This window comes from Copadichromis virginalis, linkage group LG19 (assembly GCF_057382275.1).
Source record: "Copadichromis virginalis isolate Kocher_CV1m ecotype Utaka linkage group LG19, C_Virginalis_male_GT1.1, whole genome shotgun sequence".
In the NCBI taxonomy this organism is placed as follows: Eukaryota; Metazoa; Chordata; class Actinopteri; order Cichliformes; family Cichlidae; genus Copadichromis; species Copadichromis virginalis.
In genome coordinates, this window is record NC_140636.1 from 26,061,749 (window position 1) to 26,133,363 (window position 71,615).

Genomic DNA, 71,615 nt, shown 5'->3' on the forward strand with positions numbered 1-71,615 from the left:
ACTGAACGGTTACCCTGAGGTACCCCTGAGCAAGGTACCGTCCCTGCACACTGCTCCCCGGGCGCTGCACTGGTGGCTGCCCACTGCTTCACTGGGTGCATGGGTTAAATGCAGAGGAACTATTTCCCTATGGGGACTAACACACACACTTTACAGAGAAACATTTTATTTCCTCTTTCTACAGAGTATTTGGATTCTACAAGGGAATCCTACCTCCTATTCTGGCAGAGACACCAAAGAGAGCAGTCAAGGTGAGACAAAGGACATGGCCGTTTGTTCACTGATGGCCGCAGAGCTTCTCGGCATATGATGCAACGCTCAGGATCTGGTTTCTTGGCAAACTGCTTCACTCCCATATGAAAACACTCAAACCACAATCGTTCTAACATGGTACACACGTGTTGATTAAACACATGACGCCCTCTGCCATGTCTGCCTCCTCAGCCACTCCTGTTCATTCTGTTGGTCTTCCAAATATTGACTTACAAGCATTTGAAAGAAAGCCATCTCTTGAGAGCCATCTTTGGATATTTGTAATGAGGTTTAGCATTTGGAGCTAACGTGTAATGGGGTGACAGGGATTGGGGTGAGCGGGGGGTTGGGTGGCGCAGAGGGCCCTGATGCTTGGCATAGAACACCTCTGTAATGAGATGCTGGAAACAAGGATGTGTGAACTTTAAAAGTAAGCACTCACACTGAGAAGATGGGGTAATCACTCACATTGAGAACAAAGCTAGGTGGTGAGAAATGTCTGGAGCCAGAAAACAAATTAAAGCTCCGATTAAAACAGTCTTGCTGGCATTTTGCCCTTGGTCAAATAAACAGATCCGTGGATCTGTCTGCTTTTGAGACTTTTGTCTTTCCACAAAGATCAAGGTCTGAAATTCAAAGCGTACCGTCATTTCATGTTCGTTTACTAAATACATGCAATCTTCATGTAGTTCCCCCTTTCCTTTTGTGTGTTTTTAAGGTAGCTTTCTTTATGTACACCATATGTGGGTGTGTATGTGTGCACAGATGTCACTTTCTGACAGCGCTTTTATCCTGATCTTTCCCACTGCAGTTTTTCACCTTTGAGCAGTACAAGAAGTTGCTGAATTTGACCCCTTTGTCTCCCGGTGTGGTGAGTCTTCCATCCAGGGACACCTGAATACACGCTCACTTGAAAAAAGAAATACGCACGCACACTGGATTTGGAATAATGTTTTAGAGTATAAAAACAGCTCACCTGCCAAAGGCTTTTAAAACAAAGACAAATGCCAAGAATAATTTTGCCAGGCAAATGAATTAATAAAAATGTAAATGTCCTTGTTAACATTTCATTTTCAGTGCTGTTTCATGTAAAACTTTTAGTAATGAAGGAATAGGTTTAGAAGGGAAATTCTTACTCATTTTGTGTTTTTTATCTTGGTCACACATTGGACAAGATAAACATGAAATGATTTCCAGAGCTTAAATTAATACTGTTGGCATAGTGCGAGCAATTCAGCACACATTTAGTCATTTATGTAGCTGTCAATGTCATTTTTAGAACTTCTGAAACAAACCCTGAATGTTCCACTTTCACCTCAGTTTAGCATTTAAATGTATGAAGCAACATTTATATGTAGTTGGCACTCAGTTTGGGACATCAGCTGTGATCAGTGTGGCACTAATGACTCCATGTCTCTGGCTGAACCTTTGCTTTTATGAGCTTCATTCCCAGCAACAGAGCAGCCACAAAAACTACAAGCGTTTGTTCAGTGCTGCTACGTATGTGTTAATCCAGTATAACTGGCAGCTTATTAGAAGGCTTTTTTAAAATTACACAAGTAATAATTACTTTGTTTTCATTTCATTGACTCACACTGTGTGAGAATCTATTCAGATTTTTTTTTAAATTGAAGATAGGAAGGAGCTAAGATAAGATAAGATAAGATAGAACTTTATTAATCCCTCGGGTGGGTTCCTCTGGGAAATTCGACTTCCAAAAAAAGCACAGCAACGACCAAAGTTACAGTTACAGAACTGTTATATATATATATATATACACACACACACACACATATATAAATACAGAGACAAATATAAATAAAATATACAAAGGGGATAAATAGAATAAATAGGAATAAAAAATAAAAATACAAGTGAATTGCACATTTCAAGTATTGAGTCTATTGCACTGTTGACTATTTACAAAAAGTATTGCACAAGGTATTGTACAGTGAGGTGCAGAGGCACTACAGCTTAGTTGTTCCCCCCTCCTTTGTCCTCCTGTTTCCCCTCCCTCTCCCCTCCAGAGAGGAGTTAAACAGTCTGATGGCGTGTGGGACAAAGGAGTTTTTAAGTCTGTTAGTTCTTGTCTTGGGGAGAAGCAACCTGTCACTGAACAGACTCTTCTGGTTGTTTATGGCCGTGTGCAGAGGATGCCCAGCATTGTCCATAATGTCCATCAGTTTCTAAATGTTGCATAACAGCAACAGTTACCATAAGACTACGGTGCAGACTTAACATTGGGCAGGTGCTGCGTTTTGCCCATGCTGTATGTTGTGTTAATATAAAAGACAACCCAAATCTGTAACCTGGAGTCACAACAGCAATCATAGTGCTTGCACTCGGTATAATCCTGGAATCTGCAGTCTGGTTTGTCCATTGACAATTTGATTAATGCTTATTCAAACAAAATGAGTGTGCCCCTTCACTGCTGACACAGACGAAAAATCACTTTGCAATTCTACAATGAATGTAAAGCAAGTAGAAAAGCTATGGCGGTAACAATACTGCCTGTCTGCTGTGACATTCAGTCATTTTTAAATAAGCTCAGCCATATGGGAAGTCAGACCTTACAATTTAAAACAGCAAAAGGAGTCCAGCAAAGTTTGTGACATGCTAGTGATCTAAAGGTTGAATTCATAACAACTGAGACAGCTGATCAGATAATATCGTTTACCCAACCTCAACTGCACGTCCAACAGCAACTAATCCCAATTCGAGAAAAAAGGCAGTTAAAAATCAGTGTATTAAAATTTCAAGTTCCCATTTAGTTAACTTTAATCACGTTATTTTATCGCAGCGTGGCTACACTGGGACAACCCACTGGGATTATATCGTTTATATAGTAGCACCTTTTTCTCTTCATCCCCAAGTTAAGCAGGTGGGATTCTTTATAGCCTGGACATAAACACAGATTGCCTCTTAAATTAAGATGAACCCACAAAACTTCATAGTCACCACTCCTTTCAAACCCCGATGTTTGGAAGTAGAGCCAAAATAGTCTAATATTTAACACAGTACTTTAAAACCAACTTGACCAACTTGCTTGGCGGTTGTTAATTCTGGAGACTGGCTACACCACAGGCCATGAGGTAAGAAGAGGTTTCATCCTTCTTGAGTAATTGATTTTCTGTTATATTGAGTCAGAGTTTTAAGCTAGAAAGATTTGTATTGGTGGGGTGTGGTCACCGCACACCACCTATTCAGGTGGCAGCCAAGTGTCAGCCATGATGGATGGCTTACCTGTAGCTCAGTGTCAAAGCCGCCCCAGCGTGGAGAATATCCTCATCTTGTTTTTACAGCCATTTCTGGAGTAATGTTTACCTGTCCCATTCATCATGCCCTCTTCCCACTCTTCTTATGCCTCCTTCTGACTATCTTCTTTCCACCCCTTCCTCTTCCTCAAGTACCTCTAACCCCATTCCCCCCAGAGGCCCTCGCATATCAAGTACTGTAATCACATCAGATCATTAATGCAAGTGAATTACAGATTGGTTGTGAATGGTGCTCTCTCTTCCCCCCTATTCAGCATGGCACAGCTGAATGCCTTCACTCTGATTAATGAGGACACACACAGTAATAATACAAATAAGGAATTAAAACGTGGCTCGCTGGCTGTGTAAACATCGCGAGGCATGTCTGAGAGGATGGGTCCCGGGGCTCTGACAGCAGGATAAAGAGGCAGGAAGAGTAATGAGCTATAGACACGTTCTTGACATGTTCCCATTACGCCTCGCTCTGAGCACGCATGCACGCATGCACGCACACATGTACACACACACACATGTACACACACACTTAGATGCAGAAATAGACAGACCAATGTAAGTACATGCAGTGTTGCAACAGCCAGTTGTATAAAATCGGTGCTACATTAGTGCATGTTGATTGTGATGAGATGAATGAAAGCAGAAAATAATTTTTTGGCTTCTTCAGTGCAAGTTTGTTACCTTGCTCACATTCCTACTTTCTACTCACCTTCCTCTCATTCCCATCTGTCATCTGGCATTCTGTCTGATGATAAACACAGGCGTCTTAAAGCATTTGTCAAGAAGTAACAATGATGGCTGTGACGAATACATATTTTAGACAAGACAAAAAGACTCAGGTTTCTGGAAATGAAATAACAACGGCAGCTCTTGTAACCCGGACACGTTGTCACTCTTCATTGTCTTCATCAGTTTATCTAGTTTGCTCTGTCTCTACCCAAATATTATCTCCACATTCTGAGTCCTAAATCACGTCCAACTCCCCTTTAGGCGCTGTCTGCAGCAGGGCTTGGTTCTGGCTTGACTGAGGCTTTAGTGATCAATCCATTCGAGGTGGTGAAAGTCAGTCTCCAGGCCAACAGGGATTCCTTCAAAGAGGTTGACTGAAATCAAATATTGTCATAATGTGTAAAATATTGGTAATCTACACATCTTTCCATAGAAATCTGCTCACATGTGTTTCTTTCGAATTCAATCTTTCCAATACAGCAACCCTCCTCCTTTGCCCAAGCAAGACGGATAATTAAGTCAGACGGCTTTGGACTGAGGGGCCTTAATAAAGGATTAACATCAACACTGGGGCGCCATGGAGTTTTTAACATGATCTACTTTGGCTTCTACTTCAATGTCAAGGACGCTATTCCTACCAACCCGGTAATATGCCAATCATAATCTATGATCACACACTTACTTGTTTTGGGGTTTTTTTCCAAACCACTTTAACCTTGCTTTGACATTGGTAACCTTGACTACACCTAGTTTTTTTGCTATCCATAGGCTATGTGATATGCATGTGTGCCAACAACCTTGCCACAGGGAAATACCAAATGTATTTAACAGTATTATTAGTTAGCCTGACTGGCATGGAGGGAAGGAAGCAAAAATCAGAGAGGACTTGTAAGATCAGCCCCACTAATACCTCTTCTGTTTGCTCTTCATAACATCCTCAAAGTTTCAGATTACACATCCGGCAGTTCCTGATGGCCCAAACAAAAGTTAATTTTGTTTAATGGAAACGTTACCATACGCCAGTTCCACATGTGCAAACTGGAGCATTAGATTAACTCCAATGAACTAATTGGAAGCAGACAACTGTACTATTTTCAAGAGGAGGGTTACAGTGGGAGGCCAGGCTCTGCTAAATTTTCAACATTTTTCCAATGACGCATGATGTACAGAAAACCAAGTGGTCATCTTCTGTGAATGATAATTATGTGGCTGGATGACTCAAATAGCTCCCTTCTTAGATTGTGGCAGTTGCTTTTTGGGAATTATCCGTCTCGATGCACATTGATGGAGCGATCCTGTTTGTTAGATGCTAACAGTGGCCATTGTCGAGACAGCAAAAGCAGAAATATTGCGGACGTTGTGCAATTCACAGGCTGAGCTGATAGTGGTGTTTCTTCAAAGGCCTTGTGTCAGCAACATGAGCAATGAGCTTGCAACTCAAACTTGTCTGCAGTCGAATTCAGACTGTCGAGTCCAGGTTTCTCTCATGTGGCCTTTTGACTAACAGAGGAGGCAGATAGCACACTGCCATCATTCACAAGTGAATGTGTGAGGAGATGTTTGCTTAAGGCTGTTAGGAAGTGGGTTGATGGGTGTACTTAGGCCACAGTTACGTTGCCCCCTTCTCCACATCCCACTTGAAAAAAAATAGAAAAAGTGGGATTAGCTGTTGATTTACCACGGCTCTCAGGGTGTCCAGCCGCTTGAGAAAGGCCTGGACCAGAGAGGCTGCTGTCATTTGTAAAAATATCCTGGCCAATTAGCTGTCAGAGCTCTCTGAGTCTGGGCTTCTTTGGTACAGTAATACCCCTGTGCCGAGTCACAGCCCAATTACCCAAATTGTCCCCATATGCCTCCCCAGTCTGCCTGCATGAACCCTGTTTATAAATCCTCTGTCTTGGCTCCCCGGTGAACATGTGCTTCTGCTCAGCCAATCAGAATGCTGCACTGCAGTCAGGAAGCACTAATCTGCCCCCCGCTACCATAAAATGATCAGGGCTTTCATGCAAGCTTTGCAATCATATGCACAAGTCCCCTCATGCTCTCCCCCACATTCGCTCATAGACGTAGACACGTAATGTCTCAGCGCTGACTTTGTCAACTCCCTGTCACTACTTTCCTTTTTATTTCCAAAAGCTCTATTTGCTGTTTATGTTTTATGGGACCAAATTTAACCCTGTGGTTCACACTTTAAAAATATAAGTGTCACCCTTAAAAAGGCATACCTAATTTTATCTCCTCCTTTTTCAGGACCCTACCCTAGAGTTCCTGCGCAAGTTTACCATCGGCCTGTTGTCTGGGACCATCTCCTCCTGTGTGAATATTCCCTTCGATGTAGCCAAGAGCCGGATCCAGGGCCCCCAGCCAGTGCCAGGAGAGATCAAGTACCGCACCTGCTTCCAGACCATGGCACTAGTGTACCGCGAAGAGGGGTATGGACAAATGTGGGAGGAGAAAAACAGGGGATGTTCGGGACAAAAGCTGGAATGCTGATTCATTCAAGAATTAATGAGCCACTTTGTCTGTTTTGTTAGCAGTCGATAGTTGGTTATCTGCCAAACTGGCTGTCAGAGAAGACAAATGTACCAGCTGGAGCTACAAGTTAGCAGGGTTTGATTGTGTGGAGTGACTTTCCTACACTAAATACAGCAAAAAAGCACGAATAGCTTCATGCAAAACTGTGATCCAATGAATGGAAACTAAATAATGATGTTAGATTCTGGGCTGTATTCCCCATGAGTACGATCATACATTTCTGCAGCCTGTCAGTTGTTTAGTAAATGTTAACATATTTTCATGCCTCAAAGAATGACAGCTCTAAATGGAAGCTTCAAGGAAAGATGTATGTTATGCTAGCAATTGCCTCAGGCTTTCCACTTTCCCCCATGCTGCTCCGCTAGACAAGGGCCAGCGATATGTTTGTAGTTAGTGGATGTTGTTAGTATAGAGGTTGTTGCAAGAATGGCACTGAAATGTTGTCGTTGCAGGGGTGCATGGATGGTGCCCCATCCGCCACATCCAGTCCCCTTCTCTAACACAACACAGTCCCAGCTAATTAGTGGTCCCTATGGGAGACGTCGTTAAGCAGACCCTAACGAGCCGCACGGCGCTCCACGGGTCAGTCTAATCAGACAGAGGGCCAGGGAGGAAGTGGGTCGAGCCTTATTAACGCCATCAGTGGCGGGGGCAGGGAGCGGGACAGGGAGCACGAGGCGGAGGCGGACAGCCACTGATCACCTTGAATGCATTAAGGAGCAGGTACTCGGTAGCGCTGGCCGCTGGACCCTATATACCTGATGGAGTGACAGACAGGCAGCGCAGCAGACAGACAGACTGACAGACAGGCTCTCACATGTATACTCATTCATGCATTCACAAGCAAGAGCACAGGCGCATGTATACAACCAGCATATGGAAGGACTCAGATCAGTCAAACACTTCCAAAAACAAATAGATTTATCATGTAAAAATGACTCTATTCAGAACTTGCTTATTATAATAGCGAACTGTAAGTATTGATGCATTGCATACATTACATCTAATAAAGCTGGGGCTTGATTCATGAATTGCTAGGCAGCTTCTGAATTTCTTTTTTAGATCAAATGATAATAGATTATCATACACAAGAGTTCACTTACATTGGTTTTCTTTGAGATCTGCAAAGCATCTAAAATGATATTTAATAAATGAAGTGATGTCAGAGGTTTAAAATTTGCCTCTGAGTTGTGCTGGATTTGACATATGAAGTAGGACACATGAGAAGTACTTATGTGCAGTCTAAAATTTACACACCACCACTCCATTTGCACTAATTTACATTTCAACTCCATCGCAGCACAGCCATTACGCAAACTGAAACGATTTACATATACTGGATTCTAGCTAAAATCTTTGCACATTAACACCTTACAGCTTTTCTTTCCTTTCTTTGCAGGTATTTGGCACTATACAAGGGATTGGTTCCCAAGATAATGAGGCTTGGACCAGGTAAGAAAAAAAAATTCCTCGTGTTAATATTGAAATCATTGTCATCCTCACATCTGTCACACCTGTTGCAGCAGATAAGGCTGGTGAAGAGAGCGATTAAGCAAGAAAAAGCCTTCCCTTAAGCATATTAGCATTTCAACTTTGCATGCAGTGCTTCCAGTGAAATAAGGCTGTAGCAAACACATTTACATAATATTCCACAATAATAAGCTTTAAATGGAAATACAGTGAGCTAGAGATACCGTCCACCTCCTTTGTAAACAAGTGCTACAAGCTTTTCACATGTTCCTGCTCTCAGAAACTCACTGGGGAAGTAAAGCCTCTGAAAATCAAATTCACAACGGGTACTTCTCTTATATTCTCTCACAGGTGGAGCAGTAATGCTGTTGGTCTATGAATATGTGTCTGAGTGGCTGCAGAGAAACTGGTAACAAAACAGGGAACCCCACAATGGTGCCTTATGAACTGTGCCTTATTGCAAGTATCGTTACCTGATCAGAGTCATATCGGAATAAATTCGATATTTTTTTTATCTTGAATACAAAAAACTCAAATTACCAAATCAGCATTATATTATGTTTTAAAATGCAGCTTTCATTTCCCACATTCAAAATGCTACAACACATTTTGAGTCTGAAGGAACTGTTCTAATACCTGAAAATAGTCTTCATTGAGTTTAAAATCATTGACAAATCAGTGTTCCTAATGAAGTCATGCATTAACATAGTGTTTTCACATTTCATTGGTTGTAGTTCTCATGTTTTTCTTCTTTTTTGGGCTCATCTCACTGGTTTGGTGCAACAATCACAGATTAAATAGACAAAGACAAAGTAGACTGAGCTGAACGCTTCAGAATATGAACTCTATTTATATAGAAATACTTGAAATGTGTTCAAATGACATAAAACACCAAAAATAGAGTGAAGGCATTTTTATGATTATCCTGATTTCTGTCTATTTACAGCTATACTTGAACATATATCCTCAATTAAGATGAGTTTGTACAACGATCAATCTCCAGTCTCCTATTTTATCACATTATAATATATATATATATACATATTCATCTTTTTATGGTATATGTATTCATAAATGCAAATACAAGATGCAATCAGGAAGTTCAGACATAGTGTAGAGTAGAAATCATATTTAAATTTAAATTCAGCAGCCTTCAAGAACACCTCATTGTGCAGCAAAGCACTGCTCCCAGTGCTACTGCAACTTTTGGAGGATTCCTTGGAAGTCTGCTTATTGATTACACCTATCTTCATCCGTGTACTACTGAGCCTTAGCAGAAATAGTGTTTTAATGTCTAACAAGAACACTGACGTTATGAAAGCTTATTGCAAAAGTTATTAATGCATATGTTTTTGCCAGTTTGTTCTTAATACACGGATCAAACTTGGCACCAGAAGCCCATGGCATCGCAAAGGCACGCGGAGAGTCTCTTTTGATGTCGTTCCATAATTATACTGGATGCTGGGGGCAAACCGTCCTGCCTGAGACAATCAGTCACAAAACTGTCAACATCTTTGAGAGCTTCCTGTTTTCCACGTTATTTTAAAAAAAACAACAACAACAACAATTTAACATGCAGTTCAGTTTTTTCAATAATCATTTTCTGGCTTTGTCAAGAAAAGTGCTATGGAAAATATGAAGGTTTTGGTGCACCCTGCACCATGAAAATGGACAGTATTCGATGGGATTCTTCTGTTTTTAATGTACCTCCAAAAAAAAAATCTGAGTTTTATATGTTTTCAAGGTTTTATTGATAAAATGTTGTGTGGATTTTCCTTTTTAAGACCTTCCTGAAAAAAAAACCTCAAATCAAAAACAACAACTGGACAGTTCTTTCATGTATTGGTAACAAATAAAAAGAAAAAATGAACCCACATTTTCGTCACTGTATAATTGTGTGTTGCGTGTCCTGTAACAGTAGATTCGTGTTGTTGTTTTTGTCTTAACTGGGACCGTTTCATCTTGGCATCGATATAAGAATATCCCCTTTCTACAGTTTGCCACTTCATCACTCTCCTTTTTGTCATCCGAGCGCTTCGTAGCCAACTTAGTGTCAGTCTTTCTCTCTCTGGCGGGTAGTCAGCGCTCGAACATTTAGTGCAAGCTAAAATAACAAGCCCCAAGAATTCAAATGGGGCTGCAGGGATCGAGGGGGTTACCACACACATTCTCTTTCTCTCTCTCTCAGTCTGTTTCTTATACAAATATTCAAAAACACATATATACACACACCTGTTGCACAGCCTTAGGCATAGTGGCTTCTCGAATAGACTCATCTTAACTTCATCTGGTAGCTGGTATAGTGAGCCACGTTGGCATTTGACAGTCATCATTAATGTGGGAGTCACTCTCTGCCAAAATGGAACGGCTCCTAGTTTTTGCCTAGGGGCCCGCGGTGAGAGACTAACAACTGTGGCTTGAAGACTGATGGAATTGTAAGAGCTTAACCTGTCCTTTATGTAATGGAGTTCTGAATCTGTATCTGTATTTTAAAAGCTGGTGAAACTTTACCATGAATTCCCTGCACACTGCAATAATCATAAATCTTATAAGTCTCCCTCACGTCATTTTCTTTGCGCCCTTTTTATGGATTTTCCCACCCTCATCTGTAACATCTCAATTCAGTGGCTCCGCTTTGACAAGGCTGCAACCTGGGCATGGCTCTACCTGCCTTTCCCAGTGCAAATGTGGTTAATGATTAGTATATTAAAATGTCTGCAATTTACACTGTAGGTAAAAAGCAGTCAGCCATGCACACACACACACAAAGACACGGCACCAGACGTGATTTTTAAAAACACGGCACTTATTTTTTTCCATTTTGCTCACCTGTCTCCTCACTGTTGTTGTTTTAAGACATTAAGAAAACATTCTGGCTGTTGTCAGCTGCTTTTAAAAGTGTTCATTGAGCAGAAGCACGCATGAAGTCCTGTATTCAGCCGGTATTACTTTCTCTGCTCAGTGTTACTCTGTAAATGGCTGTCTTGCTTCTAATTGCATGCGGAGAAGTAAAGATAACCATATGACACTGAAGTCAGACTCAACTTAATTAATTGTAAACACGTGTCTGCCCTTATTATTATTTTTTAAAGTACGCCATTTAGACCTCTCTTTCCATAAAGCTGACCAACATTAAACTACAAGAGCAGGGATTGTTAGACTTTCGAGAAGCTTCCCCTGTCTAGAAAACACACTGTTCCTGTTTTTTGAATACTGTTGTCAATTAAGACAACCACATTTTAATTTTGTTCTGTGAGTCAGACTAGACTAACAAGGCTGTGTGCAGTTCATGTAGCTTAGTTGAAAGGAAAAGTTGTTTGGCCTTGTTGTGTGTCGGCTGAGGTAAAGAACAGAGCGTGTAACGACTCTTTCATGCCACTCAGAGACTTAACTATCATTTGCCGTTCATGATGGATGGTGGATGGTAAAAGGGTGGCCGTGATGGCTGGCTGGTACAGCGAGTGAACATCTCGTCTCTGTGATGTGGTTCACATACGGTCAAAGAAACACTACGATCCCTGAGCAACGGTCCGTGACCACTGGATGCGGGGAAGACTGCTTTCCAAGTCAAATCAGCTCCTGCATGGGGAGGACTGTTGACACTGTCACGTGCAGAGGCTGTTTATGCTGTATCGCGGGAGGGAAAGAAAAACTGAGCCGCGCACCTACTGAACCATCGGCAGCAGGTAATGCTATGCGAAAGAGCTGGGTAAGCACCTATATCAAGTTATCAATCTACAACTTCAACTAAAGCCCAGTTTGTGTAAATCTGTGGTTTCCACTGCAGGGCTAGACAGGGCTTGCCAGACTCACTCGTAATTTATTACACTACACTCTTCCCCCCTCTACACTTTCAGAAAGTATTTTTGCATCATTTTGCAAACATGTCATTTGTCAGATGGCCTATGTGCTTTTCCTTTGTAATGAACACGTTGAGTTGGCCCTGACAGTCCTATTTGGCCCTTTATGTGGCTGCTGGAGGTTCGTGTTTGGGTCACATGTCTGATGACCTTGGAAACCGCAGGCCAATGAGTCTATTTGTGGCTCTCTGAATGTACATGGACTGCACCTGACCCCAGGAGTCTAGGACTCTTGGGCACACAGATCTCAAATTTGTTTGAAAAGCTGATATTTTTATTTACTATTTTTCCCACAAAACCATATGAAAAAAATTCTATGACTTAAAATGGTTGAAAATTATAATGCATGACATTAGGCTGTTAATATTATTTTTTAAAGACAGCAGGGCTTTACTGGAATTAATATTCTATGTTTCAAAGTATAAATATACACTGCATTTTGACTTTTTTTCAGTTTGGTTGCAGTGGGAAATGTCCAAAATTCTCTTATGTTTTGCACATTTTATTCATTTGTGTTTTATTTTTATTTATAATTTTTATGGGAATAATCTGTTAAAATAGTGCGAACCCAAATTACTCAAATTGTGTTTTTGTCACTCTAATGCACAGGTATAATTTTTTATGCTTACAGAAAGGACCGCATTAAATGTAATGAGGTGAGAAGACATGTACCCATTTTTAATGGCCAAAGGACTTTCAAAGAATTGCTTCAAGTGGTCGCAAACACTCGTGCTCCCAAAGCATTTCTGATGAAGTTTCCTAGTGAGCCATGACGCATGGTAATAGAAAATACAGGCCTTGTCAGCGTGCACACGTCTTTTTTTTTTTTTTCTTTTATGGAAAGCAGTTTCCTGCTCATGTAAAACAGGCCAGTAGGCCACAATGCCCTGAGTCTAGAATAGCTGGAAGAAAAAGAGATGAAATATTTTTAGCTGTGATGGTGCACTTGTTTTCTGTTCTCCGAATAATAAGTGTTGAGGAATCCCCAAACAGCCAGAAAACTCCACGAAGACCAATAAAAGCCAAACAATTTAATAAGATACATTCAATTTCATTGTGCAACATTTGACAATTAATTATGTTAATGCTCTAGACTCCAATGTGCCCAATGCCAATTCTGTCTAAATGTGCGTGGAGATGTCCATGCTTTCTGTAAGACTAATTGCACTTCATTCAACGTACCTTTAATCTAATAAATAAACTTCCCTTTGAAGCTCTTGCATAGGCTACACTTTTAGAGAAGTGGAAAACAACGCTCCATAACAGAGTTACTTTTATCAAATCATAAACAAAAAGCATACAAACATAAAAAAACAATAGCAATTATTATTATTAAGCACCCTGAAACACTAATGTAAAGTTTTTTTTCCCTTTTCTTTGATTCTGTATTCATGAAGTTATACATTACCCCATTTTGCCCAGAGACATTTGCAGATGTGCAGTAAAGAATCTGAGAGGAATTATGTTGATGGGTGGTGTAGCAGTCATATGTCAGTCTTTGGAACACCTGTCCTGCAAGTACTTTTAGACAACACATTTGCTGTAAAAACTGACAGGCTTTTTATTCATTGTGTGTCTTTGGTCTGACTGCGCTTAGCTCGGAGGGGCATCATATACCCAGTGGCGCAGATATGAGTCCTGGGGCCGAGTCCTTCATAGAAAGCTGGCAGTGGGAGTGGAAAACAGTTGCCACCACGGACAGACTTGGAGTTGAATGTCCTCTCCGTCTCTCACCCAACCCACTCCCCTTCATACCCTCCCACCCCCCTTTCTCCCATCAGTCTGTGGAGTTGACTTCACAGCACCGAGGCGGCGACTGGGTGGATGGCGTCACGGTTGGCTGACATCCTCTTGAAGGCCAGCGGGGTGGCAATGTCACAGCTGTGGGGAGATAGAGCATTGCCACTGGCTGGCTGCCACGTGGGTCCGGTCACATAGGCCGACGTGGTGGCGCTGTACCCCATGTAGGGTGACACTTGGGTGGGAGGGTGGTAGGGAGGGATGCTGGGTGCTGTGACATAGCTGTTCACTGTGGGCAAGCCATTCGGCATCTGGGATTTAAAGAAGAAAGGGGAAAATAAGATTAAGATAAGAGCCTCTTAATTATAGGTTTAAAAAGTCACTAATAACTCATTTCATCATTAGTCATTTTCCTTTTCTAAAAAATGATCAAAAAGAAATTGTTTGCCACAGACATTTTCCTAAATAGGGACTGTAATAAGTTCAAAAAATTTCTGCCCATCCCAGGGAAACACACAAAAGCAGCTGCTGTAATTAGAAAAGGAAAGAAAAACTGGGGCAAGCTGTAGAAGAAAGTGAAAGTGATGTTGGTTGAATTATAAACAGCAGAGAGCTTAATTCTAACTTCACAGCTACCACATGAAAATAAATATTTTCCCAGTTTCGGGAAGCATACGTGCACTATATGGAGCTTGTTTTCAACTCAAAAGTGGACATTGCACCAGTGTTGCTGATAAACTGCACTTAAAGGATGTCATGACAGACTGAGAGGGAAAAGGCACGCACAGGGGAAATATCATGGTTCGAACCAGGAATGGGCTTTGCTTCTCTGGCACAGCGACAGGACTTAACTTGAGGAATTCACCAAAGCATTTCAGCAGGGAGGCAGAATTTCTGTTCCTGGGTGGTCCCGGACTACTGAGAATTATTTCTATACAACTGGGATCTTTTCTGTTCCTCTCACTTATTTTCATAGATTTGCTTGACTGACAAAGTCACTGGCAACTATCTTAAAAGAGATATGAAAAATTATCTTCCTAACTGGCATTTGCAGTGATTATAAAAACACAAGTACAGAGAAAAAACTGCGTGTGTGTGTGTGTGTGTGTGTGTGTGTGTGTGTGTGTGTGTGTGTGTGTGTGTGTGTGTGTGTGTGTGCATGCCTGGGCCTGGGCCTGCAGGTGTCTGTGGGTCTGTACTGGGTGGCTGTGGGTGTCTGGGGCAGTTGTTTGTGGGTGTCTGACCATGTGTGTATGAGTATGCGGGTGTTTTGTATCATAACTTCACTCAAATATACTGAAATGTATTTCATTAAGTCCTGTACAGACAGCCCATTATATTATTCTTGTTTTTTTCCAATTTAAATCAACAAATGTAATTAAACAGTTTCCCCAAAATTAACACATTTCCACTCTTGAAAAACATCATATATTACACACAGCCTAGTGTTTGCACATGGTATACTTATACATACAGACACACATTCGGCTCATGGCAATGTCTATCTATCTATAGGTATAGATATAACATAGATATAGATATATAGTATATAGAGAGAAAGAAAAGAAAAGAAACTCCCTTTCAGTTTTACGCAACTGACTACTGCAAGAACACAACTAACTGCAGCCTCCGGAACGACCACATAGTTGAATCAACACCTGTCTGACACAAAGTCAACAAAATCAAACGAGTATACAAAAGGCGAATTTATGGGACTGATCTTGTATCTGATTGTATAATTTATAAGGCGGACCTGTTCTTTCATCCTCCGCCCTCCGTATATATAAAACGTTTTTAAACTTGAATTACATCACTTGTACTTACTTTAACATTACTATTAAAAAGTTTTAAAATTCATATTAATAATAATAACATTAAAGTGTTTCATTGTTATGAATAATAATAAAAATAAATAAAACACTTGGTGTATTTGGTCGACTATGCGACAAAATACTTTAGCGAATTTACTGCTGCTCTAATCCCTGTATTTCTTTTTTAAACAAATAATTTAAACTAAACTTCAGGACATTTACGAGTTTGTTTGTTTGTTTTTTTGTTAAATTTCTAGAGAGTACAAATTTTAAATATTTTTTTTAGATATATATAATATGTAGGCTATGTTTTGTTAAACATTTCGCCTCTTTCAAGCGTTTTTAAAACACTTTTGCATTAACTCCGAGCCGCGGTTCGTGATTTAACCTTAATCTGTGTTAATGATGCTCGCAATCTTGCAGAGAAGCACACACGGGTGCATCTGCCCGCTTTGCCTTCAGAGCAGAGGCCAAAGGTTTCTAGCCGCGGTCTTGGTCCTTATGGAAAAATAGGTGTTAGGAAATTTGTCAGAAATGTAAAGCCGTCAAAGGTTTTCATTGGCCAGGTTTAGTTAGTTTTCTTAGCTGAAAGTCAACCTTTAGAAAAATTAAAAAAGAAAACCAAAAACAACAAGTTCCCTGCTGCTGCAAGAAAGATCGTGCTTTGAAACTGGTGGTAAAAAGTGACTTGTAGTTTGATAGATACAAAGTTGTTTAGCCATCTTGTTTGAACACGATCCTGGCAAGACCGCGCACTTTCCCTGCGTCTCAGCCTGTCTGACAAACACAAATTTAACAAAGTCTAAAGTCACATTAGATCTTAGCAGGCTGCAGAGTCTGCATGTATAAAATCGGAGTGATGGGGCACATTTTAATCCTCAGTGTTTTGGTGGAACAGTTCTTGCTTCGCCATTCTTTGTTTTTCATGCAATAAACTGTGTAATTTATGGAGTTGTTATTTTCTGCATTTAATGGCTCACTTCTGTTTTTGTATAGCTGCTTGGCTAACCGCTCAGACAGTTATTGTGCGTCCACTTTGAGCGCTCCTAATCTTCCAGCATCGGTTCAATCTTTTTTTTTTCCTTCATAATGAGAATGAAAAGCCCCCCATGATAAAGTAGCAAAATAAATGATGTGCATGGAAACGTTTTCTGTCAGTGACCAGAATCACAAGCCCTTTCAAAATAAAAGAAGAAAAGGAAAGCATGCGCACACAAGCGTGATTTGGGAGGGAAATGACATTAAAGGCCTGCGATGAGTGGTGTGTAGACCTGCGTTAGTTTTAGATAGAAAAGCGGAGATAAAGCTGAATAAAAATCTATCCAATCACTTTCAGACTTGCAGCTTATTGAGTTTGGCCATATACATTTTATTAAAGCTACATAACATTAGGAAATAAAACGAAAAACATCTTAAGTTGCATGAAAGTCAGTAACGATTCGTGTATTAATTTTTCACTATTGTATGTTTGAGTCGGCGTTTTTAGCGTGGACTTAACCGCTCCAGCAAAATAACGAATGCACCGGACGCTTAGAGCTGCAGGACTGCCATTAAGGACACAACAATATCCCAAAGCCTACTTTAAAACTCACAGACAAATGACGGGATGATGGTTGTCGTTGACTAGGCTACAGCATTAAAACCAGCCAATTCAAATACTGTATAATTTACCAGGGAAACGAAAACAGGAGGCAACTGGCTCTTATTCAGGGGTCCAGCCATTGTCTCGAGTGTGAAGCACGCTACACTTAATTTTCAAAATCCTAAAAGTTAATAATAACTAGGCTATTTAAACCCCCTGTGATGTGCTTATTGTTAAATAATCTGCTCTGTAATCATCCATAAAAGCACTGACCAAGCAGCAGGGCCTAAACGAACTGCCCCTTGTAAAGCCAGAATAAAAAAAAGAGAAGAGAGAGTGAAATAAAAATGCACCCCAGCCAGCAGAAGGAGCGCATTAATGCTGTGAAATGGGAAGTTTCCATGCTAACTGTTAAAATAGAAGAATACTCAAGTCTGCAAGTAGATTAATAGCCTACACTCTTTTCGCTCTTTCTGTACTCCTGATTAAAAAACAAACAAAAAAAAATTAAAAATTGAGATTTCCACTTTTTTACCTGTGTGTATTTTGCCTCAGGTTCTAAATGCGCCTTATCCACGCCATTGACTAGTGGAGAGCTTGCTGGTAGGAAATTAGTCCTGTTAATAGCGCTCCATTCTTCTAGTTTGGTGCTGGGAAAGGATGGACTGTCACTAACTGGGAGGGGGGCAAAAGAGAAAGAGAGAAGAGAGGGCGGTCAGGAGGAGACTGTGCTAAGGTTAGGGGGAAAAAAGACCGGCACAGGCCGCTGCTGTGATTCATGCATCCGTTAACCGCAGGTTAGCCAGGTTGCACAAGACAATAAACCCTGTGACATTCTGAACTGATTATTTGTCAATTTAGGTATGAATAGCACGTAGGTTGAAGGTCTTTCCTGTGCGTAATGCTTCTTTAAATGTTTCCTTGAGCCATTAAACAATTATCTTTGTATTATCTATTATCCGATGTACTGTATTTCAGCCGAGTTTCAAGTGTATGAAACCTAGACTCTGTATTATTTTTTTCAAAAATTTTCCAGATGTCTGAAATTGAGATAATCTCTTCTGAAAATAAAAGTTTGGGGAAAGTATTTTTTGCCTGATAATTGCCTTTTGTCGTAAATTTATATTTTTCTTTAGGGCTGTGAATGAGAACCTAACACAAAGGTGAAATTATCTGTCATATTTTTAATTATGTATTTATTTATTTTATTCGTCGTAAAGAAAATGTGCTCAGAATACATGGGACTAAATGTAGTTGGGTTTTTTTTTTTTAATCCATTTCTTTTTTAAGTTATGGCTAAAGCGACTCCCTCTCTCTGGGTCAAGGATATTAGAGAAAAAAAAATTGTCTCGCTGTCGGAGACAAATTGAATTGACTTTCATCGTCTCCTTCTTGTGCATGATGGGCACACTACATAGATTCCCCGTTGTTTACTGTGAGAGAAGCCATCACAACAATTTCGACAAAGAGCTGTAAACAAACTGCGTGCGGCACATATTAATATTATAACACTCTGCGACTTTATCAACCCTCGGGAGTTTTGAATGTGTTGTCCGTGTGCGTAAAAATAAAAACTACCCTAGACAAAGCCACTAATATTTTACATTTTTAGCCGTGCACGTGTTTTATTTTATTTTATTTCCTATCATTTCCATTAATTCCAAACCCATTTTAAAAAAGTATGTGGCAAATCTCTCACTTTACTAAATGTACTAAAAACTTCAACTCAGCGTTCAAAAACCTGCCACAAGCATCTGCTAATAATTTAGAAATGCATAAATTGTTTATAAAGGCAGCCCCTCAAAACACTGTTCTCCCCCCACCCACCCCCACCCCGTGAGCTTTCGTGGATATCTGCTTTACATTTATGTTATTTATATTGCTCGAGTGAAGCTTTGCATGGCGGTGGAAGTGGAAGAGGCCGGGGCGTGTTTCTGCATGGCAGCCCTGAATCCTGACAGCAACAGGATTGCGGCAATGGACTGACAACACTTCCCTTCCTGCCACTGGAAAACAAGCTCTTAGAAGAAGCCCTCTCACACCACCGAGCCGACCATTAGCACTGATTTATGCTGGATCCTGTTTCACTGTTTCCAAAACAATTGCGGTTTTGTTGAGTACAAGGCAAAGTTATCTGGGCCTACCTGCATGTGGACAAAACACAACCCACGCAGCAGAAAACGCATTCTAATGCGAGATACTTATTTGAGGCCTGAATCGGGCAAACCGCTGAATGCACAGTTCTGCACAAAACGACTCGCTCCAAGTCATGGCAAACATTCAGCACACCTCATTTTGATACACTTCGTCTCACCGCCTTTCCCTCCGCTGTCCCTCTAATATTCCACATCCGCCTCTTAATTATTCTTGCAAGCTGGACCATCTGTTTCTGAACTAACCTGCCTCCTTTTAAAATCAATATCAGCAGGCAGGTCAAATGGCATTTAAGCTTTCTCTCTCCAAAAAGGCCTGTGGGTTTATAACGTTCCAATAGTTACTTTTGGAGGCCTTTAAAAACAATTACACTAACTCAAAGGGAGAAAAAAAACACAAGTGCCGGTTTTATTCCAAATACACACACACATACACACACACATTCGCACTCTTGCGTGCAAAACCCCTTCAAAAGTTGGTTATATGTGGTGCAATAAACAAATGTAACCGCCCTCCATGCAGCCATGCTTACTTTGTTGCTCTGTAATAGACCGTATCCCCAGAATATCAGTTACAGAGTGCGAGGAAGGCCATATCCTGTGCATGGCCATGTGTCCGGGAAGGGTGGGCATGCCAGGGGGAGTGGGCACTTTGGACGTCGGGTATGAGTATAAGTGGTTGTAGGGTAACGTTGGTTGTGGCGGTGGATGAGGCGCCTGCTTGCCCGACTCATACTGGCTCTGCTGGGACAGATTCCCAATCTTGTTTCGGAGGATCCGACTGATGGAGCTAACGGAGGGCAGGTTGAACTTGTCGCAAACCCCATCAGCGAGTAGCCTGTCCCGGATCTCCCAGGCAAAAATCCCCGGGTCTCTCTGCTTGTATGTCCGTATGTGTTTGACAACGGTGGGTGTGGTGACCCGCGGCTTGCTGCCTCCGATTGCCCCCGGGAGGATGGAGCCGGTCTCGTTGTAGCGAGCCAGGATCTTGCTGACACAGCCGTGGGACACGCGCAACTGCCTGCTGATGTCACAGGGTCGAATCCCGAGTTGGGCCAGCTCCACTATCCTGAGCCGGATGGCGTTGGGGAGCGGCCTGCCGTTTACGAAAACACCACCGAGTTGGTTCACTTCACCGAAGGCAGGCTCTGGTGTCAAAAACAAACACACAGAAGGGCACAACAGTGAGACAGCGATTAGGTAACCAACCCAAGGCCCTCCACACTGCTAACGACCCCTTATTTATAATATAACAGAATATTTAAATAATATATGCTTATATTACAGATATGAATTTCAGCAGATATGCTGATAGTTTATTTGTGTCTCAGTCAACATATTTCAACTTTTGTTATTTATATACGACGGGGGGGGGGAAAAAAATCAACCTTCTCACATTTGCACATTTGATTTTAAACTTGAATTTTTGTTTTTTCAGCAAAGTTTTCACTCCCGCTAAACAACTGAAGTTATGGATCAACTGTGTTAAGTGATCGCTGATAGCTGTCGTTCATGCAGGGTAGATTTCACACCGATGTCCGGTGGGAAGTGCCAAAATTCGTGCGTAACCTCCACATAAATACTCATCGCCCTGTTTTATATCCTCTGGATTAAAGACTAAACTAATCCGTCAAAACACCACAGACAATATCTCGCTAAATTCCCCCCACCTTGCTTTAAGAAGTTGCACCGATCGCTGCATCCCTGTCAAGAAACCAAAAAGCGATACAACACTGAACTCACCCATCGTGTTAAAGCCGCAAATGAAGAATACGGTGTCCGCTTTGTGCCTCCTGCGTGGGTCCTGCTCCGCGTCCAGCGTGTCCACTTTCTAAAATCGCGTCCAAGAAAATCTTCTTGCGCGATAAGGAACAAGAGAGACAAAATTCTCGATCTGTTTCCTGACGGCGCTGGAGACAGGCTTACATTTCAATCTGTTGAAATCAGGAGGCTGGGCTTCCGAGGGTTCTCCCCCCGCTGATTGGATCGGACCCTCCCATTTGCCATCGAGTTTGCACAGACCTAAATTATCATTGGCCCAGAAGTTTGTCATGACAACTTCAGAGTGTCACACACACACACCCGGGTCCCTCTCATCCTGCTATCCAAAAAACGGGGACATGCCACCATGAATGGCTTTGTTTTTTAGGCAGGTTGAGTGCAATCCAGTATCCGTACGGGATCGCATCTTCACTCTTTCAACAATGATGTGAAGATACCAACAAAAAAAAATGACAAACAGGTTCCTATTTGTGAGCATCACAAGGAAACACCAACTGAAATATTATGTGAATTTATTTATAGGGGGAAACCCCACAAATGTGTGCATTTTCGACCCCAGCAGTAACCGGTTTTATTTTATGCAGCTGTTTTTATAATAATCAGTTGCCTTTCAAAATAAAATAAAAGTTCAGCTCCAAAGACCCGACTTTGTGTGGCTTTATGCTCCGCCACACTAACTTTCATCTCAAGCTTTTAAATGGCATCATTAAGGAAATGGCAGGAAATGAATGATTGCTTTTCTGTAATGTAATTGGCTGGTTGATGTTTGTAAATTCTATCTCATTGCACTTGAAGGTTATCATAACTTTTTTCTTATTTGTCACCCAAGTATTTCTTTTCTTCTTCTTCTTCTTTTATTCTCTTTCAGGCGTCGAGCATAGACTGACAGCAGACCAAACGCTCCAGCGATTTGGTGAAAATGAGGCGAATAAGTTTAATCTTTAGAATTTAATCTCTCTTGTCATGCAGTTTGAAAATACACGGCACAGTTAAAAACCATGGCCAGGTTTCAATTTTGTGCCCATTTGACATTAAGTATTATTTCGTTTTTTTAGTCGGACACGTGTCAAAAGAAAAATACAATTCAAATCATTGTTTTTTTTTTAAACAATTATTTATTTTCACGTTTCTATTATAAGCTGCACGTCTCTTTAGGCTTAGCCTGCGCAAAGCAGGCCAATTTTTTTAGCCAATTATGCCCAGCGAGCGTTAATGGAATGCAGGTTGTTAAGGTTCTTATGTGATAACATAATTACCTTTTATTTCTTAACCTTTACGCGATTGTCCTTCAAGCTCAACGTTTGCAGCTCAGTGTGTTATAGAGGGAATATTCCTTACTTTCACATGTTCAGCAGGCAAGCACTTTCTGCAGAGAAACCCCAGTTGCAAGCAATAAGAAAGATTTGTTGCTCCCCGACACGAGAAACAAACACACGCCATAATTTTGCGCCTTCGCTCACTCCCCGTTTTGACACATGCTTTGGATTTTCCGTGTCATATTTTAAGAAGGCCACGGTGCATGACTGACCTTCATCTCTGTACAATCTAAAGAGATCAGTGTGCATGTAAACATCAAACAGCACCCCTGCGCTGCAGTGCAATTAAGAATATTGTTGAAAACCTCTGCTAACATTAAACACCGAAGCGGCTTTGAGGGGCCAGAATGTACACGAAGTCTTTCTCGGTATTTGTTTCAGCACGCACAGCTCTGCAGGCTGGATGCTGGATGCCTATATTATGATTAGCTTTCCCACCTTTGCTAGGATCGCGTCAAACTCAGAAACTGAACAAATTATAGTGCCTCCACGGCAATGCAAGTCGGTTAGACGTGTCTTTAAAAACGCGTAAATTACTTTTTCTCCCCACGCTGGAGTTGTTTTTGCCTTCATGAACGGTTATTTGTCACAAGAAGACCAGTTGGGGTTGTCTTAATGGACTCTTTCTTCTGTTTTATTTTATTTATTTTTTTGTTTGTTTTTATAAATGTATTTATCGCTGCATCACCTCTTGTGCACCCACCTGCCCACCCTCCTCCGCTCCCAGGCCGCTGATGCAACAAGGATAATGTTTACGGCGGGGAAACGTGCCCAACTTGTTTGCCTTGGGGTGCCTCTGGTAACTGAAATAACACAAGGTCAGGAGCGAGGGATCAAAGGTCTTCCCAAACTGCTTCATCTTCTGCATTTTTTAGGCCGGACGGGCATGCACCTTCCTCCCGTTTCTGTGACATAATACACGTCTAAGGTGAGGCTATCTGAAACCGGGTGACGTTTTAAAACAATAATAATAATAATAATGCTAGCGAAATACATGCTTTATCTGATTAATGGCACCGCAACTATTAACATTTAAACGGTAGTAGACAGTGCATTTTTACGCAGTTGTTCAAAAATTCCCATAAATTAATTAAAAATAATGTGATTATTACAGTCAGTGAAACTGTTGCAAATTATCATGACTGTTATTTTTATAATAATTATTGTAAATTGTACTTTTATTAACGGTAAAACGAAACTAGTACTAATAATAATAGTGTATTCTTAAAGAATGCTGCTAGAGTGTATTAAACACATACAAATAAATTTTAAAAAAATTGTGTCGTCACTATCAGACTAAATATGTAAATAATAGTGGTTTAGCCTGTAGAGTATGTTGGCATCAGTGAGCCTCCACGCACGATTTGCACACTCTACACGCCTGTACTGTTCACGAGCCCAGAATGGTCCGTGTCGAATTGAATTGTTCATACCTCAAGTGAAGGCAACGCATCACTTGTCAGACAAATTGCGTAATGATGGAGTCAGAGTTTCGTCCTGTGCTCTGCAGGAGAGAGCATAACCCAAATGATTTTCCTCTGTCTAATAAGGTTTCTGTGAAATCAGAGATGGATTGTTAACAGGCTTATCCTCTTGTCTATTCTGAAAAACAGTAGGCTTGTTGTTGGGTTTTTAAAGTTACAGTCTACACTTTTATTTTAAGACTTTAAAAAAAAAGTATGTATATAGGCTACAGTATTAATGCTTCGTTAAAAACACCAACATGCTCTATTTGAAATAGTCCAGCTCCTGCAGGATGTACTGAGTCATGTTATTTGGTTCTATATGCTGCCAAGCAGACGACTGCATACCCCAGCGTTTGATGGCCCACACAAACAGCGTGCGTCCGGTGGTGTTGCGCACGCATAATGCCTGCGCAAGTGCAGCTCTTCCATAGCACGTCGAAATCCATAATTTAATGCTTGAGGGGTATTTTCTAAATAACATCACACAACGTCACATGCTTGAATTTCTAACACTTCCTCTGCTTGTTTGCACTGATGTGCCTTTGAGCCCCTTCAGGTTTTTCTTATTAAAGCTGTTTCTCTCTCTCCGTTTTTAAAACCAGGATGCTTTAATAACGTGGTCTGTTTGAGAGCAAGACAATGGACCGTTTATTAATATTTTTATGAGCTCAAAAAGAAGACGACTTTAGGAATTGTAATTATTTGTTTCACTTGTTTATAGTTCCGTTCTTCTATTTGCCTTCAGTGGAATCGCAAGCTCCAACAGCTGTGTTTGGGAGCCACACATACTGCATGGCTGCACGTTTAACTCCTTATATTGCAGTTCACGTCAAAGTGCATGGCGTGGTTGTGATCGTTTTCATGAATATCGAAGCTACATATTATCAAAAATACCTAGTTTCGATTTACTTCTGCTTTTCTTCTTTTCCAAAAGAAAAAAACTGTCAGAAAACTGAACACTGGGATGTAATGCTGATGATAATCCATCAACACTCAGCAGATAAACATGTTAAGCTGTGAATGCTTATCGTGTAACATGCTGAGTGAAAAACGTAAGCGCTTCGTCCAATTTGCATTTCCAATGAAACAAACGGAAATTCATACGGTCCACGTCACATGAAGCCCACAACGCGATAATATTCTTCTTTAGAGCAAAGTTATGGGGTGTGCCTCATCCTCTTATTTGGAAAAACATATCCATAGGTTATAAACGACATCTTAAGGCCTCTATCTGGGTAGAGGGAAAAAATTAATTAGTGATAAGAAAGGGTTCCATGGTTTTGTTTACCTGTGCTACTAGCAAAACAGCCATAAATTCGGATGACACAGGCACTCTTACCACAACTATCCGCTTCGTGTGTGAGCGAAGTCACTAACCCACCTTTTCTTTTTAATTTCCTCATGTTCGACAAGTAAAGGCATGAGGAGCTCAGTTGTCACCACAAGGCTGTGGTGCAGCTATACAAAATTTTAAAAACAACAAAAGAAAAAGCTGAACTAGACTCCCTGGTCTTGGTTTCTCAGGCTGTTAGACTGTTTTGGTATCTGCTAAACTGTAAACCCGTTAAAACAGTTGTGTGGTTGCAGGATTTCGATTAAGCCTCGTGGAAATGCAAAAGAAACTCTCAACATTAAACGCAACTTATTTACCATGTGTCTTTTAGTTCCATTCAAAAATTGGTGCATCTAATTTTATATTAGCCCACTTTACTGGAGATGCAAACGTAAATCACTAACATTTATCTTACAAATCAATTTACGACTCAGACCGAATTAATTCAAAGATGGGAGGACATTCTAATTTTCGTGGATGCTGAAATAATCTCATAATAATTTTAAATAACGTTTTATTAACGTAACAGTCTAAATGATGTAATCTTTCTAAAAATCGTCAGTACCGAAACAGAAATTCTCGTATTCAAATACATTCGTTTTCTATCCACCGCAAATGCGAAAATAATGATGATGTTCAAAATGACGATGATGACGAAACGGCTACGTTCTGCATCCTCTAGCAGGCATCAACCATGTAGCTGATAGCCCTTTAATCAGATCAATTAGACACCGTTCTAATGCGTTCCATTTAATGTAGTTTGAGCTACCACATTTTTACCTTTTACTCTCCACTCAATCGGATGACACCGTCATATCAAGACGAATGAAAGTGTGACACTGAAATAAAGTGACACACTTACTATAGAAACCACAAGACCATTGCCAAACAGTGCGCATTTAAAGTCCGTAACAAGACTTTAATAATGAATTCGTAATAATCATCTTTTCTTGAAATTAAGAGGCAGCACATAAAGGGGGGGAGGGGGGGGGGGGTATTGATATGTCCAATATTTCGCAAAGATCACTGTAATAGCTAAACCAAATAGCCTACGGCATATTACAATGATACAATAATAATATTACAATAACTACAATTAAAGTCTTTGTGCATTATTATTATTATTATTATTATTATTATTATTATTATTATTATTATTATTATTATTATTATTATTAACTGTGTGACTTTGTACCAGTGGGACTTAAGACCCTGTGTCATGAAACAAGCTGCTGAAATTGGATTGAGACGCTTTGACTGTAATCCGCCCAGACTGCTACTTCCTCTTTGTGGTCTGAAAAAAAATGTGTGTAAGACAGAGTTTCTTATCTGCAACCTTGAGACGCAGAGCCACCACGCTGCTCATATTATCCGTGGAGAAAGTTACAGAGGGGTGTTAAAAAAAAGTTCCCAGCTCCAGGTTTAATGTTCCCAGTAAGATCCTGTGGGAAATCCAAGTTACCACTAATGGGTTATTATGGGGACACGCAGTGATTTCTTGTTTCACAAAGGGGTTGGAGGTCTGTCATCTCATACTAACTGTCCCCAAAACGACTGACATCTGCAATAAGCTACACACGTGCTGAGAGTTATAGTGTTTGTGTGTGTGTGCGTGCGCTGCTCGGAAAATTGAGGTCCAGCAGCAGCTTGTCACCGCGTTATTAAAGCGGAAAAGACGTGATTTCCCCTCAAGTTGTTTGATACAAACGAGATAAGACTGTGTGGATTTTTACTGTGTGGACACTGCTGTTTTTTAGGATAATGCCATCGCTTGGCGCCTTTAAAATAACCCGCACCGACGATTCTAACCTTTGCAGTCCAAATAGCGGTGACACCATTAAAGTCTTTCTACAGGTTAGCACTTCTCCAGGACTGAGTGGCCCGGTAACTTTAGTGCGGCCTTAATGAGGACGAACGCAGGTTAACGACGAATGTAGTCGTGTTTCAGAGGCCAGGCCTGGGTTTCAGCGGAGAGGGACAAAAAGAAACAATATTTACGACACTTTTAAGCATACATCACTTTGACATCTGTTCGTCTGGCACCTGGCATCCATTAGTATTAAATATTTCATTCCGCCCTAATTTGGACCTCTCTTTGTCCCGTACCAAGGACACTGGGGGGGAAATGGAGAGCTCTACCTTTATTGCGCTTTTACGCGCCGATTACTTTGTGCACAAAAAAAGTGCAAATGGGGTGTTGATACAGACCACACCGCTATGTTATGCGTTGTAGATACGAGGAATCCTTGAGTCATACCTGGGCTGGACTTATATTAAATTTCCTAATCCATTAAGATCCCCGCATAAGCGCGGAAACATTCCTGCAATTAGTCAAGTTTGGGCACACGAGCTTCAGATTTTTACGCAGTGTTATTAGATTACTGAGTGGACGGAGTGTTCAATATCCTCATACACAAACAGAGGTCGGAGAGAGTCAGATGTATAATGTCAGCGTGGACATTGACAAAATACTGGCCCTCTGATAGCCCCCTTTTTTGTTATTTAATTTGGAGTTTGGCGCCGAAAAATAGAAGTACATGTTAATTTAAGGATGGTAGAAATAAGAATACAATTTCATCGTTCTCTCTGGGGACATGCAGTTAAATTGTGATTGATGTGTTTCATAAAGAAGAGAGGATTACACAGGAATATCAGCACTGAAGCACCGAGGCCTCCTTAATCGGGACGCATTGTGGAGACACAGGAATGAGAACAAATTTTGTCTGAAGATAAGGGTGGAGTGAGTTAAATATTGTTTTTATTATTAATAATAATATTAATAATAATAATGTAAAGGGATTACATTTTTGAGCATCAAATAGCTGAATTAGTTAGAACCGGCTTAAAATCTTTCCATTTGGTCTTTGTTGACACAAAATTGTGACCAATTTGTTTTAATCTTCTTTAGTTTCACCGTACGTCCTTGTTGGTGACACGCGGTGCAGGGGTCACAAACGCTGCTGTGCCAACACACACTTTACCTGGGCAAGTCTGTGTATTGTAAAATGCAGTGGCGCCATCTGGTGGATCTTCAGGGAACACGTCAAACATTTCTTAAGTATTATTCCACGACTTTTTAATAAAATACCAGAATCATATACTACACATATACAATTTTAATTGCCTGATAAATGATAAGTTTTTACTTCCCTGGATTGGCTCGTTCAATTAGTAAAATTGTAACTATATTGAGTTCTATTTCACCTGTTTAGACTGAACTTATTTCACTTTCAAATATGCTTGTGACGTGTCTGTTACGCAAGTATACGTTTATTTGCATTTCTTTCCTTAAACACTGCGTTCATCCCTCCTGCTATTGGTTGTCTGTGTGAATATATGTCAGGCCAAGTTGTTTTTATCTTGATAAGTTCAAGTTACTTGGTACACACACACACACACACAAAAAACGTCAATTCAAATGGAAGGTTCTGCTGTATATGAAATACGACCTTTTTTAGATAATCTATATTTACCGGAGAAACAAAAATAAAAAGTCAGTTAAAAAAATCAATAGTTTTTACACACCTTACAAAACCATAATCGGTTATGTATTACAGCTAAAAGGAGTGAAAACTGGCCTTTGACCCTGGCCTGTTAGACCCACTGAACAGTTGGCACAAAGAAAGCTGTTAACAAATGTTAAGCAGCTGATATTTCTTATGGTGGTGGTGAACTATCTATAAACCATGCATTTTAAAAGATATATATATATATATATATATATATATATATATATATATATATATATATATATATATATATATATATATATGCTGTACGTGTTTGTTTTCATGGGTATTGTATTTTGTAAAGCATTGCATTCTCCTTGTAGTTTCATTTTGCAAACATCATAACATAACGTCATAAGATTAGCAAGGGAAAATATGTGTAAGGACAATAAGAGCAAGAGTCTCTTCTCCCCCATAGCTGTATAGTTCACAAAGCTGAAGCCCTTCAGGAAACAAAGAATTAGTAAAAATAGATGAAAACATTAGACACTGCAGAGCTGTCATATCTGTTTGCCTGTATAAGTTGGCGCAGGGATACTAAGGGTGCTGGGGCTACATTAAGCTCAAAAGAACTTAAAGACTAGTGAAATAAACTCCTCCCACAGCTTGTGATTGGTTGAAAAATGCTAAGACGAGTCTGCCTCTCAGTTTTAATGTGAATCCTGCAGAGGGCAACCAAGTATCACACATGTCAGATGCATCTACAACACTCAGAAGGCTTTAAAAATATACATCATGCAGTCGAAAGTAAGCGTATGTAAAAGCATGAATGAAAAAGACTTTACTTGGTTTGTTTGTTTGTTTTTAGTAATGCTGTTTCTCTTAAATGAACAATGAAATTGTGTGAAATTGAATTTTCTTGCCTGAAAGCATTTTGGTGACAGAACACTCGTGTTATTAATGTTGTAGATTTTAAATCATCTCTGAATGCATATGGATCCATTTATACATGTCTGCTTTTAATGCCATCAGAAGTCAATAGAACGATTACAATTAGTCATTTATTGTATATCGGTCTTTTCATAATCAGGACAAGAGCTCAGCTATATATCAATTAATTTGTAAATATTTATAAATGTGGGTCTCTCCATCAACTTGACTTCAAAAGGTGTATATTGATCATGCTTTGCACCGAACATAAACTGTTATTCTGAGTTTGCTAAAGTATCTATCAGGACTGCACTGACAGGTGTGTTTGTTTCTTTTCAGTGGTCAATAAATGATCAGTGCTAACTTTATTAAATGATCAAGATGAATATTTAGCTTTTAACTTCATTTTTTCTTGGTGTTTCTGTCTCCACTTCATTCTTATTTCTAAAGGTGATTTATTTTCCACTAAAATCGTCAGTTTGAAATTCAGGGTGCTCTCAAATATTTTTGCCTCCCCTGGATTTATTTTATTTTTATTATTTATTTATTTATTTATTTTTAGAATACTTTCTTGTATATTTTTAGTTTCTTCAGGAGTTTTGTAACTCCTTTTTATAAAAACGTCTTTGACACACACTGGTTTATTGTCTTTAAAAACAATACTTTTTGACACACTTTCACCGAGTACAAACATACAGCTGCTGTACGGTCAAGCAGCCTCACAAGACTCCAGTTTACTGCAGCGCGAGCGATGTGGCTGCCAAGTAATTATCCCCCACAGCCCCTGTCCAAAATGCTAATGGTATTTACAGGAGAGGACATCAGCAGCAGGTGCAGCTGCTGGAGCGTGATGTTACGCTGAGACACCACACTAAACTGAGAAGTAACAGAGGAACCATTGTTGCCATAGGTGTTAAATAATCAGTCAGACTGAAATCAGATAAATGTTGTTGTTTTTTTTTTCAGCAGTTTTTGTCTTTTACTCCGATGCGACAGCTTTAGACACAAATATAATACATATATGTCAGCAGTTGGTTTATTGATGCTGTGGCATGAGTTTGGAGTGAGTCGGAATAAAAAGATTGCTGATTCCAAACTGACTCCAGATTTTTACTGCTGAGATTTTGTTTGCTTTAAACTTTCTTGTTAGTAGTTCATGAAAGTACAGTCCAAAAATTCTGTCTTAAGGATTTAGTGCGGATAGGAATGTAATTTTACATAATTAAGTGATATCTCAAGTTAAGCACTGTGAATGCAAATCCATGAACTCAGGTCTGTGAATTAATCCTATAAAATCTAATATTCCGGGTTAGGACAGTCTTACTTGCACTCTGTCGATTTCTTTTTTTAAAATGAGCTTATAAACCAAATACTGATTAAATGACTTGAGAATGTTATTTGGAACAGACTTCATTAAACATTCATTTTAAAAGCTTAAACGTTTTCTGACTGGAGGAATAACCTCTAAGCTTTCTTAAAAAAAACTACAGTTATTTACAAAAAATTATCATTGCATATGTTAAATATGTTAAATGTTGCTTTCTACAGTCACTATATATATATATATATATATATATATATATATATATATATATATATATATATATATATATGATTGCAGGGTGGAAAACAGAAGGAGGTCTCTTCGTCGAACTTCTAGGGAAAGCTCTAGGGAAGCTGTCAGTTCAGCTGCTGACTAGAACCATGAGAGAAAAATCTCCATTTGGCTGAGGAGGGATTGGGAATGGAGAGCTGAACAACAGAGTAAATATTTGGCAGTGGAGAGCTCTTGGGAGATGCAGAGAGCCCACTCTGGCTGAAGCCCGCGGGTGTTAAATAGATTAAGGGGCTGCTGGGTCAAAGAAATTCCCGCTCTTTGGACATGACTTTTCTTTGCTTTTGGGTGTTTTTGCTCTCCAATCGAGTGCCCTCTGTAAACTACCCACTCCAGCTAACCTGCAGTACTGTAATCCTCTGCTGTTTGTCAACCACTGGGAGGCCGATGTGTACACACAAAATGTGCTTCGGGAGGAGTGCGTCTTTTAAGACGTTTGTGCGTGATGTAAACACTTAAAGGTTACTTAACACTGTTTGGTTTTCATGGACGAGATTACGTGTGCGTAAAAACAGTGTAAAACGACAGGTAAAGGTGGATTTCAGAGCATTTTGGCGGAGTAATAATACAGGTCAGCGACTTTTTTTGAACTCGGAAATCTAAATGGAATTTAACAAGTCCTGAATATTGCTTTGAGCTATAGACTTGGTGGCAGTAGACGCAGAGCAGTAGATAGTGTCCCAGATCCCATTCAGCTCCATTCAAAACCATGACAACACAGAACAAGCTCGGATTTATCTTGCTAAGTTAAAGGACATTGTGCCGGGGCGTCAATCAGGCATTATTGCTGGACTGAACAAATGCAAAATCTTGACTGGAACAAATGCTTCCAACGGGTCTCGGACGCGGGGCTACATTTTCCCCCTTTGTTCCCCTTCTCTGGTTGGCATGTATTTGTGTTCCCCCTCGTTCGACCACCCAGGACGACTGGGGAGGCATGTCCACCACTACTCTCCTCCTCGGCCCTCGTGCACCTTGGTGAAGTGGCTGAGGGTGGATATCAATATCAGTTACTAGAAGTAGGGAGGAGGAAAAGCACCCCCACCACCACCACCACCAACATCGTGTTGACATGAGACTGGATTCACGCTTTGCAATTAATGTGCTTTATAGGCTAGCACAAGGGTAACAAATTGACCAACCACTGCAGCAATTTATCAGAAAATCCCCCAGGCTTATTTTCGTGTTAAAGTTAGGTAAAAATCTGCTGTTGGGTTACAGTTATCGCTATTATATTAGCAGTTCTAAACACGATAAAATACAAATACCTTAAAAAAATATTTGTCAATAATATAACACCCTTATTTCAAATCATATCTTCCAAACCAAGTTTTAACATTTCTGTTTGCCCAAAAATTAAACATGATAATAAATCATCTAGTCCAAAAAGGACGTTTCGGAAAAAAAGTCTGGAAATCCTCCGCCGTCCATAAACGTCAAGACTTCTCACGTCTGCAATTAATACGCCCATTAGAGGCGTATTAGTTAAACCAACTGGCAGGCATCACGCTAATTGCTCACTTTGTATGCAAATATTGGACACGTTGTTTGGGCAAAAAAGAGGGAGGAGGGGGGCGAGGTGTAGGAGAGAGAGAGGGGGTGTGTGGGGGGGATGGGATGGGCTCTGTTGTCAGTTGCCACCCAAGATGTGATTCAGCTCCAACAATTACCATTATCTGTTTCCCAGTTTGACGATACGGGACGAATCGGTAATGATGACGAGTGTTTCCTTCGCTCATTCTTGAAGCTCTGAGGATTTTTTTTCTCAGTTCACACCTAACCATCATTGGGTGTCAGCACTCGAGCTATTCAGGTACTCAGCAGAGGAGGAGGCTATTTATAAGCGAGCCCCTTGTGTTTGCAGCTTATGAAGTGCTGTTTGTGTAAATACGGAGGCCAGCGCGCACACTGGTGTTTGGACAGTGCGTGAAGTGGACTTTTTTTTTTTTGATAGATTTGGTTTGAGTGCTTGCTTCTTATCGGCCAGAACAAACCTAGAGTGCATGCAAGGAAAGGATGGCTGCACCGACCAAGTTCAGTTTTTCCGTAAGGAGCATCCTGGATTTGCCTGAGCAGGATGCGGATGCAGCAAAGCGGTCTTCCCCGATTTACTCCTCTTGCTCTTCCAGCTCACCCTACAGCTCATGGATCGACTGCGAGCGGAGCCTTTGCATGTGTAAGTGGGCGTTTAAAGCCATGAGAGATGGGTGATAATGAATTTTAAAAACAACCCGCATTTAAAAACAAGGGGAGAAAAAACTAAGACTACCCTGAAATGTTTTAACAATTTGCTTTCTCAAAATGATAGATAGATAGATAGATAGATAGATAGATAGATAGATAGATAGATAGATAGATAGATAGATAGATAGATAGATAGATAGATAGATAGATAGATAGATAGACACATCAGTTTAAAAATGCTTATTCTAACTTGCTGTTTTTTTTCTACAGCTTCTGACGATTGCAATTTCGAGGCCTCTCCTGACTCAACTAAGCCCGATGACCCGTCCCTCGATTCAGAGCCTGAGCAGAGCAAGAAGAGCAAGAAACGCCGCGTTTTGTTCTCCAAGGCCCAGACCCTTGAGCTGGAAAGGCGCTTCCGCCAGCAGCGCTACCTGTCGGGTCCGGAGAGAGAACAGCTGGCACGGCTGCTGAGCCTGACTCCAACCCAGGTGAAGATCTGGTTTCAGAACCACCGCTACAAGATGAAGCGAGGTCGAGCAGAAGGAACACTGCAGGACGTAGAAATCCCGCAGCCGCCGGTGTTGCGCAGAGTCGTTGTTCCGATCCTGGTCCGAGACGGGAAACCCTTTCACACATGCTTACTTGACTCTGAGAAATTTGGGTGTTTACCTCCGTCATCTCAGCCGGTGCCCTTCCCTTTAGCTTACACATCTCTTCAGCATCCATCATCCATCCATCCATCCATTGCTCTTCCTCCAAGGTACCACCAACACTTTCCGGCAGTGGCGGCGGCCTCCAGCTTCGCCTGGAGAGACTTTTGGAGTGATTCGGTTCATCTTAATTCTTTCAAGTAAAGGTCTCGTTTAACTCATTTAGAACGGCATCAAATGTTTTCTGAATGTTTTGTAAATGTTCGAGCAACTTAAACGTTTAGATTTTTTTCTATAGAACGAATTATATTTTGCACATTATTTACGCACGTATGCGAAAATTTTAAATGTTGTTTTCTCTTAAATGGCTCATTGCTGTAGACTTTAGATTTTTAATTACCGAGGTGTATTCGTGTGATTTTTAAGCCTTTTTAAATGTAATATTTACATAAATGACTTGATAATTGAGTTCCAGTAGCTGCATTAGGCGGTAGAACAGGATAGGAGAATAGGGGCAAAGCCGCTATATAAGTATGAAGGGAGAATATGCCATTTGTTGGTTCTAAGGATACTTTTTTAAAGATTTAACTGTCTTTCTGTGAACAAAATTATTAATAAAATTCTTCATATTTTGTATATTTTGACAATGTAATGTGCTTTCTTTCTTTCTTTCTTTCTTTCTTTCTTTCTTTTTTTATGTGTTGGCCCCAAAAGCGTGTACCCTGTGCATGCATTTCTAAAGACTAAGCTAAAGATAAAAGGTTTTCGTTTTCCTACAAAAGGTTTTGTGTAAAGATTTATGTGAAGTTCTAAAATAAAAACAACCTTAAAAGAAAAAAAGATTTATTTTTTTTTATCTAAAAAAATGTAGCAGGTCTTGACAGAGGCCCCAGGGAGCTTTTATAATGTTAAAAACGAATTTTGCACCCAAAAGCTGAGCAAACATCACATCTGAACAGACTAGGTTTGGCATAAGAATAGCCAGTAAACATTAAGGCCTGTCCCTCTACAGCACGCTGTTGTTGTCTGGGACTAAGAGCTGCTTTTCCCTTATACAATTAACTTTTGTTATTCTGAGGAAAGTGGTCTTAATATAGCTATTAACTTTATCTGGAAACCTTGGTGTGTGTGTGTGTGTGTGTGTGTGTGTGTGTGTGTGTGTGTGTGTGTGTGTGTGTGTGTGTGTGTGTGTGTGTGTGTGTGTGTGTGTGTGTGTGTGATTATGATGATGATGTGATTTTTGAGGGGCATAGCAGTAACTGAAGGCAAATCATCAACCCTTTTTCACTTCTCATACAGAAATGTAATATTTATTCCACAATTGAACTGTTCTAATTTACAAATGATTTAAAAAGGCAAAATGAGCTCTTACTGTTGTTTTCTAGTATAAACACAACACATTTGGGTTTTTGTGTGTCTGCATTCAGGCAACAGTTTAAACCAATCCTCGAGAATAATACAAAAACATTCACTACAATGTTACTTGTAATATTATAGCTTATCCTAAATATAATACATACGTGACTATTTTTTAACATTGCTGTGCCACCTCAAGAAAGCAGGTCCACTCATGCTTATCTTGAAAAATATGCCTCAGTGTTTAAAATCATGTCAGTTTTTCATCAGTGATGAGGGGGGTCTTCTGCTTTCACGCCCCCTATAATGTTGTTTGCTCGTCCTGTGACCCTGCAGCCCATCGTCACTGTCACCTGGCCCTTTGTCCGCATCACTGGGGCCACCTTGTATCACATATGGAGGGGACTGGCCGAACCCCTCAGCTCGCTGCATCTCTCCTTAAATGCTCTTTTTGTTTGGGTGTCTCTCTGTGAATGGACCATTGTCCCTCATCCAAAAGGGACCGAGACAAAATCTTTAGTGTTTCAATTCCCGTGATGTTTAATCAGTCCCTGCGACAAATTTATGAGGTTTAACTGCACAATGGTGTTTTAAAGCATCTTGGGGTTTAAGGGTGACAAAGACAGGCTTTTTAGAGGTTGCCATTGGTTTTTTAAGTTGGTCAGAAGAATTGCCTGAAAAGGATGGGCAGGCTAATACATGCCCATCCTATAGTTTTACTCACTGGCCTGCACTGGGGCCCCTCCAGGAAAGTTATAAGGAGCTATAAGGTCCATGCTAAGGCCACATGGAGGAGTTTTAAATTGTTGTAAAGATGCTCACCAAATATTGCCACCTTTTCAAACTGTTTTTTAAAAATGTAAAATCTTATATTTATTTGTAGAGAAAACATTAAGACCAAACATTTTAACCCCAAACCGGCCTTTACGGTTATTTTGTCAGATGTTATTTTGTTTGCTTTCTATACTACAAACCTACAAATCAAAGTCAAAAAGCTGGACTGGCCATCGGGCATACTGGGCAATTGCCCGGTGGGCCTATGATGATTTTTCATTTTTATGGGCCGATGTTTTTTGTTTGAAAGGTGGTGGACTGGCCAACTGGTCATGATCGACTCTGGCCTGGGCAAATTACAGCCAATGAGGTCGAACTTTAAAGTTCCGTATTGAGATGAAAATGAATGCCATTAGAATTTATTTAGCATTTCTTTCTAGTATCAGCTGATGTTTGCTGGAGCCACAGCTGTAAAAGCTGCTGGTCATGATATCGGTTTGGATATGTGGTGAGAGGGAAACATGAAGATGAAACCAGGGGATGTCCTTACTGAATCATCAGAGCTGAACAGGTGATGTAGAAACATGTTTACCTTTTAGGTGACATGAATGAGTTGACGGGAAGTTATGAACTGTTTCTGAGAGACAAATAACACCAGGATCCTTTTCTAAGTAGCTGACAGCTGGTAACTGTGCAGGGGCGGATCTAGCAAAGCTTTGCCAGGGGGCCAGGTAGGGCATTAACAGGGAAAGGGGGTCACAATGAAATACCTTTCTTTCTTATTCTCATTTAAAATGTCTAGCTTTTAATAAATGATTATCTGAATCTTACAACCAAAATGTTAATCTTAAATGTATAAAAATCCATTATTGTATATAGTAACTATTAAATCTAATATACATCCTAAGCCATAGTACTTGTTCCTTTGGGAAGGTATCATCTGTGCAATCTGCAATTCTGTTGAAGAATGGTAAATGGTAAATGGCCTGTATTTATATAGCGCTTTACTAGTCCCTAAGGACCCCAAAGCGCTTTTACATATCCAGTCATCCACCCATTCACGCATACATTCACACACTGGTGATGGCAGCTACATTGTAGCCACAGCCACCCTGGGGCACACTGACAGAGACGAGGCTGCCGGACACTGGCGCCACCGGGCCCTCTGACCACCACCAGTAGGCAACGGGTGAAGTGTCTTGCCCAAGGACACAACGACCGAGACTGTCCAAGCCGGGGCTCGAACCGGCAACCTTCCGATTACAAGGCGAACTCCCAACTCGAGCCACGATCGATGTTGAATCTATTTAATTATTGTAAAAAAAAGAAAAAAAGAAGAAAGAACCAAAAAAAAAGGTGTCTGTGCATTTGTTTTACACATGCATTAAATTAAAGTCTATTACGTCGATTAAGCATCATGAAGCGGAGGGTGCGGGGTGGTTCCCTTATTTTGTTGTTTAATATTTCTGCTAAATACTGTTTAAAATACCAGAATCGGGAGGATGTCGTAAGTTTAAGTTTATTAGATCGATACATATATACCAACAAGACAGTGTACATCACTGTTTTCATTCAAAGGCTTTATGGCTTTTCCTATAATACCCGGTGGGCTCAAAATTCCCAGGCTGATTTTTTGTCCCAGTCCTGCTCTGCCTCCACACAAAACTCATAAGTTAGTTTCACTGTTGCTCCTCTTCTGGTTTGTTGTGTTCTTCATGCAAGAATATATTGACTTCTGAGTTTGCTTTGCTGTAGCTTAGCTGTTTTGTTTTTTAGAATGGAGTAACATCAAGGTTTAGCAGTCAGCCCTCCCAGGGGTCTCAGTGTTTTGCCCCTAGCTTTTGAGCATGCCTTTACCTCTGAGTGGGGCACCATCTTCTAATGTGCTTTGTTCACCCCTTTGAGCAAAAAAATAATTTGAGCAGATATAGATGTAAAGCTTTTCTCACTCAACACTACATAAAGTGAGAAAAGCATTACATCGGCATGTCCACTATGTTTAAATCCTTTTACATCTGAAAGACTAATGTGAAGTTATATTTTAAGCAGGAGTAAAATAAGTAAATGAAAAAGAGAGCATTAGCTTATTTCTACAGTGGCTATCACCTCCTGGTTTGCACTTAGCTGACTGGGGTTTTTCTGTGTGGAGTCTACATTTTTATCTGGTGCCTGCATGGGATCTCTCCGGGTACTCCAGCCTCCCCCCTCAGTCCTAAAAATGCAGGCTAGACTGATGTAGCCTATATCCTGGGTGTACCTCACCCTTCTCCCAGTGACAGCAGGGATAGGCTCTAGCTGTTATTGCTACAACCAATGACAAATATAAATAATTGTAGTCAAAGCTGAAAAAGTCCCTAAAGATTATTGATATTAGCATATCGATAATGTTCCTCTTACTTTATAATGAAAGACTTTTGGTTAAACGGTAAATGAAACATTTGATAATCACGTTATCAGCTATGATAAAAATACAGTCATGTTTAGTCCTGAAACATGCGAGATGGCATGGATTACAGAAATTCAATAATAACTAAGATATATCCTGATTTAAATCAATAAACCAGATCAGCGATCATTTAATTGTAATAAACTGGATAACACATCAGTACCTCAGAATTTAATGGTATTTGAGGCTGAGACGTTTTTGAGATGCTTATCTGTAAGAATACTGTATTCAAAAGATACTCAAGTCCAATATAAAGTAGAAGTAAAGGAATATCCTCTTAATCCTCCCAGTATCAAAATTAATACAGAAGATTTATTATTACTTTATTATTACACCTTTAGTCATTTTAATGTTCAGTGTAACTAACTCACAGATTATAAGTATAGTATTTTTTTCTCTGAAGTAGAAAGGTGAAGTCCAATAACATGACTCAAGTGAAGTAGTGCTACATTTAAGTACTTAAAGAAATGTGAATGTAGTTTTACAGCTAATATGATCTGATGATGATACTCGTAATGTTGGAAATAAGAATGGATTAGTAGGTGCATCAAATACTGGGACCCTTCTTTGATCCTTTGTTGATAAGCTCAGGACATAAGAGGGTTCAGTTGCTCTTCATGGTATTCACAGTGCACCTTCCTCAGTTCCACATGCCACCATTTTCGCCTTTGCGTTCAGTCCAGATTGTATCTAATGGCAAGGATTTGATTGCTTGTTGGAGGAAGTAACTCAACAAACAGATGTGGCAACAACACTTCTACACTGAAAATATTGGTCTTTCAGGTTTTGAGGGTCATGACCAACCTCACTTTGTTGCATTTAAATTCTGCTGGGAGACATGAGATCCCTTATTGCAGTTTGCTATACCCACTGTGAGAATTTGGGTATTGTGTAATGATCTGACTTTCCAGCACTTTTTCATAGGTGATTTAATACTAAACCAAAACTACCGCAGTTTGAGTTCTTTTCTAACATATACAGAAAAACTAATTGTATTCTTTTTGACCTGTTCAAACTACTCAGTTTCCTTATACTTTCATGTTTCTCTTGATGTTCACCATGATGTTTTTGTACTTCAGTCAGAGTCTGTGTATCACATTAGACATTTTACAGTTTTATACTCCATACTGCACATTTAAAAAATCGACTGACTGATATAGGTTAGTGTGGCATATTTAAAAAAAATAAAAAATAAAAAAATAAAATATATATATATATATATATATATACGTACTGTTTCCATATATACATACATGTATATGTATATATGTATATATATATGTGTGTGTGTGTGTGTGTGTGTGTGTGTGTGTGTGTGTGTGTGTGTGTGTGTGTGTGTGTGTGTGTTTCTGTGGAAAGGCCAAAGAGTGAAAATATTTAGTTTAAATTTGAAAAGCTTTAGCCTTATATTACCCCCTCCTTGGGTAAAAGAGAAAATACACACAAATATGGCATGGGGTCATTCAATACATGTCACCATAGAGCAAGACAAACAAAAAGAAACTAAAATAAATACATCTATCAATAAATTACTCATGTCCAAATGCAGATAGAGCTTCCTTAAGTTTTGCAAGTTTACACTGCATAATAATGTCTTTAGGGCTAAACAGCTCCCGTTGTCTTGTATTCATTTGGTCTCAACCTAAAATATACAGGCAGATATTTCTGTCTGTGCGACTTAAAATCCCATTCCATCCCATAAAGCACCTTTAAAAACAACAACAGGGCTGACCAAAGTTCTGTACAATAACACAAAACTTAAAAGACAAACACAGGCCAGAAGGTCTAGAAATGTAAAAACTTAGAAGTTAAACAATAAAGGAATAAATCAAAAAGTAACATAAGATCCAATAAAAGAACTACATTCAGATAAATAATGATAACCTGAAAAGCTTCAATATATGAAATGTCTTCATTGCCCTACACCTCTACACCCATACAGATATAAGACTGTCTGATCAAATAACTGTTAGTGACTTTCAACAGATAATCCCAAAAAGTCTAGTTTTAGTTAAAACACTAAAGAGCTTTCCTAGCTTGCCCCACTTGTGAATTTGTGTAATGGCATTATTTTTCATAACATTCATGTGGCGAGAATTATCATGTCCTCAAAATGAATCTGTGGGTATTTATCAATAAATAAAGCATCAACCTCCAGATGGCGCAAGAACACACGGTATCATTTCGGAAACCCTCTCACTCCCGTCATGAAAGAAATGCACTAAAGGGTGATTTTCGTTGCTTGGATGGAGAGAGCCTCTGGACCGCTAGGGGTCGTGCTTCACTGGAAAAACACTGGTTTCACTTTTTGGAACTCAACTACTACGTTACTTTGAAGCTGCTGATTGGGTGCAGCAGTATGTCTGCCCCTAGTGGCATCATATTGGCTTCGTCTCGTGACGTCATGTTTCAGCATTTCCTCATAGGCTGTGTGACAGGGTCCAACAACACCTCTCATTTGAACCAAGTGGATTTTTCAACGTCTACAAAATAAATCTCAAAAATTCAGAATGACGTGAGCTGATTGGATAAATTATGAGGTGGGGAAATAAAGGGTTATTACTAATTAGTGACCTCCTGTAGTTCACAGTTGAAGCTGAAACAAGGAAATGACTCACGAGGTCGTCAGGACTTTCACGTGAAATGATGAAGCACACACATGCAGCCCACTTTTTCTCTCTGTTTTTTCTTCTATCCTTCTATTTTAGGCTGTTTACGGGTACAAGGTGAATGAGATGTAGCTTAGTCAAGAAAACAAAAGTTGGAGTTTCGAAAGAAAAGAGTATTCAGGCAAGCCAAAGGCTGCAGGAGCAATAGCAGGTAGTTGCTGCACCTCTAATCTGACCACTTTGATAAAGCCAGAGTCAGCAGGGTTAGTGTTTTGGCACAAGAACACTGTTGACATTTAACAAAGATAACTTTGTAAAGTGGCCTGAACGCTATGCTGGTTTTGAATACAAATTACACTAATTTAATAATATGGTATTTATTATTTGTCGTATTATTTCAAGAGAGATAGATTTATTTTATGTATACTTGATAAATTGATGAAAACGCGAGTGTGGATGTTTTTGGAAATTAATTTGCAAAGTTCAGTATTTTTATATAACATTTAAACGTGGTACATTTGTTATTTTCCTGCTGCTCTGGATATCTTTTAATGTAAAAGAAATTAAGGGTTTAATTGATATTAACAACAGCAAGCAACTTCCGTTTTACTTTTTATCGTCCGCATTTTATTTTTCAAGGTCTGTAGTTGCTCTGTTGAGTATATCATGCACCAATCAGTTCATAACTAACAACATGAAGCCTCAGTAACAAAGGCTCGGTAGCCTCATACCCGCCACTTCAAAGTGTCCTCATTATTGTGAGGAATTAGTCGGAACATTTGAACTAATTGCCACTAATTGGCCGTAATAACTGTGTGCCAGAACAAGAAAAAAGTACTGATTTAGATGATTAAGAATGTCTTGCGAAATTCCGTAATTAAGGAATGCATAAGCAAGATTTACCTTGGATGCAGAAAGATGCTGTAATTTTAATTGCCTGCGATTATGCACCCGCACTGCGGCTATCATCCGAACAATTTATTGCAGCTGTAACATTTAGTCTTGGACTATAAGACAATATTGCTTCATTAAAGATTGGATTGGGTTGTTTTGGAATAGAATGGATTGAATTGTTTTGATATGTATATTGTGGGGACTCCTTATATTGGACTAGTGGGCTGTAAATAGAGCGCAGATTATCCTGCAAGGACATGCAGGCAGCCGTGAAATATTCATAAGCCAGGAAAATAGCAGAACTGGTGATTCCCGTGACAAACTGGCAGTGATCTGTATGCCACTGCAGGCTACACACTCACGGCGCTGACCCTAGCTCCCGTTTGGCAGGTCTTTGCCTTTACTGCGCCATTCTTACTATGACAAACAAGCAAATATTATATCATGTAATTAAAAAAAAAAAAAAAAAAAACATTTAGAATCACAGCGGAGTGAAGGAGATCACAGCGCAACGGCCAAGCGGGGTTGCCACCAGAAGACGCTGTGTTTCCTTAATTCCTGTAGGTGAGATGGTTTGAGTCTGCAGGCGCAGACTTCTGCGGCATCTGGCACCTGACGTTAGACCGCCCCACAAGACCTCTACATTATCAGCTGTTTTATCTGTTTAATGTGTGCACAGGCTCAAGGCATCACAGACTGTGTAAGTAGAAGTTACTGCATCGATTTTAATTCGCCTATTTGTTTTGTTCGGTGTAATTTTATAAATTCTTGGGATTTGTAACCTATACGTAAGATATTGATTTATAGCTAAAATAATCCTAAATAATAATAATAATAATAATGATAATGATAGTAACTATCTATATATATATATATATATATATATATATATATATATATATATATATATTGTTTGTGAAGAGGAGAATTCCACCTAAAAGTGAACTCAGAGGCACCACAGGGCTTTTAAAAAATATTTTCTCATACAAACATACAAAATTTTACAAATGAGATATGATTGGGTTAAACGGTAATGCCTCCTTGAGCATTAAGGCAAGATGCTACTGAGGGCTATACCTGGCGTTGTGCTGCAGGAGAGTAGCTATTTGAACGCCGTTAACTTCGCATGAGCGCCTCTCCTACTCCAGACTCAATTTTTTTCACTGGGTCTCTTAGACGAGTGTGTGCATCTGAATTTAGGTAATGCGCTCCTTGCGTCCAATGATATCAAAAGGAAAAAAAGAAAAAAAACGAGGGGGGTTAATCATTTACGCAGCCACTTAACACGCGGATGTGTATTTATTTACTTATCAGTATCAGTCATTTTCCCTCCGCGCAAGTGCACTTTTGCATGTCTGAGTACGATAAGGCATAACACAAACAATCCTGCAATCACTGGAGGCCTCTCATGGCCATTAAAAGTCAGTAGTTCAACTGAGGAGTGGTTCTCCAACTCTCAAGTCCATATAGGCCTCCTTTCATCAAGAGGCCCTCGTAAACATCACTACAGTTAATAAAGTGTATTGTGGTCACTGCAATCTCAAGGTGCAGCCACGTGTTCATCAGCAACATCAACAAGTCCCAAACTCCACACATGCAGCAGCTGCAGCGTGCTCGGACACCGCTTGCAGTCTCGGGGATGAACATTTATGATCATGCACGGTGCTTATGTTATTGTTAGTGGGAGGGGAGCACATGTCTTGTAAATGAAATTACGCTCGACGAAAGGAGGCTAGAGCTGTTTTGTATTGTTGGCGATGCCCCGCCTCTGATGGTAGCCTTAAACCTGGCACCCAGCTAAAACAAACCAAAGCCAGCACCGAGCTCCCACTCAATCCAATTAAGGCGGACTTGAGGCGCTCTCTTACGTGTTCATCTACCAGGATCGACGTTGAGACAACAGGAAGCAGAGGGGCTTTGGCCAAAAAAAAAAAAAAAAAAAGGCAGAAGGAGAGATTGCCTTGCCTTCTAATTTCTCCCTCTCCAGCCCCAGAACAATGTCGATGAGCCCTAAGCATACGACTCCTTTTTCTGTTTCCGATATCTTGAGTCCCCTTGAGGAGAGCTATAAGAAAGTAAGTATGGAGAATAACAACTTGGGGGCACCTCTCACTTCTTACCGGCAGCCGCAAGTCTCACAGGCGGCGATGCAGCAGCACCACATGGGCCATAATGGGACTGTGTCTGCGGCTTACCACATGACTGCGGCAGGTGTTTCTCAGCTGTCACACACGGCCATGGGGGGCTACTGTAACGGCAACCTGGGCAACATGGGCGACCTGCCGTCTTACCAAGACGGCATGAGGGGCAGCGCCACGGCAACCGGCTGGTACGGAGCCAACCCAGATCCGCGTTTTTCCACCAGTGAGTATCCTGCACCTGTTCTTTGACTCCAGCTTGGAGTTATCACAGTCCGCATTGAGCTGAAATCCATATTTTTGCGGATGTTTCGTGGTGCTGTGTTTTAGGAGTTGCAGTACAGTTTTTATAATCTTTACGTTTTTCGGCACAAAATTGGCATTTTTCAAGTTTCGGTACTTTAGATGTTTCCAGTAAGGAGGGGCAGAAATCGCGCAAATATTCAAGTTTTTAATCCACAGATTTCAACATTTGTAAAGATTCTCACGACAGAAAAACAATGGAACAGTTTTCCTTCAGGGCTTTCACACTCATCCAGCAGTAACAGCTTTGCTGTCATTTATGAGCGGCTCCTTAAATTTGGTCGATGTAGTTTATGAACACGCTTTCACTTTGACACTTTTGAGTTTTAGGTGTTGTAAATAAAGGTGTCTGCTTCTTTGAGACCCGTGAAGATTTATAAAAAGCTGATAATTGAGTAACATTGTTGATTTTTGCATCTGCAAATGATATTTGTCCATACTAAATTTTCTCTCCATATAAATGTCTCTATGTAACACGAGAATATAACTTTAAAAAAAAATTGAATTTAATTACAATTATTTTCCCCCCTCAGTTTCCCGCTTCATGGGCTCATCATCCGGGATGAACATGGGCAGCATGGGCAGTCTCAGTTCCCTGGCAGACGTGGGTAAAGGCATGGGCTCTCTGTCAACCACACCGAGGAGAAAGAGGCGAGTGCTGTTCTCCCAGGCGCAGGTGTACGAGCTGGAGCGACGCTTCAAGCAGCAGAAATACCTGTCGGCGCCGGAGAGGGAACACCTGGCAAGTATGATCCACCTCACCCCGACCCAGGTGAAAATCTGGTTCCAGAATCACCGGTATAAAATGAAGAGGCAGGCAAAAGACAAAGCCTCCCAGCAGCAGATGCAGCAGGAGAGCGGCTCCTGCCAACAACAGCAGCAGCAGTCACCTCGGAGAGTAGCTGTGCCGGTGCTGGTAAAGGATGGGAAGCCGTGCCAAGGCAGCGGCCACACGCCCACATCCTCCGCTCAGACGCACCACCAGCAAGGGGGCAATGTCATGATTATGTCTAACAACACGTCCGGCCTCGGCCAGCATCAGAGCCAGCAGGTGGGAAGCACAGGTCACTCTCCAGACTTGGCGCAGCACTCCTCCAGTCCGCCCTCACTTCAGAGCCAAGTGGCCGGCCTCTCCCACCTCAACTCCCCCGCCGCAGAGTACGGCTCGGCCTTGCAGTGTTCAGCCCTGTTATACGGCAGGACATGGTGACAAGAGGCGCCGGCTATGATTTAAATCTAATTTTAAAAAAGAAAAGACATTTTTATGTTAATGCTCGGCAAGTTTCACTGTAAATGTGCGCACTTGAACAAGAACCGAGTGAAACCGACGCAGCTCTTCTTGAATTTTTTCTCCTCCCCATTTCGAAAGGAAGTGTGACTCTTGTGGAAGAATCACTTGTTCACAAACTGCGGATGTAAAAGTCTTGGGATTTATTTATGTAAATTATATTGACACAAAGGAAGAATCAGCAGTCAAATAGGCCCCATAGTTGGGATAACTAAACCCGAAACAGAGACGCAGATAGACTGCAGGACTGCTGGGTGCTCTTAAATTTCCCTCCTCAGACACAAATGTGATGACTCTGATTCATAATAGAATTTAATGTAAGCCGTAGATCTAGCTTGTATATTTCAGTAAAAGGTTTGAATTTTAGCTATTTGTTGTACAAAGTTTTTGACGCTATTGCCGGTTTGTTGTCGTTTCACTGGTATTTGTACGTTTTATTTCTTTGTAACTTATAGATATTTGACTTACAGCAAAACAGTCCTATTAATAAATTATGGAACCCAAACAGTTAAACTTTGTTGTGAAATTAAATAATTATTTAGGTAAAGACAACAAAACAGCAGGGTTATTATTATTATTATTATTATTATTATTATTATTATTATTATTATTATTATTATTATTATTATTATTAGTTTTTTGCAGATAAAATGCAAGAAAGAACAAGCAACTAGAAGTTTTCAAAATATGTTCAGATTTGTCAGAACGTGGGAAAAAATAACTAAATGCCGCATTAGTTCTGACATGACAGTAAATACTGGGGCCTATTTCACCCCCCAGCCCCTGTTTTTTCTCCTGCTAAATCACATACCTCGCAGGCTTATCGTTTCATGGCTGCAACTCACACAAGCATGCCCTGGAGAGTAAACTGAGCCTTTTATGTGCTTTTTTCTTTTCTCTTTCTGTATGTGTGTTTTCTCTCGGCGTGAGTCAGAAAGGTAAGGTACCTCGACTCCCAACATCAAACACAAACGCTGCTCAAAGGGCAGCTTATCGATGAAATCCCTCGCCAAACAGCGCCGTATTCTTCTCAAAAGAGTCGTGAGGTGAACTGTTGGCGCGGGGCTATCAGATGGTTCATCAATAATCAATCCGGGAATTGAAAGGAAACAGGCTGTTTGTGTCGGGCATTAAAAACAAACCTGCCTCCACACAGATATTTATATATGTTAAATATTAGACTGTAGATTTTTTTTTAACCCTGTGGGATGTTTGACACTTGGAGATATCTTTATTTTCAAAATAAAGAACTCAAGCTGTAATTTATTTCCCTTTAGTTGTAGGGTTCGGTAAATAAAAGGTATAATAATCATTAGAGACTATTCTCCTGCCACCTAACAGAGATATAGGTCTTAAACAGTAAACAATGTGGTAGCTAAGCGGCGGGGTTAATGATGGGCGATTTTCGGTTATGGCTTGACCAGGGTAAGTTGTTTTCAAATCAGCGCTGTCATGTGTCATAAAGCTATAATTTTAGAGCCTTTCAGACAGGATACGTAATGAAAATAATTTATCTTTAAAGCTTTTTTTTTTAATCCTCCAGCTTCTTGGCTTCTACTGGCTTTCATTTCTGATGCTGCCTGAAATAAGTGAGGATTTAAAGCATACACTTTAATAAAACTTCTCTGGATGTTTATCCGTTGTCTTGAGATAATTGATCTTTACTCCACATGATCCAACCAAAGTAATTTTTCCTTCCATTTGCCTATCTGACTTTTCCGGTCCTGCTGCACTTTTAAATCCTGAAATTTTATTAATTATATGGAAACTTCTTTATTTCTAGACCGGAATGTACTCAACTATTCACATACTACTGTTTTTCAAAGTCACCCAGCTTTATTTGACGCCCGAGGTGACCATTATGTTTTGGGGGTTTTTTGTTTTGTATTTTTTAATATTCTCTATTTTTTCTGATACTTACCGTATGCATCGGTAGCCAAAGTACATGCGGCTCATATAGTACAGTTAGAAGCCTTAGTCCACAACTGGACCACAAGTTGTTTATATGACTTTTGCATAAGTCCCATTTTAGCACAAATTCTGCAAAACACTCAGAGAACTGGGGCTCAGCAGTGCTTTTTGCTTAATGGGGGCTAATGTTAATACAAATACAAGAACATTAACTGATTTTCTACAACTTTGTATTTAAAATCCAAAAGCATATTCAGTCAGTATTATCGTATAAAAAATGTGATGTTCAAAAAAATTAGGCACTAAACTCACGTCCGTCTCCTTTCCAAGCACGCAGTAGGTCTTTCCCTTGAAGCCAGAGAAAGATACAGTTTAAGGGCACCAGGCAGCCCCTAGAAAAGCAATTTTAGAGACTTTAAGTGAAATCTTACCAGCATCAGAAACTATCTTCTATTAGGTATTTTGCAGAGCAGGTTTTGTTCGGGAGAGAAGTGAGAACTTTGGGATTACATTAACATGTCTTTGGCGCGGTGTGTGGTCTTTGTGTGCAGCTTGTAGCTGTTGAGAATGACTTGTTGGAAACGTGTGTGCTCTCATCGCTCTCTTTTGTAGAAACCCACAGTGCAACTTCTCAAGTCTTCCTGCCTTTATTGTGGGCTGTCTTCACGAACCCCAAGCAATTAGTCTCTAATCTCAAGGTAATCATATTTGAGTTAGTGACTAGCTGCTGAATTTCATTCACCCAGGGACCCAGTGTATCAGTAGTACGTAGTCAATACTCAATTTAAAGTTGAGGAGGACAAAATGTATAAAATGTGTATATATATATATATATATATATATATATATATATATATATATATATATATATATATATATATATATATATATATATATATATATATATATATATATATATATATATATATATATATATATAGCTTCAGAAATGAAATAAAAGCGGGGGCTGGGGTCTCTTTAACTTTTATTTTAATTTTCCCTCAAAATGTATAAATTGTGGATTTCTTTTCAGAGCACATTAAGCATTTTATTAGATTCTTTTTATTAAACCCAACAAATATCGACATCGCGGTAAAGAGACAGCCTAACAGCTAACTAGTTAGATACAGTGAGCCTAGCAGGGCAGTAATCAGTAGCTTGGGTTTCTTTTTGTGTTTGTTTTTTTAATTTGTTCTAAAACTACAACTTACAAAACAGTTTTCAAAAGTTTTTTTTTATATTGGGAAAAATTCAAATAAGAGTAATGCTCACGTAGATTACCTATTAATATTAACAGACCTGCAATCATTAAACAAAAACTAGTGAGTCGTTGGTGATTTTGTTCACTGGTGTGTGATTCCTGACATACATTGCTGCTGAGTATGTGACGATGGCGTGGCCTATTCTCGACATTAAGAAGTGCTCCAATAATTACTTGAATTTCACATAAACAAATAATAATAATAATAATAATAATAATAATAATAATAATAATAATAATAATAATAATATGCTAAGTAAGTGTTTGTAGTGCGTTTAATTGCTTTTCTTCTGATTTAGATGTTAATGATGACACGGGTGCTGTCCACGGTGCTGAAAAGAATACGTCAATGGGAAAATGAAAAATGAGCACAAAGTCTGCATTTATTACATAAGATATACTCAAAAAAGCATTTTCATATTAGTCGTTGTATAATCTTATAAATCTATATGTATATATGAAAACTGTGTTCTTTTTAAATACAGCCACTCTCGTTCTTCTTTCTTAAGTTCCTAAACATTTCATTGCAGCAGGCCCAAGCATTCATGAGGATTACAAATAGGACAATTACACAGCAAATGCAATCACCCCCCTTGGTAAATGTTATTGTGAGCTAGCAGCAAAAATCTTTAATTGTGCTACGTTTATCTGCTTCTTCGAGCCATTGTGCAAAGAGCGCAAACGAGGGTCATTTGCGAACTGAAATACTTTGCATGCAAAGCGGAACACAAGATGCTGTAATACTTGACCTTTCAGCATAATTGTTGAAGGCATGAAATGCAGCATTCAGAGCTCGCTGAGTGGAGTCTTTCTTTATCTCTCCCTCTGATGAACAAAGTGCATTTTATATATCTTCGGTGTTGGCTTTGTTTCTTTTGAGAAAATTTTCCCTGAGACTGGCTGCAATTTATCTTCATTTTAATAATACTGCTTGGGTAAAAAAAAAAAAACAAAACAAAACAAAACAAAAAGAACCCGAAAGAATGAAAGAAAAAAAGAAAAGAAAACGGCACAAATCACACGACTTTTCAATTCAATACTTAATGGACTTCATGCAAAACCCAAAAACCGACGAAACTTGTAAATAGATGTTCTCGTATAAAAAAAGAAGTCTGTAAATTAATCATGTTTGGCAGCTGGGGTTCAACATATTCCTCAAGGACAATTAAGGCAGAGAATTTTGCAGATGGTTAAGTCTCATTTCTCATGTAGGACGATGTCGTGGTGCCACTGTAAAATTTCAAGAAGTAACTTTGTTCGAAACTCTCAATGCAAAAAGGATAAAAAAAAAAAAGATTAAAATGAGCTCTCTAGAGTTTCATAATTTAATTGATTAATCTATATAAAACAATCAAAATCGCAATTAAAAACATTCCCTAAAGTGATCAACAAAAATTCATCTCTCCTTTGGAATTGTTAAAGTAAGTAAAAGAAAAAATCCCAGGTATGTTATGCTATTTACAGTAGGGTGCAGAATTTCTAAATACTCATAAATTTGCATGCAAAATTCTGTATTTGGATTAGACATGACACTGAAACATTTAGATTTATATTTCACTTGTTCCTGATCATTTTGTAATAACATCAAAATAAGTAAAGCACTTTAAATTGTCTGGAAAAAACTTATTCAGAGTTCTTGCATAAGAGATTTCTGCTAAATAATCACCAGGCTCTTAGGTTTTGTAGATTTAACATGTTTTTTGCATTAAGGTAATTGATTGTAAGGAGAGTGTCATCTGCATAGATGTTAAAGTCACCGTCAAAAAGAGTGTCAGTTTTGATTTTTTTAATTGTTTGTTTTATATTGTTTGGTTTGGTTTTTCTAAATGAAACAACATGAGGATGGGGTCTATAAAAAGGGGGGTGCAGATTAGCAATCATCTTATATTAAGAAATCTAAAGGGGAGTGCTGGCCTCTGCACCTCCATTGCCAGAGTAGGACAAGAGGTTGAAAAATTAGTTCTAGACAAATTCGATTTTAGAAATGTAAACAAATTTTAGGCTGCTTAAAATCAAAATACACACACCAACATATTGAAACCTCCCAAAACAGAAGCTTCATGTGGTCACGTGCCATTTTTTATGATGGTAGTGGTTGCCACAAATTATGTTCGTTTAGATAATTTTATAAAATATTGGATTTGTTGTTGTTGTTGTTTTACAGAAAGCAAATAAATCATTTAAAAAACTGACACAGAGTAGGACTTAGAAACTGTAATTTGTTCTGATTTCTAGGCTTACACAGACAATTTGTAAAGTAAAAGGGAAACAGTGATACTGCATATATTTCTTTGTCAGAGTTGGATGATATCAACCAGTTCTGGCCACAGAAAACCTGAATGCCCAAACTGAGCGACAGTGAAAGAGAATTTCTAATAAAGCTACAAATGCATGTTTAATAGATGATACATATTCAGTTTGCCCAGATAAAAGGAAAGCATTTTATTTCACTAGCTTATTAAATAAGGCAATTGTTCTTGAAAATATTAGAAATTAAATCTAACCTCTGTGTACTTACTTATTTCTAACTTGTTATTTAGACAGGAATACATACCCACAACTTATTTATGTAGATTCACACTGAGGACATACTACAAGCCAAAGGTTAAACTTGAAATCAGAAACAAACACCAACAAACTAAATGTTATAAAATAGCAGGTGGTTAAGTTTCTTATATTATTGATAGTTTTAAAGTGAAAGGAAAATCTGTTACAAAAATGAAATCTTAGTTATGTGCAATAACACGGTTATATCTGCGGTTGGAGGGCAGGCAGTGTGGGTGTCACATGTTAACCGTAGGCTCTCTTCTTCTAAACTAATGAAATCATTTTCTACCTGTATCCATCGAAGACCCAGTTCGACTTAAGTTCAAGATACATTAGGAGTTCTTAATGTAAGTAGCCATAAAATTAGAATAGACTCGGGGTAGAAAAAGAATAATAAGTAATAGGCTAAGGGTTTCGGGCTGTAGAAATTGGCATTATGAGTAGCACTGGACACCAGGATCTAGTTGGATTTAACTTAAACAGTGGACATTATACCTCGTATTCAGTGACCATGTTTAGAAGCAGTGTCACCTGATTTCCATTCTCTTGTTACATGATGACATACCATGTAAACTGGGGTATTAAAGAACCCTCTAAATATTGATAAAAATGTATTGATAAAATAAAACACTTTTCTTTTGCTTAACCGACTTTGTTGATACTTTTTAAGCTACTTTACTTTATCAACTAGTAAACTTTATTCTGTGTCTTAACTTTTGTATTGCCATTACAGCACTTAATTTTCTTATTTATTGTAAGCTATTTTGTTGTACAGTGCTTTGTGACAGCTTGTTTGTGAAAAGCAGTTTATAAAACGCGTACTACAAATACTTAATACTAATGCTCTCATTTAATTACTTAATATTGTACAAACTTGGGAAAAAAACATTCACAGCATATTTTTACACATGTGCACTTAAGACACTTAGAAACAAAAAAAGAAATGTTTTGATCAGTCTTTATACTTTACAACAATAAATTGTTAATTTTCTTTAAACTTTAAGTTTTGTAGACATTCCCCACCTTTCCATCGCTAAAAAAAATACCTATTTACAAGTACTGTTAAAATCCTCCGAACTATATTTTGGCCATGGCCCTTAGTTCCCCTGTCCTTCAGAATAGGCCCTAGCCTGCTTTCATGGGTCTGTATGAGCTTATTTCAGGAGAGGATCTTATAAACACTGCAAGGCTACTGCCATTCTCTGTGACCTGAGTGGGTATAGTTTTTTTTTAATCCAAAAGACAAAATGAGCAGGTTCATATCCAAGCATCATAAACCAACCCAGTTTTCTATGGCACAATACATGAATTGTTTCATCAACTCTCCATACCTTCAAAACTACTCTACTTGTGTGTTTGTCCAAAAGTAACAGTGTGAAATATGTTTGTTTTGTGCACTCACCCAATGCCACATAAATGTAAACATACTTTTGACATTTGACAGAAATGTGGATAAGAATAAGGCTGGATTGAGACTTAAGTCTCTGTGTGGAAGGTCCTCATCAGGATAGAAATTCAAGTAAATGAGTGAGCTGGTGTGCGCGCCCACGCTGTGTGTGCTCCTGTTAAACATGCCAATTAAATGAGACCAGACTAAAGCGGAGTTGTCATGTCTGTGTACAGTACCAGCAGGAGTCCTTTAGAAACCAACGAGCCATCACTAACCCCGTTAACACCAGACCCTCCAGACCGACCCGGGTGCCACTGCTCGCTCTATAGGCCTGCAGCAATAACTTCTCCATTTAATGAAGGTTTGAATAGTCCAAGGCTATCCCTTTCAAATAGTGAGACCTAAAGTGAATTGAAATTGATTTGCATGCTATAAATATGAGAGCACTTATGAATTATAGGCCATAATAACATTTTTTAGAGGAATTAACACAAAAAAGTGTGTTTAGTTTATAAAGGATGTTCGGCAATATTAAAAGGAGTGTTGCAGAGTAACTAAGTGGATATACTCAATATCTATATGTAAATGTAAAGATACAAGGGCTTACTCCGAGCTCTGTTTTCTATTACTCTTCTAAACTGATTTGAAAGCTACAATTTACAAATTAAGATTTTAGTAAAAACAGCTTCTGTTTAGTAACTACTCATCACTGCAGTTACCACTGACCACCTACAGCATTGGGAGTACTTCATCCAAATAAAAATTAATGATAGTAATTCTCAGCTGATAGGTATAATGAGTCCACCTACTTTTAACCATACTTTATTTTATTTATTTATTTTTTACAATTTTTGACCAATACTAAGCTTTCTTTTTTGTATCTGGTATTGTTATATGTGCCACTGCTATGAATAGTTCTTCCAGAGCTCTATGGTAACATTTTCAGGTAAGAAACCTTAAAAGTCGAAACCAGTTACCCTGATTTTTCTTTTTTGCTTTGCCCAGTAAGCATTAAAAGCTTCACACACATGCCTAACGTGAAAACTTAAAGCATAAAATGAATGAAACTTCCCATATGCTCTCAGTAAAGAGGGACAACTTGATTAAACCGCACTGAATCCATGGATAATCCAGCAGTCAGTCCATTCTCCTGTGTGAGTGAATGGTGGGGTAGGCTGCGTCTCTTTGCAGACTGAAAAAAAAATTCCTTGAATGTTTCTACACAATAAGCAATCAAGATCCCAAAGCCTGGACATTTGACAGCTTAATGAGTTCAGGCTGCAATCACTTTAAGAAAAGCCATGGTCCCTTTTAACCAGAGCACAGTCTATATGAGCCGAGCTGAGAAAAGGCACAGCGCGTCCATCTAACTCACAGTAAAGACGCACATAACTACAGGTTAATAAAAACACGGGGTGGAGGTGGATGTAAATAGGTCCTGTATATTAGGACCTGTTGAGACTTGCATGTTTTGTTCGGCTACAGGAGGAGGGGTGATATTTGCCCCCCTAATGAAATATGTCATTACGAGGAATTCATGTGACACAAAAGGGGCGACAGTCAAAAATTGCCCCACTGCTGTTCAGTAATTATATAGTTTGCCCTGGCAGCGCCTTCAGGCAGGTGGCTGGTCCATCATGCAAATGGCTTGGCTGTGCCGACATAATTAGCCACTGCGAGCCGCTTAAATTAACAATTAGCTAACATGCAATTCTGTTCACAACGCGGTAGTTCTCCTTTTTGGCCAATTGTCACTGTATGTTATTCCGGTGGCTGAATTGCTCAGTAGGATATAGGCTATGTGGTTTCTTACTTGGTCAATTTACAGGCTAAATGAACGGAAATCGACAGAATGGGGGTTTATATCCTAATCCCCAAAGAGAAGCTGCATGGCAGCGCATTTATGTTAAACACTTAGTCGGGAGAAAGAAAAAAGCCTGTAACACACATTTCATGGATGTCAGGCTGACAGGCAGCTCAATATAGGAGTGTCAGGTGTTGATAGTCAAATGGCAGTTTAACAGAAAACAGCAGTGTAAGTGAGAGTGAATCGGACTCAGGGGCCACACGCTGCGCTTCAGCCAGCCCTAAAGGTTCTGCTTTTTTAACCTCTTCACTGATCCCCTTGCAGCCGGCGTCCAAAACACTATTGCCTTACTGCAGGCCAATCACGGCCCACCCACTCTCTCATTATTCTCGCTGCCCTCCGACATGACACGGGAACAAAGTAGACATTAAGCAACATTAAACCCAGGGATGGGAGTAATCAGGAACCCGTTATCTCTTAATGAAGGAAAACACATGCGGAGCGATACACATAGCGGGTAATCAATAGAAAGGCCTGACAAAAGGAATCGGAGAGCCCAAAAAGGGAAAATGCAAATCAATTAGAATCGTTGTTTGCTTTGAAACCGTTCAGTCTATTTCCATTAATTACATGTTCATTAAAAGTAATTCGTCTAGGCTACACACCAACAACAGTTGTCTCTCCCCTTGTCCCTTTTTTAAGGGAATGGCTTAAAAAAGGGAATGGCTTGGGTCCAACTTCTTGTTAACATTTAATCTCACTCAGGCTTGGACTTTTTAGGGGGGGGAAGGAGTTTGAGTCAAGCTGCCTCAGTAAGTCCATCTGCTGAACGATGTATTCTGAGCTAAAACTGTATGAAAGTCATGCTTGAGCTCAATTTAAATACCTTAAAAACTCTGTGTTGGTTCAAATCATCAAAAGGCAATTTGTACAACACTTATATTCACTCTCATTTAGTTTAGCCTGCCTATTTGCTTAAAAACAGACAAAACTGTGTTTTTTAATAGAGTGTTATGTGGAAATGTCATGTTTCACTCTCACAATCAGCATGCTATCTTATCTCCTTTTTTTTCCACAATCTGAGTTGCTTTTACCAAAGGCCCACAACCTCTTGTTGGTTGCTATAGCATTTTCAAGCACCATTCTGCTAAATCCCAACCCCCACATAGACCTGCTCTGCACACTTGTAATAAATTATCCTCAAGTGAAACGACTAAAAATGAGCTGGACCGAAGCTGGACAGGGCCACTTTACTGAATCACACCTCATAAACATTTTCATTTTTGTGTGACTTGACCCCCAAAGCTTTTATACAGTCAATGCATGTGTCTGGGTCTTTCATCACACATGGTCTGAACCTTGCCAACTCTATGGGCCTACTGTTATTGAAGCTCTTATCTGCCTGCTGATGACTGATGTTATGCAATCACATTTTGCAGCAGCAGTAGACAAAATCTGTAGGCGGCTGGATGCATCACTTATGGAGCCTCCTCCTTATCCTACAGTGTGAAGTGCAAACATATGGGCCTGGAACGCTAGTGAGGAGAGTGCTGATTTGTTGATTAATTAAACATGCCCCCCCCCCCCCAAAAAAAAGAATTGCTCCCTAAAATCCCACATTCACAATGCCGTACCACCAAGTTCAGTGTTGAACAAGTGGAAATCTGAATCAGCCTCTTTATTCCATGAGCCCCATCTTTGCCAAATTGAATGCAGATTGAAAATAATTTTTCAGCTCTTGACTTCAGCTATTCACCACTCTGAATTGGTTTTGCTACTGTCACGTTGCCACACAAATGTAAATAAACACATTTTAGTCTTCAAATTATTGTTCAGCTAAAATTTGAGGGATATTGTCTAATGCGCAAAGAGAAATGACAGTGCTAGGTTACTGTAAATACACTGTCATTTTGAATAAATCCTCAAATCTCTGATTAATTTTGCTGTCACTTTCACCGCATTTTCCAGAGAATAATTTCAAGATTTTTTTAACATGCAATAACCAGCACAACTACTAATACATGTAAGTGCACCTCCAGCCATGCCAAAAAATGAGGCCGTTATAATGATTTTATTAAATGCATTATACTTAAAATGCTTAATATATGTACATATCAATGTCTGCCACAAACTCTTTAGCACTCACCTATTCTTGTGGTTTCCCAGTACAGGACCAGTGCCTGCTGTGTTTTGGCAGGAAATCAATACAGGGAGAAAATCTGTTCTAATCATCTGTACATTTACCATCACAATCAACAATCAAAGCCAAGACCTGAATCTTTATTTGTAGGCCTGAACTGAACAATTTTCCCACTGTGAAAGGCAAGCTAAATTAGAACCCTTGGTTCCTGTTAGTAGCTCTTAATGGCTCTGATTTGTGAACTGCTAAATGAGGTTATGTAAATTGATCCTGAATGTAGGCAGAGGCCCCCAGGTGACAGGTGCAGTCAGCTGAAGGTGGGGGCAGGGATGGTGTCATGCAATGGGGAATGGGGGGAGTAATATGCTAGGATGTATTTACAGGCCCGCAGGGAGACAGAGTTGCAGACTGCGATTAGGTGCATTACCTGGGAACTGAGTGAAAAGTAACACATTTTTAGTTGGGTTTCTTTTCAGCGTTACAGAATTATTTTGTCACTGCTCTTTCAATTCCTAGCAGGATCAATCCAAACAAGTAATAACAATGAAAAGATGCAAAGTATATTTCTTTAATAAAAAGTACTTGTTTACTTTTCCATTTCACTTTCACTGCATTTTAGATACAAATTTTAATTTACTATATATGTGTTCCCTCTAAGCTGTGCGCGTGAGCAATCGCGCACTGCTGACACGGTCTCCCCACACAGAAAATCTGCACTGCGCACAAAAAAAAATCCAGACTGAATTGGAATAAAAGTAAAAACATGTATTTATTTTATTTATTTTGCTCATCCAAAACACAAAAAATTAGTGTGTTGTTTTAACCGAGCCCATGCTCTTTATGTATCATTTCTATATTGGAACCAACTTTGTACAAAAAAAACAACCTTTCTTTGAAGTATCCACAAAAGCAAACAACATATAAATATTTATGGAATAACACTTCCTATAATTTAGTAATAAGCCAGCCACTTCATTAGTTACCCTGTGACCGATATATCAGTTTTGCCCCCCTTCGCTTTCAGAACTTCCTTAATTCTTCATGGCAGACTCAGCAAGGAGGATTTTGGTACATGGTAGCATCACATAGTTGTTGTAGATTTCAGCTGTTCATTCACAATGCAAATGTCCTGTTCTACCGCATCCTAAAGGTGCTCTACTGGATTGAAATGTGGTAACTGTTGAGGCCATTTGAGTACAGTAAATTCATTCTCATGTTCAAGAAACAACTTTAACATGATTAGAGTTTTCTGACATGGTGCATTATCCTGCTGGAATTAGCCATTTGAGGATGGGCACACTGTGCTCATGAAGGGATGAGCATGGTCAGCAACAATACTCAGGTAGGCTGCAGTGTTTAAACAATATTCAGTTGGTGCTAAAGGGCCCAAAGTGTACCAGAAAAATATCTGCCACACAATTACACCACCAGCAGCAGCCTGAACTGGTGATATTGATAGCAGAATGGATCTAAGCTTTCATGTTGTTTACAACTCTACCTTCCAAATGTTGCAAAAATTAAGACTCATGAGGCCAGGTTGTATTTTTCCAGTCTTCTTTTGTGCAATTTTTTGAGCATTATGTGGATTTTACCATCATTTTCCTGTTCTGAGAGGAGTGGAACACAGTGTGTTCTTCTGCTGTAGCCCATCTGATTCAACGTTGAATGTGTGCATTCAGAGCTGCTCTTCTGCATAGCTTGTTTGGTTGCATAGGAATCTGGCCATTCTACAGTGACATCAACAAGGCATTTCACCCTTTTAATTGCTGCCCACTAGATATTTTTCACTTTTTTGGACCATTATCTCTAAGCCCTAGAGATAAAAACCCATTCACCCATATTAGCTCCATCCCATTCAGTTAAAACTTTACAATGGTACATAAGAAGTAGGTCTATTAGAAAAAATATTCAAAATGACTTAAAAAACCACACTGGTGGTTTTATTGAGATGAATAATGAATCCTGTTACATTTGAAACATTTGTACTATATGTACATTTTGATTAAGAGGTCTAGTTTTGTACTTGTACTTGAGAATTGGAATACTTTTTCCACCAGCTGTACATGCAGGGCTTCTACTAAAATTGCTGGTGATGCTCAGAAACATTGTGCATCCCCACTACAACATCACTTTCCTTTACGCTTTCTCTATCATTATTCATGACAGATATCTCATGTTAAGTGTTAAGGCACACACGAATATGATTCGGACACGTTTCCATAGCTCTAACCGAAGACATAATAACAAGGGAACTATCTACATACAGCCTCTCAGGGAAAGACTGCTGAGTGATTGAAGCACTCTGACTCACCGCTCTTCACTTCAGCCATTTAGGCTCTGCTGACTACTGTCTCAGCTGCGTTAAGGACAATGTAGGTGGACTAAGTTGCCACTGGTGACTTGGTCAGACTTTTATAAGTATGAAACCCAACCAGTAGTGAAATGTAATTGGCTGCATTTACTTAAGTACAGTACTGGTGCAATTTTATATTCCACTACATACATTTCACAGCTGTAGTCATAGCTGTAGCTTTCATTGTGACTGTAATAGTTAGTGACTATATATTGCCAGACTATAATACATATTCTTAAATTGCATCTGTTTAGAAACTGCTAGTGAAGTAACAGTCTCTGTAGGTTCATTACTACAAATAACTACTGCAAGAGTAATTCATTAATTGAATGAATGAAAGAAATGCTCTTCATTAACCAAACATCTCCTTGTTACTAGACTAAAACTAATTTGAAAACTAAAATGGAAAATACAACTGGATTGTGTGTTATCCTCCAGGTCTATACTCTCTTTTTTTTTTATCTAAAATGGCAACTTCATCATGGGTTCACGGATGAACTTCACTCAAAACTCCTGTTTTATCCATAATCTTAATTTTGTTCACTAGATTCCAGTTTTCTCATGTTTACTCCTCTCCACATGCAGAAGTTAGTCATGGAGTTCCTGAAGGATCTATGGTAGAGCCAATACTTTTCACATTACCCAAAAATTTACTTTTACCTGTAAATCAGACCAAGTAAATCGATTGAACTATAAGAACATTGTGAATTGTAAACTTTTTAATTTCTAAATCAAGAAGTGTTTTGTTTTTAAGACCTTGCAAACAGTTACTCTGGTTGGCATTACCATGGCATCTGTTTTTATTGTGATATTTATGAGCAGAACATTTCATTAAATATTGTATATTATTTAAAAAATATATCCTTAGGCCTTATACCTTGTCAAAGTTAGGACTATCCTCTGTCAGAGTGATGCTGAAAAGTAGTCTACACATGTATTACTTCCCTATTCTAATTCCTCATCAGAATAACCCCATAAAAGCCTGGCAGTGATCCAAAATCAGTACTGATCAGAACTAGCAATAAAGATCACATTCATCTTCCGGAAATAAAAATAAAATTAATTCCCTTAATGACTAAGCTTCATTGTGTTTTTAAACTGATCCCCTGTTGAACCAGGTTTGATTTAAGAGTCAGAAACCCTTTCTACTTTTGAAGCAAAGCTTAGAGCTACTGGCAGCTCCTAACTATGCTGCTACAAGAGCCAGTTCCTGGTTGACCTCCATCATCCAGTACTGCTGCTCTCATTTAATTAACTTTTTATTCTCTCTGTTTTCTCACTATCTCTGTGCCTTTTTAAGTCTGGCTCTCTATCTGAATATTTCTGATCTAAGCTTACTGGCTCACCAAGGCTTGGTGGTTATTTTCTGTTTTTCAATACTGATATTTTCTCCACTCATCCTATTCATTAGAGGCAGCCTTCCCTGGATTTGGTCATGCAACAGGTTTCTTCTTGTTAGAGGAGTTCTTCCTCTGCACTGTCACCAAATGCTTGCTCAGCTGGAATCATTAAGTTTCACTGGATAAACTACCATGAAACAACTTCTATTGTGTTCTGATAAAGCTGTTAAAAGCTACATTTAAAAAAAAGAAGGTAAAACCATATATGAACACTGATGAAACACTAGACCTCTTGAATTGCTCCATAACATTCAAATTGACCTGTATTAAGCTGATTAAGCAAACGCACAGGAAAGAGCTTGAGTGCTGGTATAGACTTACATCTTTCTCTTGTGATTGTAGACTAAATGTGGCAGAAACAGCAGTGCACAGCAGTAAAAGCCAGTTAATAACTTCATGAGGATCCTTAACACTTTGTCCATATTATTAATGCTCTTCACAATCAGAAGTGGCTTAAAGCAATAACTTACCTCCCTGTCCCTTGTGGCTAACTTTTAGTTGAGGCTGCATCCCATTGCATTGCTAACTCACAATGAATTATGAAGAGCTGGGTTTCCCTTAGTGTAAGCAGGAAAAAGATTCTGAATAATTCCTGTAGCTGCTTCCAAGTAAAGATGTTTTTCCCGTTCTCTTGCCTAGTGTGTGCTGCAAGGTACTGTTTTGGGGCCTTTTCTTTTTTTCTTATATCTAGTCCCTTTTCAGCATAATTTAAGATTTCTTATCACTCTATGCAGATGACATCTTGTTATATATCTGTTTCAAGCTTCAAGCTGTTTCTAAGTTAAATAGTTGCCTAGTTGGTTAGATTTTATTATCAGTTGGATGACTGAAAATTTTCCAGGAGAAAATGAAAGTCCTTTTTTGTGCCCTGAACACATTTCTGATGGAAATTGTAGTTACACTTGCTATTTGCCAAAATGTCTATAGAACACTTTGATTCAGCTTTAACTTTGCTAATGTGAAATATCTGGTTCACGCTTGCTTTTATCACTGAAGAAATATTGCTAAGCTGAGCTCCACTGTGTCATACTCTGATTTAGTCATGTCTTTATTTCATCACATCTGGATTATTCATATTCATTGTTTACATGTCTTAACAAAACCTCTTTCGAACATTTGCAGGTGGTTCAGAATGCTGCCACGAAACTTTTGAATAAGTCTTCCAAGTCACTCGCCTCCCACCTGTCACTATTGCTAATTTAGTTCCACTAGCTCCCAGTTAACTTGAGAGTCTGCTTTAAGATTTTGCACATCAGTGAGGCTTTGCATGCATACTTCTCCTGCAGGTCCCTGGGGTCATGTGATCAGGATCTGCTAGCTGTGCAGCACACAAGACAAAAAAAACTAAGGAGACAGAGCTTTCATGACAGTGCTTTCAAGCTCCTTTTGAGCTCGAGATCTGTGGACTACATGTTTTTATGTTTTATTATTTTCATTGTGAAGTATTTTGTGATATTTATCTTGAAAAGTGCTATACAAATAAAAAAAAATTGAATTTACTAATTTCCTATTTTTGTTGCCAGTAATGGTAATTGACTTGCATTCTAAACTATGTCACTAATCATAAACTTAAACCCGATAAACATGGTACTATTGTCAATAGTTGATACTGTATCACCAGCCCGAACATGTTGGTATCACACAATTCTAGGTCCTGGGGTGAGTGGGAATAGAGGCAGGGAACATCCTCGGCAGGTCACCACTCCATCACAGGGTCAGCAGAGAGACAGACAACCACACACTCTTACATCCACACCAATTAACAAGTAAAGCTTGGGACGGTGGGAGGATTCCTAAGCACCTAAAAGCAAAGTCTAATGACTAGTTGTCTAGTGTAAAGAATAAAAAAATGTATTTGTGTTTAAAAAAAGTGTTTCTATCAACTGAATAGTTTTATTCTCCAAAATATAATAGCATTATTTCTTTGTATAAGCCATCACGTGTAAAAGTCCATATAATTATATATGTATAAATGCTTGTATATAGATATAGATTTACAACAGTTTAAGAACTAGTAGGAGCCCAAATAAACCTTTTTCTGGGACAATAGCGTTAGTATAGGGAGACAAGCGAGGATGTGTGGCAGTGTAACAATGAGAAACAACAGCAAATAGAAAGAGAACTGCAGTTGATGGGTCTACCAAACAAAGCAGTTCTTCCCCTGTTACACTTCATAGGGAGGATTAGGAGTTCAGTGGGAATCTGTGACCAAGTGGACAAAAGTGGCAGCCCAGAGATTTCCACTATATGAGTGGACATAGAAGACAACAGTACATAAACATTTTACCTTTACAGTTCATGCACATGTAAATACTGCTTATGTTTGCATGCATCTTCAGAACTGAGAATTCCAAAAGTGTTGCAAGTAATGTGCCAAAGCAGTTCAGAAAAAATCTGTAAAAAGCTACTGAAGTCACTCTCAAATCCAGCACCATGACTAGTCTTTTTTTTAAAAACATTTTTTCTGCAAAATTTACATTTGTTTCCACGTATATCTTTTTATTACTTAAAAGCAGTACGTAATGAGCTGATCTGTGGGAAGCTTGGTCCCAAACTCACAAGAAAGGAATACTTTTAATTATTCCTCTCTGGGGGAAATGAGACAAAACCTTCTTACTGCAATCCACTTCGCTCTTTACATTGTGCTGCCTCTTTCTCCTGATCCTCATGTCTGGCCTTTACTCCGTCTCATGCTCTGTCAACATAATCTGCCACCGTGCAGCAGACAGGCTCAAAAGCGGACCTTTTTACTTTCCTGCAGGTGGCTGATGTGACTGAGGCAAGAGGCAGCAACAATCCCTCTTCACTCACTTCCCTCTAACACTAGGACCACCTTATTTCCTGTATAGCACAAATTCCCTCTGCCTGCCAAGAACACATTCTTGTAAAGCAAAGAAAAAAAATCTTATTAAGTTGCACAAAGAACCATTAAGGTATCCTTGTAACACTTTTCAGCAATTCTCTATAATGGCTTTAGCATTTACAAGCAGTGCATAAATACTTAATAAATGGTTATAAATTGTAATGTTATGTTAGGAATCTACAATTAATATGATTTAATAACAGCAAGAAAAACCAGAGGTCAAATCATTCTCTGGAAACAAGTTAGCGCATTTAAATCAGTTTGCTGTACCTTACTTTCAGCCAATTAGATAAATACAGTACTACTTATGTTGATGCATCAGTAATAATGACCCCACGGTGTAAGCCAACAATGACTAAGGCCGTTGTGCATGAACTTTTACTTGTAAAGGAATATTTTTAGGCTGTAGCACTTGTAAATACTTTTTCAACCACTGGTTTTTTTAATCCTCTAAAATTGTTTTTAAGATGTAGGAACATATTAGAGGAAAAGGTGACATTTAAAGATTGTGAATATCTGTAATACTTAGTTTTGGTTTCAAAATGTAAATATAGCTAAATATAAAAACATTGAGCTCAAGTAGGCTATCATGTTTTTTTTAATGGCTCATATAAATGCCTTAAATCACAACTCTTCCCCGTTAGAAGAATAAACAGCTCTTTGGTCTGAAGCCAGCCAAATTAAATGAGCAGTTTTTTAATTTCTGAGCGCCTTGCTGTGTGGGAACATTCAGCAATAGCTCAGCATGTCAAACCATGTCAAGTGTTACAGTTCCTTCCTGTTTTGGGGGGGAAAATATCACCTCAGAGATGAATTAAAGTAAAAAGGCTTGTCTTCAGACCCCTTCCTAAAATGATTAACCCTCCTAAAGAGCATTATTGAGTTCTGAGTGGTTGTGCCTTCTCTTTGCCTGTAATTGTTCTTTTTCTGTTGTTTCCTTCATCAGTCTCTCTCCTCATTATATGAAAAGAAGGGGAAAATGTCTGAATAGAGGAGGGAGATTTTCCCACAGTCACTCAACACAAAAAAATACGCCATTGTAACCAGGTTCCCATCCCAATGCCCTGCTGCACAGTCCACTGCGGTCAGAGGGACAATATCTTTATAATTGAGTGACCATTCTTTCGCCTGTTTGAAAAGTAAGTGACTGAGAATACAGTTAACGGCACATTTGAGTGAGTTCAGTAGACGGGGAGCCTGCTTTGTATATATCACAGTGTTTTAAAATAAACGTAATAAAAATTGCAGGTCATACAAATATATAAGAACTGGCATTCTAAACATATAGTGAAAATAAAATTTGACAGATAAACATGCCATAAGACGACAGAGAATAAATGATTTAAAACATGCTTTAAAAGGCGTTAAAAGAGAAAGTTCAGAGACTGGACATCTTTGGGCATTTAATAATATGCTCCAGATGTGGCACTACTTACAGGCTTGTTTTCAGGTAGAGAACACAAGTCATAAAATTATTTTATTAATATTAAAATAATACTTGATTGTTAATAGAACTGTCTACCAGTGTATGACATTACAACATTAGCTTAACTTGACTAGAGGCAACAATAAAATGTTGCTTGACTGCTAATAGATTACTGTATAAAACCACAGGGTCACTAATGCATGAAGAGGGCTTTTATATTTGATGATAGTCATTAATAGGCATATTTAGTTTGGATTTTATGGGAACAGACTGAAGAGAAGTAGAAACAATTGGGTAAAAGATGAAATGTGCATGAAATGTTTGGAAATAAAGCTATAAAACAGGTTTTTCAAAGTTTTATAAAATCAGTTTTCCTATACAGTATATATAGAGATGATCTTACCCACCCTGTGTCGAAGAACAGTTCAAAGATTTTTAAATTTCACATTTTATAACTTTATTTGTTTTTTTATGCTGTTTGTTTTTTCAATTTGCTATCATGGAGCCTGATAATATCTAAGTATCTAACATCTATATCTACAGAAAACTGATATATACTTAATTGTAATTGCAGTTTTAAAAGTTGATCCTTGACTTTAAGAATTATGTAAACAATTTCCTTTCAATCTGTTAAAAGACTGAAAAAGAGAAATGCCTTAAAGCTTTCAGAAATACTTGCACAATAAAACCCAGTAAAAATAGTGAATTTAATTTAAGCATTTATTATTACTAGTATTTTAGCAGTAATATCAATATTCTCACAACTACGGTTGTGTGCGTGTACGCATGCGTGTGTGGAGCCTCGACTTCGTTAAGCGCGCACACGCAGAAGCCTGCACTCGAACCAATCAGCGCACAGTATTCTTCGGCTTGTCGAACAGCAATGGCGGAGGCAATGAAGCTAAGTAGAAATCATGCTCCTCCCAGTGACTCCAGTAAAATGTCCAGCTATACAGACTGTATGGATTCGTTACTGCAACTGCTAGCAGACTTCGGGGAAGAGGTTTGTTTGGATTGTTTAAGCTGCCTTGTTTCGGACATCGCTCCTTTCAGTCCGGGGTGTTAGCTGGCTGCATGCTAATGTTTTTAGCAATGTGGTGTTAGCAGGGCTGCTTAGCGGACCCACACTGTTCATTCATTGTCACTCACACAGCGCTGTGGTGCTTTTTTTTGACAAGTAGGTTGTTGCAAAGTAACTGTGCTTTAAATGGTTCAGTGTTGTTTTGAAAGTAATTTAAGATACAAGATCGAGCTTGTGCCTTGACTGGGCTTAACTAGGCATTCTGTTTCATCAGTAACAGCAATGTTTCATGTCATTATCCCTGTTGCCGTGCTTCTCGTATTGGATTGAATACACATCTAAATAAACCTCTTTATTCCATACATGCAGTAAATGATCTCAAGCCCTGCTATTTGTGTGGTAAAGCACAAATAAAATATGCATTGAATAAAAAATAAAACCATCGCCTTTCACCCGCTTTATGAATCTATAGAAGTTCATTATTTTCCTAAGTCTGGGATAATCTTATTTTTAATTATGTATTGATTGACCACCATTGCAATAATCAGCCAAATATATTAATTTTACAGTGACAAAAAACAGCTGAAAACAAGAGGAAAATAATCCTTTATTTTACATTAAATTGAAGCTGATACCACCAAATGCTTTTTCTTGAACAGTAACAAATCAATAATAATTACCCAGTTAATTATCAAAAATAGTTTATGTACTTTCACATCAATCAATTGTAACTTGCATATATGAGACAAATGTATATATATTGTCCTGTTGGCATGCAATTGCATGTTAAATGCTGATTCACAGTAACATCCATACGTTGTCTTTCCTGAAATTAAGCTGAAATTTGGGGATGCTGCTTTGAAAATAGATGTCAACCCCAGCGCTGTGAATCTTCAATCATCTCCACCTGCTCATGTTTACAGCTCATTACAAGGACATATCGCTAAATTACAGGTAAAAACTTTAGAGGATTTTCAAGAGCTGACATAGATTATTATGCAGCTTTTTATTGTGTTATCATTGCAAGGAAATAAAAGTAGATTCGAATTAACAATATCTGAATTTTAAATTTTCGATTATTCTTCAGAGCTTTAAATAATTACATCTAATATTCTTCTTTCTGGCCTGCTGTTTATTTAGGCTGTTTCAGAAAGCCTAAAGGCGTTGTTGGATGCTGATGCATCCTCTTTAAAGAACACATCAGAAGATGCTGTCATCTCATCTTCAAGCAGTGCACAGACGGCCACGCAGTCTGAGCACCATTCGCACAGCTCCGGGGCTACAGAGAGCAAGACGGCGGCTGATGATGTCATGGTTCAGATCCGAGCTGGGAAGTCAGAGGTTGGTCGCTGTCAGCAGATCTGTCAGCTGTTCTGGCAGTGAAATTTTAGAGCCCTCTTTACACTCTGTCAAGCAAATGAATAATCATAAGTAATTGCTCCAGAGGATGTGCACATGACGTGCCGCAGCAAAGCAAATGCTTGATGGAGACCTGATAAGCTGAGTTCGGTAGAGAATAAGGGGTCCTTTAGTGCTGCGGTGGGGTAGAACAGACCACATTGCTGGAGGGTTTTGAGAGAGGGCCAGGTCCTTGATGGATTATGAAGTGGATGCTCATTACTCTGAGATTGCATGTGGATGAAGGACAAGAGGCCCCATTCTGTTGTGCATTTATTTTGGTAGCCAAGCAAACAGTATTCATATTCCATCATGTGATGATGGCAAGCAGTTCAACTTTTTTGGCTACCTGGAAATTTCTGAAATGTAAATTGCCGCACCCTATTTGTCCCACATCATTATCGTTAAATAGTCAAAAACATAGCATTCTTGCCACCTCATCAATCCATTGTATCTTATTATGTTGTCTTCATTGTAACCCTAGATTGAGCGAAGAATATCTGCATTTATGGAACGCAAACAGATGGAGATCAATGAAAACAATGTACGCGAGTTTTGCAACGTGATCGACTGCAATCAGGGTGAGAATGGGAGAGAGGTGGGGGGGTGGAGAGGGTGCCTGCACACAGATTGCCAATGTTTGGGAGAGAGCTGATTTCCACAGGCGAGAGGTCAGGCTGAACTGCTCCAAGAGTGGGGCTGAAGTAGCTAACACACTCGGCCTCAAAACACAACCCGCTTAGTCCAGAAAAACACGAGACAGAAGAACCTTTTTTAAATTCAAAGCCTGTGTGAGACACCAGTAACAGAAATCAGGAGTAGTTGTTATTCAGGTGTGATATACATATACAGCTTTTGGTAATCATGTTTAATTGCATTTGGTAATTCTAATTGCAATTTATATTAAATGTGATCATCTGTAGAAAACAGCTGTGCCAGAACAGATGCCGTATTCACTCCTTACCCGGGTTTTAAAAGCCACGTAAAAGGTAAGAAAATGTCAGAATTTTTAACAGCTTTTTTTTTAAACTATCATTTGTGTAATCAAACTAAAACATGTTGTTTACTAGAATCTGTTTAGGACCGAGTTGTATCTTCTGTGTTTGTTTCTTGGCTGGGCAGTCACACGAGTGGTAAACACTTACGGACCCCAGACCCGTAGTGGGGGAGACCAAGCAGAGGCTGGGGATAAACAGAGGGGGCCATTGACGAGAGACTGTGGAAATGCAGCCATAGAGGAACGACTCAACAACATCGAAGCTCACCTCAAACTTGCAGCAGGTGAGAGACAGGAAGTTATTGTGAGGCTCAAATGATCTTTGTCTTGTATATAACATTGTACAATATATTTAACTCAGCAATTACATGACACCTTTTATTGGCACTGTATTTTTTACTTATAGTAAGCCTTTATTTATAAACTGATCTATTATTTGGTTTATCTGTTGTTATCAGTCATTCTTTGTTTGCTCCTACTCTAAATTTCAATTTTCAAACTGTTCAACAAGTGTTTTACTCCTCAGTGGGTCCAGTTCCATTGAGTGTCTACCAGCGACTCAAGAAGTTGGAGGATCGTATACTCGAGTTGGAGGGACTCTCGCCTGAGTACTTTCAATCCACAGTGAGTCCTCTGGCTTCAAAATACAAATACAGATACATCAAAGGCGTTAATAGTTATTTATGGCAGAGGTCATGCATGTTTGAAAGAGGAATGAGAATTTATTTTAAGGCACTGAATGTAGTTTAATTGCCATATGTCTTAATGAAATTCTACGAGTTGCACAATTTGTGTCAGTTTTAAGCCAGTTTATTTCCAGCTATTGCCAGCCTGTCTGCTGCGATTCATACAGTAAGCAGGTGCTGCATTTCACCTGAGGAGCCTGACTGAAAGAAACTAACCATGAAGGCAAACCTCACTGTTCACACAAAAGACTCTCTGGGCCCTCGTGAGACTGAAGTTTACAGGCGTGTTAATGTGGAGCATATAAATCATGCGTCCTGCTCTGATTAGAGTTTTAGTGTGTGTATGTGTGGGGTTCCCCCCCCCCCCCCCCAAACCTGTTGTCAGTGATTTTTTTTTTCCCTTATTCAAGTCATAGTAATCATAGAGAATTTGGAAATTGTTGAACACGACAGTCTGCTCCTTCTCCATTTTGTTTTGAAGTGCTTTTATGTTGTCGCATTGGAACTGAAAACAACTTTGCTTCCATTTCCAAATGGAATTGCAACTAGTTTGCACTTCTTAATGACTTTTGAGTATTGAGGCTCTGGTTGTGATCAGGATGCTAGTTTGAGGTTCAATTCACGACAGATGGCACCCTTTTCGTATCGGAGAAAGACAAAAGATCCATACTGCATTGGTAAGAAGGCTTTAGTTTAGTTAGAATTTTGGTTTCTCCATTTTGCGCACTGTCAGCTCAGTTGTGTATGATGCCTAAATTGGCATGGAGAGTATTGGTTTGCTGTAGGAAAAATCATTTCAGAGTGATATCTACTTACTGAAAGGAGTTTGTGGGTTATGAGAATGGAATTTCTTCTGTTATGCTTTGATACTTCAACACGTTTCACTCTTCAAGTAACACTTAAGCTGATTTAAATCAGAACTGCAGTGCCTTTGGTTAGATTTACGTAAACGTTTAGGTGAGGGCAGACGGATGAATCTCAGAATTGACAACTGTTCATTGCTATTGAGATGACGCTGACTCAAAAGATGACAGTAGGTAATTTATTGGTCTTTCTATTCAACCTGTCAGACATCAGCAGTCACACAGACTCTGATTTCCCAAGCTGAAGGAGTCTGTCCAGTGTGTTAGTTATCTAAGTGTACTTGAGATGCTACATGTCTCTTCATCCTGGTATTTCTCAGCACAGCATGCTGCTTCTGTGAGTATGCTGCTCTCCATCTGCTTTTGACTCACTGCATGTTTGTGTGAGCTGAGCAAGAGTTGTTGAGTGTCTTTGAATAAACTGATGAGGATGGGGGTCTTTTATATTCCAAGTTCGCCCCCGCCCCTCCAACCCAGCCCTCCCTTTTTTTGCATTAGTTTGGTGTTTTCCAAAAAGCTGTACACAGTTGGCCCATGATTCCAGGGACAGCGTTTAAATGCTGATTATTAATGGAGGCTTCCTAACAAAATTAGACAGCAACATATCAATAAAAAATTTGACCGTGTTTGAAAATTAGAACTAAAGGTACAGAAGCTTACACAGTCTCACATACATGAAGTTTTCTATTCATTTTTGATGGTCTTGTTAGGTGAGGCCACCTTTATCTGTCTCCCAGTGTTTATTGTTTACCTATTTATTGTAAAAGCATCCAATAAGGACACAAAAATGTTTTAGATTAAAATGGAGCTTTTCCTTATCCTCGGCTTTGTGTATTCCCCTTTTCTACTGCGTTGTATTCCTTTCTGGGATAATACTTTTTTCTGTCCTTGAGAGGGCAAAGTAGGAAGGAGCACAGATGAGCACCTCAGTATGCTTCTCAAAGCTTGTTTAAAAATTGCCCTAATTAAGAAGGTCTTATGTGTATTTGTGTGCTTGTTTTGTAGAGTCACCTGCACAAACGACAAAAGACGTCCTCTGCTCAGGTTTGTTGTGTTTCCTTTCCTCTCGCAGTACTTTGTAAGTGGAGGTTAACCTATATTAAGTGAGCTGATCATTTTTTTTCTTTCTTTGTCCTTCAGTCCTGCAGCCTGACAGAGCTGGATGAGAAGATAAGCGCAGTGAAAGCAGCTCTGCTGAAGAGGGCGACTGAGTTTGGGCCTGAATTTGGAACAGATTGTACATTGTGATATATTCATAAGCACAAACAAATACTCGAGTTCAGTTGCTCAAGCATTCACAGTGTGTCATCATTTTCTTTTCCTCCAACTCTCAGCTACTCATTAGCAGCATTCTCATCGTCTGTGTCATTAAAAACTCCCAAAAACTCTTCATATGACATTTGATGATATTGGATGGAAATCATGTACTGCTATAACAGTTAAATGAAATGTAAATTTTCTGTAAATAAATCTATATTTTCCTCCATGAAAACCCTGACTCGTGGTTTAATCACAGCTATTACTATATTAGTTAAATCTAAAATTTAAGCTAAATGCAGTTTGTGACTTTTATAGGTAGAAATTAGTAGTGCAAATAATATTAATCAGATTGATC

The 71,615-nt window shown here is 39.2% G+C and overlaps 5 protein-coding genes across 5 annotated transcripts in view; 4 read left to right on the plus strand and 1 right to left on the minus strand.

Moving 5' to 3' along the window:
- slc25a21 (solute carrier family 25 member 21) overlaps positions 1–10,131 on the plus strand; it is an 87,525-nt gene extending 77,394 nt beyond the window's left edge. The window contains exons 5-11 of the mRNA XM_085442521.1: positions 185–251; positions 1,064–1,123; positions 4,512–4,619; positions 4,731–4,895; positions 6,501–6,682; positions 8,185–8,237; positions 8,607–10,131. Of these exons, the coding sequence (XP_085298647.1) occupies positions 185–251; positions 1,064–1,123; positions 4,512–4,619; positions 4,731–4,895; positions 6,501–6,682; positions 8,185–8,237; positions 8,607–8,668 (697 nt within the window). The 3' untranslated portion in view covers positions 8,669–10,131. The remainder of the gene's footprint in view (positions 1–184; positions 252–1,063; positions 1,124–4,511; positions 4,620–4,730; positions 4,896–6,500; positions 6,683–8,184; positions 8,238–8,606) is intronic.
- Positions 10,132–13,126: 2,995 nt separating this feature from the next.
- Positions 13,127–21,319, minus strand: pax9 (paired box 9). The gene is made up of 4 exons (XM_085442520.1): positions 21,145–21,319; positions 19,935–20,549; positions 17,784–17,923; positions 13,127–14,166 (listed from the first exon to the last, which is right to left on the minus strand). The coding sequence occupies exons 1-4, from the start codon at positions 21,146–21,148 to the stop codon at positions 13,912–13,914; spliced, it is 1,014 nt and encodes a 337-aa protein (XP_085298646.1). The 5' UTR covers positions 21,149–21,319; the 3' UTR covers positions 13,127–13,911.
- An 11,989-nt stretch (positions 21,320–33,308) lies between these two features.
- On the plus strand, positions 33,309–34,486 carry nkx2-9 (NK2 homeobox 9). The gene is made up of 2 exons (XM_085442069.1): positions 33,309–33,468; positions 33,747–34,486. The coding sequence occupies exons 1-2, from the start codon at positions 33,309–33,311 to the stop codon at positions 34,331–34,333; spliced, it is 747 nt and encodes a 248-aa protein (XP_085298195.1). The 3' UTR covers positions 34,334–34,486.
- Positions 34,487–44,006: 9,520 nt separating this feature from the next.
- Positions 44,007–46,444, plus strand: nkx2-1 (NK2 homeobox 1). Its single transcript, XM_085441104.1, has 2 exons — positions 44,007–44,572; positions 45,183–46,444. The coding sequence occupies exons 1-2, from the start codon at positions 44,206–44,208 to the stop codon at positions 45,857–45,859; spliced, it is 1,044 nt and encodes a 347-aa protein (XP_085297230.1). The 5' UTR covers positions 44,007–44,205; the 3' UTR covers positions 45,860–46,444.
- Positions 46,445–65,876: 19,432 nt separating this feature from the next.
- Positions 65,877–71,492, plus strand: mbip (MAP3K12 binding inhibitory protein 1). Its single transcript, XM_085442011.1, has 9 exons — positions 65,877–66,038; positions 66,894–67,010; positions 67,197–67,397; positions 67,939–68,035; positions 68,378–68,443; positions 68,577–68,735; positions 68,978–69,075; positions 71,006–71,044; positions 71,141–71,492. Exons 1-9 carry the CDS (start codon positions 65,919–65,921, stop codon positions 71,246–71,248), a joined length of 1,005 nt encoding a protein of 334 aa, XP_085298137.1. The 5' UTR covers positions 65,877–65,918; the 3' UTR covers positions 71,249–71,492.
- The last annotated feature ends 123 nt before the right edge of the window (positions 71,493–71,615 follow it).

What these genes read in the sequence shown, in the direction of transcription:
- pax9 (XM_085442520.1), bottom strand. An exon ending in GTCTATTACAGAGCAACAAA is followed by an intron (nt 17,924 to 19,934) that starts GTAAGCATGGCT and finishes CCCCCCTCCCAG; the next exon opens with TTAGTGACAGTCCATCCTTT. An exon ending in CTGAGGCAAAATACACACAG is followed by an intron (nt 14,167 to 17,783) that starts GTAAAAAAGTGG and finishes TTTAAATCCCAG; the next exon opens with ATGCCGAATGGCTTGCCCAC.
- nkx2-9 (XM_085442069.1), top strand. Translation starts at nt 33,309, where the DNA reads ATGGCTGCACCGACCAAGTTCAGTTTTTCCGTAAGGAGCATCCTGGAT. An exon ending in CGAGCGGAGCCTTTGCATGT is followed by an intron (nt 33,469 to 33,746) that starts GTAAGTGGGCGT and finishes TTTTTTCTACAG; the next exon opens with CTTCTGACGATTGCAATTTC.
- nkx2-1 (XM_085441104.1), top strand. Translation starts at nt 44,206, where the DNA reads ATGTCGATGAGCCCTAAGCATACGACTCCTTTTTCTGTTTCCGATATC. An exon ending in AGATCCGCGTTTTTCCACCA is followed by an intron (nt 44,573 to 45,182) that starts GTGAGTATCCTG and finishes TTCCCCCCTCAG; the next exon opens with TTTCCCGCTTCATGGGCTCA.
- mbip (XM_085442011.1), top strand. Translation starts at nt 65,919, where the DNA reads ATGGCGGAGGCAATGAAGCTAAGTAGAAATCATGCTCCTCCCAGTGAC. An exon ending in TCACCTCAAACTTGCAGCAG is followed by an intron (nt 68,736 to 68,977) that starts GTGAGAGACAGG and finishes TTTACTCCTCAG; the next exon opens with TGGGTCCAGTTCCATTGAGT. An exon ending in AAAAGACGTCCTCTGCTCAG is followed by an intron (nt 71,045 to 71,140) that starts GTTTGTTGTGTT and finishes TTTGTCCTTCAG; the next exon opens with TCCTGCAGCCTGACAGAGCT.